The 71,917-nt window shown below is 49.3% G+C and overlaps 1 protein-coding gene across 2 annotated transcripts; it reads right to left on the bottom strand.

Annotated features, from left to right (window-relative positions):
- Positions 1-24,003: 24,003 nt before the first annotated feature.
- On the bottom strand, positions 24,004-69,392 carry EIF3L (eukaryotic translation initiation factor 3 subunit L). Of its 2 annotated transcripts, none has more exons than XM_075321806.1 (15): positions 69,285-69,392; positions 69,133-69,181; positions 64,609-64,819; positions 64,401-64,480; positions 43,427-43,488; positions 43,268-43,337; positions 42,891-42,964; positions 42,599-42,770; positions 40,843-40,997; positions 40,156-40,326; positions 39,934-40,067; positions 25,639-25,812; positions 25,071-25,260; positions 24,595-24,675; positions 24,004-24,157 (listed from the first exon to the last, which is right to left on the bottom strand). In XM_075321806.1, the coding sequence occupies exons 1-15, from the start codon at positions 69,330-69,332 to the stop codon at positions 24,119-24,121; spliced, it is 1,710 nt and encodes a 569-aa protein (XP_075177921.1). In that variant the 5' UTR covers positions 69,333-69,392; the 3' UTR covers positions 24,004-24,118. The 2 variants fall into 2 exon arrangements, with proteins under 2 accessions (XP_075177921.1, XP_075177920.1); XM_075321805.1 differs by having other exon boundaries at positions 69,276-69,388.
- Positions 69,393-71,917: the final 2,525 nt, after the last annotated feature.

The following is a 71,917-nucleotide window of genomic DNA, read 5'->3' as shown; positions in this document are numbered from 1 at the left end:
CTGCCACCGACTAAGGACGTGGCTGGAGCGGGCCGAGAGTCATGAGGAAGCTGCCTTAGTGGCAGAACCTCCTGCGGTCTTCTGCGGACGCGCTTTTGGGCGCCAGTTGGATTTCTGATCCTTGGCTGAGTTAGCGGACGAGGCGGAAGGCATAGACGATGACTAGTTGGAGGAACGAAACTAACGAAACCTCGATTGATTCCTACCCTGGGCGGGTTTCCTGGTCTTGGTTTGTGGCATGGAAGTACTCTTCCCGCCAGCAACTTCTTTAATCATTTCATCCAGCTGTTCACCAAATAGCCGTGAACCAGCAAAAGGGAGCCCAGAAAGAAACTTCTTGGAAGAAGCATCTGCCTTCCACTCTCGAAGCCACAAAATCCTGCGGATAACAAGAGAATTAGCTGAAGCCACCGCAGTGCGGTGAGCAGCCTCTAGCATGGCAGACATGGCATAGGATGAAAAAGCTGAAGCCTGAGAAGTTAAGGTAACCATCTCAGGCATAGATTCCTTGGTGAGGGAATGCATCTCCTCTAGAGAAGCAGAGATGGCTTTGAGAGCCCACACTGCTGCAAAAGTCGGGGAAAACGCAGCCCCCGCAGCTTCATACACAGATTTGGCCAGAAGGTCAATCTGACGGTCAGTGGAATCCTTAAGTGAGGTGCCGTCAGCCACCGACACAACGGTCCGGGCTGAGAGCCTAGACACCGGAGGGTCTACCTTTGGGGAGTGAGACCACTCCTTGACCACCTCAGGTGGAAATGGAAACCGGTCATCAGAACCACGCTTTGGAAAGCGTTTGTCAGGGCAGGCCCTGGGTTTGGTCACAGCGGTCTGAAAACTGGAGTGGTTAAAGAACACACTCTTCACTCTCTTAGGCGAGGTAAACTGATGTTTTTCTGCCAAAGAGAGTTGCTCCTCTGACACTGGCGGATTGAGATCCAGCACAGAATTAATAGAAGCAATCAAATCACTAAGATCTGAGTCACCATCAGAGAAATCGATGGGATACATAGCCTCCGAGCCCCCAGTGAGGGCATCCTCCTCATCTTGCGAGTCAGCTCTTGAGACAGAGCCGTGGGATGGGGAGGGGGAGGAAACCCTGCGCCTTCTCTTAGAAGGACAGGGTCTGGGATCAGATGATGAATCCTCCGTGAGCTCCGATGGACGGAGGTCAGAGGATAGGAGTCCTCTGTCAAGAGTATTAGAGGCACCCTGTGAGGGGGGCTGATGCATATTCATCAAAGTCCTGGACAAAAGCCCCATGGACTCAGCAAATGACTGGGCTATGGACCTAGAAAAGGACTCTACCCAGGCCGGGGGTTCAATCACAGGTGCAGCAGCAGCCTGAGAGACCACTGGGGGTGAGACTCCAGGCTGTGGCACCGCCAAGTTAGAGCAACCATCACAGTGTGGATAGGTGCTCGGCTCAGGCAGCAGGAGCTTACATGCAGTGCATGCAGAATAAAGCTTTGGAGCCTTGCTCCTTGTGTGAGACATACTGCTGGAGTGGGGGCTTTGCAGAGAATGAACCCCAGGGAGAATATACAGAGGTCCACAACCGGAGACCGGCTGTGGCTTACCAGACCGCTGAGCGCGGTGTTGTGTGCCCTCCAGATCCCGAAGCCCGGTCCCCCAGTCGCAGCACCTCAGCAGAGATGCAGAATGCAGGATGTCCCAGAGCAGAGTGAACTCTGCCTGAGAAGAGGGCGTTCCTATAAAAGAGCGGGAACTGGAGGGCTATAGAGACCTGCAGGGAAGGAGGGACGCCCCAGCAGTGGGGAGTGTCCCTCCCCTGTGTAGACCGGCCGCCGGGAGGAGCCAAACCTGTCCCTCTGCATGAGTGACATGCGAGGGCAGGAAAATGAAACTAGGCCTCCGGCGAAGCCGGGGCCTAAATTTAAGCGGCGAGGCCGACAAGCAGGCACCATCGGCGCGTTCTCAGGCAAAAGCTAGAGAACCCGCCGGAAAAGTTAAAACAATCACATACAGCATACTCTCCCCTTACAAAAAAGAACCGGGACCCCCAACATAAACGTCTCAGGTAATTAGCTGCTGAGACGCAGGGCCATGTCCCTGGGGATGAGTGCTCCGGTCCAACAGAATCCTCAAGGGGCTGTGGATGGAGACCGGACTCCTGCCAGGCATGGAGACCGTGCTGGCTCCCACTTCAAGCCATAGCCCAGAAGGGATGGTGAAGGAGCGCGGCATGTAAGGCTGCAGACTTGTAAATCAACCTTAACAACACCGCCGACACAGTGGGGTGAGAAGGGACATGCCGGGAGTCCAGACATGGACCCGCTTTTCTTCAAACTCTTTCCAAAAGTCAAACAAATCAGATGAGAATGCATGTGTGGATGTATGCCTCCTGACACAAAGCAATGAACTGGCTAGGACTGGCTACCAGGGGGTGTATAAGCTCAGAGGGAGGAGCTACACTTTTAAGTGTAGTACTTTGTGTGTCCTCCGGAGGCAGAAGCTAAACACCCATGGTCTGGGTCTCCCAAAGGAACGATAAAGAAATACGTAATTACTTACCGGTAATGTGTTTTTTCTGAACCCATGACGGCACCACGAGAGAGGGGATCCGCCCTTCAAGGACAGGAAACCTCCAGAATAAAAAGGGGCGGCACCTCTCCCCGCATCAGTTGATTACCGAGCATGACAGGACCTCCGAAACAAGCAACATCGTTAAAAAACATATCCCGCCACCATAACCGCCCAGTGAAGAGGAGTGAAAAGGGAAGCAAACTAGCAACCCCCAAGTGCAGGGAGGGAATGTAAGGGTGGCGTCATGGGTTCAGAAAAAACACATTACCGGTAAGTAATTACGTATTTTTCCAGCACCCATGACGGCACCACGAGAGAATTACAGAGAGGAAGACCTAGGGAGGGACAACAGTTTGCAGAACCCGCCTCCCAAAGGTGATGTCTGTGAACGACAAATCAAGACGATAGTGATTAAAAAAGGTGGACGGAGAAGACCAGGTTGCCGCCTTACATATCTGCTCGATGGAGACCTCCGATCTCTCCGCCCAGGAAGATGCCATCGCTCGCGTGGAGTGTGCCTTCAAACCAGGAGGTACGTCTTCCCCCCCCCGGCTGCGTAGGCAACCGAGATGGCATCCCTGATCCACCTCGCCAAAGTGGATTTAGAAGCCTTAAGCCCCTTCCTACAGCCCTGGAAGACTACAAACAGAGACTTATCCTTCCTCCCCTCCGAGGTGACCAACAGATACCTTTGAAGACAACGCCTAACATCCAGGCAGTGCCATCCCATCTCCTCCGGAGTAGAAGGGTTGGCATAAAAAGAGGGGAGCACTATTTCCTGTGACCTATGGAAGTGGGAATGCACCTTCGGCAAATAGGCAGGGTCAGTACGTAAAACTACTCGGTCCTCAAAAAACTGGGTATACGGAGGAGAAATGGATAAGGCCTGAAGGTCACTAACTCTACGGGCAGAAGTGAGGGCTACCAGGAGAATCGTCTTAAGGGACAGATGCTTGAGAGAGATAGAATCTAAGGGCTCAAATGGGGGCCGTGTTAAAGCTGAAAGGACCAAGTTAAGGTCCCAGGACGGAAGAGGCATGGTTCCCCGAGGCTTAGACCTAGCACAGGACCTAACGAACCTAGATATCCAGGGATTACCAGCCAGGGCATGGTTATACAAGGCGCTCAGTGCGGAGATCTGCACCTTAAGGGTACTAACGGATAGACCCAGTTCCCAACCCTTCTGGAGAAATTCCAGGACAACCGGGACGGAGGGTGGCTTAGTAGGATCCGCACCCGAAGAGGTCAGGAATTTTGCCCAAATACGCCCATAAATGCGAGTAGTGACAGGCTTTCTGCACTGCATCAAGGTGGAGATCAGACCTTGAGAAAACCCCTTAGTGCCTAACAACGACCTCTCAAGAGCCACACCGTCAGGTGTAACCTGGTGCGCTGAGGGTGGAAGGCTGGCCCCTGGGATAGGAGATCCGGTAGGTCTGGGAGAACCCATGGATCGGTGACTGACAGACGCGTCAGCCAATAAAACCAAGGTCTCTTCGGCCAAAAGGGTGCTATGAGAATCACGACTGCTTGATCCTCCCGTATCTTCCTGAGTACTGCAGGGAGGAGGATGAGTGGAGGGAAGGCATATGCGAGGCGGAAGTCCCACTTGAGCAACAGTGCGTCCACCGAGTGAGGACGATCCCTTGGATCCAGGGAACAGAATCGGGGAACCTTCCTGTTGGCCCGAGTTGCAAAGAGGTCTATCTCGGGAACCCCCCACATCCCCGTTATCCTGTTGAAAACGGACTGATTTAGAGACCATTCGCCCTGGTGAAACTGCGTGCGACTGAGAAAGTCCGCCAAATCGTTCTCCTTCCCTCGGATGTGCACTGCCGACAGGGAATCCAGGTAAAAATTTTTATATATGAATACACATATATGAGAAACGGGTTTATGCCGCGCTAAAGAACACTGTAAATGGGTTTATGCCGCGCTAAAGAACACTGTATAAACGGGTTTATGCCGCGCTAAAGAACACTGTAAGGGTAAGACCCTATTTGCGCCTTTTGTTTTTTTACTTTTACTTCCTAAACGGTTATTACCGGGTAAGACCCTATTTGCGCCTTTTGTTTCCTTATCTCTAGCAGACAGGGAATCCAGATGAGCCTCCGCCCGAGACATGATCCTGCTTGCGACGGACATGAGGTGTTTGGAGCGAGTACCCCCCTGGTGGTTGAGATAAGCCACCGTCGCTTGGTTGTCCGACAGAACTTTTACATGGTGACCCCTCAACCATGGCATGAAATGACCTAACGCCTTTTCCACCGCCAGCAATTCCCTTGTACAACAGTGGGAGGGGAGGGCACCAAAACAGATTAATGAAAAATATGAGGGGATCAAAGCCACTTAGCACATTAGAAAACTAGTATGCATCAACAAAAGAAAAGAATGTGCGAAAAAAGTGGGATCACCACAATGAATAAATATACAAAAATATCTTTATTATAGAAATAGGCACAAATACCAACAACCGATTAAAATCAATTAAAAAAGCAAAACAGCTTATGGGAAACACACATACTGAGAGTGCCAATGGTCTGACACCCAAAGAATACCTCACACCCTCAAAGAGCCCCAACCCCACAAACATATAATAATGCAATGATTTAAGACACAGTGTCCATAAACTGGGACCACCAAATAAGCAGATGGAAAATGCAAAATCAATCAGACAGATCAGAGTCCCAGTAGATGCCGTGGTGGTTTGGCAATGCAGCAATGTCGCCACCAATAAGCATGATTTAAAGCAAAAATAGCCCATACAATACCACCTACGGATGGACACACAACGGGGTGCAGGCAAGGAGTGGAGGGGTGAGGTATGAGCCCCACGCGTATCGCTACAAACAAGGTGTAGCTTCCTCAGGGAGGATGTGCAATGATGGAAGCAATGTGCCTTTTTATTTAGTACAACATAATTAGAACATAATTACTAAATTGCCTACCAGCGTGTGGAGAAAGAGGCAAGGAAAGGTTGCTGTGGAAATGGAAGACGCCCGATGGAAGCTGCCATTTTGCCACGTGATCACAGTCATGTGAATGGGAAAGAGCCACAGGAAATGTAGTATGCGCATGCGTTCGCAACATCAAATAGCAAGCGGCGTAGATAATCATGCTAGCAGCGTAAAGCATCGTAGCCGGCGCGTGCGCAATAAGCAGATGCTGAAATAGATGGTCCCCACACATATTCCACCAACTAGTGTGAAGAATACCACTAGTTGCGCAAATATCGTAACCGGCGCATGCGCAATAAGCTGAAACGCCGAAAACAAGCAGAATGCCAAGATAAGTTGTTACTGCGCATATTCAACCACCCACGAACTATATTTAGATTTAAACACAGGTGCCATATAGGCTATTGTTTTACATTATTTGGGAGAAGAAACAAAAATCAAAAATACAAATGGATCAATACAAATAATATGTAATATCAACAAAATATAACTCAGTGGTTAATAAAACATGGAATAAATCACCTTTTTTTTTTTTTTTTTCTTCCTCCCTTTTTCCTTTCTCTTTCCTGCCATATAAAGCCCACCAAATCTTATCATATGGTGCAACCATGGTCATATTATAGGCACTAAAGGGCCATTAAGCAGCATGTAATGCTATATAGAACCATATAATGTACCAATGACAGAGAGATATGAAAATATGTACAAGCCTGCACCCTTTCTGCATACAGGACCAGGCAAACCGGAAAATCAAGCAGTTTGTTTACATACATAGGCTGCTGCACATACATGCATTACCCAAAATATATATAATGTACCGGATCACGTGGCAAAAGACAAACAGGGGGTGAAGGGGGTATATATACAGACAAAGCATTACAGATACAGTAATACAAAAAAATATATACAAAAAAAAAAAAAAAAAAAAAAAAATGAAGGTCAAACAAGAAGACTCAATCCAATTCCTTTCTTCTTAACGTTGTAACCATGGAAATGTCAAGATGCAGGCGATCCAGCAATCCATCCTATCGATTTTTAAACAGGAAAACTGCCAACTAGGATAGAATGTAAGAATAATTTAGTAAAGCTGGAACAAGAAAACAACAAGAAGAGGCCAACAATGGAGACCCCCAAAAAATTTTTTTTTCGAAGAAAAAGAAAGAGAAAGGCGCCCCGACCACCCTGGATAGAATAAGATAACCAGAGAAACCCATCCAATCATGTGGAGATGGGCCATACCCGAAGGCCAGAAAAGAACACCGAAACCCAAACTGAGCGTTGAACCAATGCTGCAAAACAATGTGGCAACGTGGACAAAGGCCCAATAATCAAATAATGTATAAAAAGGCCCCTTGTCCACGGTGCCGTCCATGAAAAAAATCACAGACGCCATTCTTATTTCTTATAGAAGCCTGTGAACAGAAGCTCCTCATTTAGTCCGTTAGGAGAAAGGCTCCGTAATTGGTAGATCCATCTTGCCTCTCTTCTCAACAATTCATCCGACAATCTACCTCCACGAATGTTAGAGGGCACGGACTCCAACACCAAAATCCGGACACCCTGTAGCGAGCCATTATGCATTTCCAAAAAATGTTTTGCCACTGATGTGATAGGCTTACCTTGGGCCTGATCTTTCTTTGCTCGTCCAATATCCGAGAAATGGTGCTGTATCCGCCGTCGAAGCTCCTGAGTGGTCTGCCCCACATATAGTTTCGGACAACCACATGTGAAGACATATACCACGTTCCTCGTCCGGCAATTGGAATAAATCTTAGTCGTTATGGACCCTGGAAAGATGGAAATTTCAATGCGTCTATTGGCAGCCATAAAGGGACAAATAGTACAATCTCCACAGGGAAAAGAGCCAATCAATCTGTGCCCTCGACCCAAGGAGACGGTAGGCCTAAGAAAATGGCTGGAGGAGAGGATATCTTTTAAATTCTTGGCCCGTTTTGCGGTAAGCTTAGGGCGGGTACTGATAAATGGAACCAACCTGGGTTCGCTCAGTAGTATATCCCAATTCTTCTCCAAAATCCGCCAAATCTTATCCCAATGGTTGTTATACGCAGTGGTGAGATTGATGGTGCAAGGCTCACTGCGTTGTTTGCCCCGAAAGGTATCAGACCTCGGAATATTGGCAGAATGTTCAAAAGCCTTTGTAACCACTTTGCGGGGATAGCCTCTTTGAAGAAAGCGTGTGGTGAGTGCCTGAGCTTCGTTCCTGAAAGTGATGGAATTAGTACAATTGCGGCGTACCCTGAGGAATTGACCCCTGGGTATGCCATCACGTACATGCCTGGGGTGGAAAGATGAATAGTGTAATACACTATTGGTCGCAGTCTGTTTCCGAAACAGGGAGGTAACAACACGATTTCCTTCCAAGGAGATCTTCAAGTCAAGAAAGTCCACAGAAATGGTCGAAATACTCGATGAGAGCCTAATGTGCCATGGATTATCATTGAGTTGAGCGATGAATTCTTCACAGGATGATCGATCACCTGTCCAAAAAAACAAGACATCGTCTATATAACGAAACCATTTCACCACGTTGTGCTGGAAGGGGGCGGTGAGTGCCACATGTGTCCCCTCCCACCAACCCAGGCCTGGTGGAATGGGTCACACTCCTTCCAATATGTCATCTAGGGACTTGTCCTCCAGTGATTTTTTGTCCTCGGACACCAGCGATCGAGAAGGCCCACCCGACGAGGCAGACGCAAATCCAGCAAATCCATCAGGTGCTGTGTTGAACCAAACGAAACGCAAACAGTGGCTTCCATCGTCCAACAGGGTGACCAGGCACAATACCAGGAAGAAATGGTGATGGAATCAAGCACTTTGTGTGCTGACCCAGAGATTGATCCACAAGGTAACTTGCAGATCATTAATTTGACTGATTACCATTTGTCTGTTGATGAAGTCAGCCTTCTATCCAAAGGCCTTTCCTTTTCGCCCACTAAAGTGCTTGACAAATTTGAGCTCACCAAGGATGTATACCTCTTCTGCAGGCAATTGGTCTTCAAACTTTTATATCATCAACCAGGTGTCGTTGATACTCTACCTGCAGAGGATAGACAAGTCTTCCGTGATTTGCTGGATCTGTTGGAAGAAAGTGGGGACCTAGGAGGTAAGAAGATCCCGTTTACATCCCGCTTACCATCACAAGCCACACCCTCCTTCTCTCTGTTCCCAGCAGTACAAATTTTCTATGAGACAACATGTCGTGACATACAGAAACTTAAGATTGTTCCTTTCCAGCAGAACAATCTTACTGCTGCTGAACAGAGAGCCTTGTCTGATCTTAAAAAGAATAACACCTTCATTGTAAGAGAGGCTGATAAAGGAGGAAATGTGGTGTTGTGGCCTGTTGATCTATATACCAAGGAAGCCCATAGGCAGCTTAAGAACTCAACCTCCTATGCGGTTCTCCCTTCGGATCCCACTGATTCCTATAAAAAACGGTTGGACAGACTATTGGGTCGAGCTTTTGATTTGGGCATAATTTCTAAACGTGAAAGAGAATTTCTCACAACACGTTTTCCCATCACACCCACATTTTATATGCTCCCCAAGGTGCACAAGTCCTTGGTGGACCCACCTGGTAGGCCAATAATTTCGGGCATAGGGGGACTTTATGAACGTGTGTGTGTTTACCTGGATTTTTATTTGCAGCCTTATGTTTTTGCTCTCGACTCTTACGTCAGGGACTCTTCACATCTCATCACCCAATTGGAACAAGTTGAACTGAATGCTGGTACTTTATTGGTCACCATGGACGTCGCGACGGTCCACAGGTGACAGAAAGCATGATTCTTTTCTTTTGGATTTGTTACAACTTGTCCTACACAATAGTTTTTTTGTTTTTGATCGTGTTTTCTACAAGCAGGTTTCTGGGACCGCGATGGGTGCCCGTTGTGCCCCCTCCTATGCCAACCTTTTTCTGGGTTGGTGGGAGGGGACACATGTGGCACTCACCGCCCCCTTCCAGCACAACGTGGTGAAATGGTTTCGTTATATAGACGATGTCTTGTTTTTTTGGACAGGTGATCGATCATCCTGTGAAGAATTCATCGCTCAACTCAATGATAATCCATGGCACATTAGGCTCTCATCGAGTATTTCGACCATTTCTGTGGACTTTCTTGACTTGAAGATCTCCTTGGAAGGAAATCGTGTTGTTACCTCCCTGTTTCGGAAACAGACTGCGACCAATAGTGTATTACACTATTCATCTTTCCACCCCAGGCATGTACGTGATGGCATACCCAGGGGTCAATTCCTCAGGGTACGCCGCAATTGTACTAATTCCATCACTTTCAGGAACGAAGCTCAGGCACTCACCACACGCTTTCTTCAAAGAGGCTATCCCCGCAAAGTGGTTACAAAGGCTTTTGAACATTCTGCCAATATTCCGAGGTCTGATACCTTTCGGGGCAAACAACGCAGTGAGCCTTGCACCATCAATCTCACCACTGCGTATAACAACCATTGGGATAAGATTTGGCGGATTTTGGAGAAGAATTGGGATATACTACTGAGCGAACCCAGGTTGGTTCCATTTATCAGTACCCGCCCTAAGCTTACCGCAAAACGGGCCAAGAATTTAAAAGATATCCTCTCCTCCAGCCATTTTCTTAGGCCTACCGTCTCCTTGGGTCGAGGGCACAGATTGATTGGCTCTTTTCCCTGTGGAGATTGTACTATTTGTCCCTTTATGGCTGCCAATAGACGCATTGAAATTTCCATCTTTCCAGGGTCCATAACGACTAAGATTTATTCCAATTGCCGGACGAGGAACGTGGTATATGTCTTCACATGTGGTTGTCCGAAACTATATGTGGGGCAGACCACTCAGGAGCTTCGACGGCGGATACAGCACCATTTCTCGGATATTGGACGAGCAAAGAAAGATCAGGCCCAAGGTAAGCCTATCACATCAGTGGCAAAACATTTTTTGGAAATGCATAATGGCTCGCTACAGGGTGTCCGGATTTTGGTGTTGGAGTCCGTGCCCTCTAACATTCGTGGAGGTAGATTGTCGGATGAATTGTTGAGAAGAGAGGCAAGATGGATCTACCAATTACGGAGCCTTTCTCCTAACGGACTAAATGAGGAGCTTCTGTTCACAGGCTTCTATAAGAAATAAGAATGGCGTCTGTGATTTTTTTCATGGACGGCACCGTGGACAAGGGGCCTTTTTATACATTATTTGATTATTGGGCCTTTGTCCACGTTGCCACATTGTTTTGCAGCATTGGTTCAACGCTCAGTTTGGGTTTCGGTGTTCTTTTCTGGCCTTCGGGTATGGCCCATCTCCACATGATTGGATGGGTTTCTCTGGTTATCTTATTCTATCCAGGGTGGTCGGGGCGCCTTTCTCTTTCTTTTTCTTCGAAAAAAAATTTTTGGGGGTCTCCATTGTTGGCCTCTTCTTGTTGTTTTCTTGTTCCAGCTTTACTAAATTATTCTTACATTCTATCCTAGTTGGCAGTTTTCCTGTTTAAAAATCGATAGGATGGATTGCTGGATCGCCTGCATCTTGACATTTCCATGGTTACAACGTTAAGAAGAAAGGAATTGGATTGAGTCTTCTTGTTTGACCTTTTTTTTTTTTTTTTTTGTATATATTTTTTTGTATTACTGTATCTGTAATGCTTTGTCTGTATATATACCCCCTTCACCCCCTGTTTGTCTTTTGCCACGTGATCCGGTACATTATATATATTTTGGGTAATGCATGTATGTGCAGCAGCCTATGTATGTAAACAAACTGCTTGATTTTCCGGTTTGCCTGGTCCTGTATGCAGAAAGGGTGCAGGCTTGTACATATTTTCATATCTCTCTGTCATTGGTACATTATATGGTTCTATATAGCATTACATGCTGCTTAATGGCCCTTTAGTGCCTATAATATGACCATGGTTGCACCATATGATAAGATTTGGTGGGCTTTATATGGCAGGAAAGAGAAAGGAAAAAGGGAGGAAAAAAAAAAAAAAAAAAAAGGTGATTTATTCCATGTTTTATTAACCACTGAGTTATATTTTGTTGATATTACATAATATTTGTATTGATCCATTTGTATTTTTGATTTTTGTTTCTTCTCCCAAATAATGTAAAACAATAGCCTATATGGCACCTGTGTTTAAATCTAAATATAGTTCGTGGGTGGTTGAATATGCGCAGTAACAACTTATCTTGGCATTCTGCTTGTTTTCGGCGTTTCAGCTTATTGCGCATGCGCCGGTTACGATATTTGCGCAACTAGTGGTATTCTTCACACTAGTTGGTGGAATATGTGTGGGGACCATCTATTTCAGCATCTGCTTATTGCGCACGCGCCGGCTACGATGCTTTACGCTGCTAGCATGATTATCTACGCCGCTTGCTATTTGATGTTGCGAACGCATGCATACTACATTTCCTGTGGCTCTTTCCCATTCACATGACTGTGATCACGTGGCAAAATGGCAGCTTCCATCGGGCGTCTTCCATTTCCACAGCAACCTTTCCTTGCCTCTTTCTCCACACGCTGGTAGGCAATTTAGTAATTATGTTCTAATTATGTTGTACTAAATAAAAAGGCACATTGCTTCCATCATTGCACATCTCCCCTGAGGAAGCTACACCTTGTTTGTAGCGATACGCGTGGGGCTCATACCTCACCCCTCCACTCCTTGCCTGCACCCCGTTGTGTGTCCATCCGTAGGTGGTATTGTATGGGCTATTTTTGCTTTAAATCATGCTTATTGGTGGCGACATTGCTGCATTGCCAAACCACCACGGCATCTACTGGGACTCTGATCTGTCTGATTGATTTTGCATTTTCCATCTGCTTATTTGGTGGTCCCAGTTTATGGACACTGTGTCTTAAATCATTGCATTATTATATGTTTGTGGGGTTGGGGCTCTTTGAGGGTGTGAGGTATTCTTTGGGTGTCAGACCATTGGCACTCTCAGTATGTGTGTTTCCCATAAGCTGTTTTGCTTTTTTAATTGATTTTAATCGGTTGTTGGTATTTGTGCCTATTTCTATAATAAAGATATTTTTGTATATTTATTCATTGTGGTGATCCCACTTTTTTCGCACATTCTTTTCTTTTGTTGATGCATACTAGCAATTCCCTTGTATTCCCTTGTATTCGAGGAATTTTGAGCTTCTTCTCCAGACCATCGTCCCTGAATGAAATGAGCGTCCAGATGTGCCCCCCAACCGTAGAGACTGGCGTCGGTGGTTACCACCACGGGCTCTGGCGCCCTCCAAGGCACCCCTCTGCCCAAGTGGACTGGATCTAGCCACCAATAGAGGGACTGCAATGTGCGATGTTTGAGAACGATGAGTCTGTCCAGATGGCCCCCGTGAGCCGTCTGATGCTGTAAGATATTCCACTGCAGGACCCTGGTGTGTGCCTGAGCCCATCTGACGGCCGGGATGGTCGCAGTCAGGGAGCCCAGGAGGGACATCGCCCCCCGGAGAGTCAGACGCCGGTGCCTCAGAGTCCGGTCTATCTGGGTCCGAAGGGCTTCCACTTTGGAAGGAGGCAACCGACAGAGTTGAGTGTCGGAGTCCCAAGTGAGTCCCAGAAACAGCTGAACCTTTAATGGAATTAATCTGGACTTTTCCTCGTTGATTAACCAGCCCAGCTCCCGCAGGGAAACTTGCACCTGCCGGAGAAGGGCCGCGCAATGAAGAGCCGAGGCGCCCACGATCAAGAAGTCGTCCAGATAAGGAATCAGAAGGACCTCTCTCTGACGCAGATATGCCGACCTTTCTGCTATTATCTTCGTAAAAATCCTCGGGGCGATGGCCAGACCGAAGGGGAGGGCTTTGTATTGGAAATGGCAGACCCGACCGTCCATGCGGAGGGCTATCCTGAGGAAGCATTGGAAGAGAGAGTGGATTGGGACATGATAATATGCATCTCGTAAGTCTATGACAGCCATGTGACAGTGGGGATACAGATATTTCACTATGGACCGCACGGACTCCATCTTGAAGCGGTCTATTTGAAGGAACCGGTTGAGGGCTTTCAGGTTGATGATTGTGCGATAGGAACCGTCGGGCTTCCCTACCAGAAAGAGGGTGGAATAGAACCCTTCTCCCTGTTCCCTTGAGGGAACTTCCACTAGAACCCTCTTGGAGAGGAGGTGACGGACCTCTGCTTCCAATGCCAGCTGTTCCGCCGGGGAACGACGCAGAGGGGTAACCACGAACCGGTGAGGAGGAGGCCGAAGAAAGGGGAGCTGGAGGCCGGAGCGTATAAGGGCCAGTATCCATGCACTGGAGGAAATCCTTTCCCAGGCCGGAAGGAACTGAGAGAGCCTCCCTCCGACCTGGGAAAGCGAGTCACTTGGACGACTTATTCTGATCTTTTGAGGGGCCCTTGAACATGAACCCCTTTCCCTGAGTCTTTCTATCGGACCAGGTATTCCGATCCCGCGGTCGGGTGGGGCGGCGAACAGGCTTCCTCCGAAAGGACCGCCGTGAAGAAGGAAATGATGGAAAGGGAAAACCGCCCTTCTTGTCGCTAGCTTTTTCCAGGATGTCATCCAGCACCGGCCCGAACAGAAATTCACCTTGACAAGGGATATTGCAGAGTTTAGACTTAGTCTGCAGATCCCCTGGCCAGCATTTCAGCCAGAGAGCCCTTCTAGCCGCATTGGAGAGGGATGCTGACTTTGCAGCCAACTTAGTGGAGTCCGCCGAGGCATCCGCAAGGAAGGCCGCCGCCCCCCGCAATTTGGAGAGGGAGGATGCAATCTCCTCCTTAGGTGCTCGGGATCTAAACTGGTCTTCCAGTTCGTCAATCCATATAGTCAGGGATCTAGCCGTACAGGTAGCCGCAATGGCGGGTCTCAGTCCTCCGGCAGCAGCTTCCCAGGTATTTTTTAGGAAGTGATCAGCTTTCTTATCTAATGGGTCTTTCAGGGAGCCCATGTCCTCAAATGGCAAGGCAAATTTTTTGGATGCCTTAGCAACAGCCACATCCAATTTTGGCGCCTTATCCCATGTGGAGCAGGAGGCCTCCTCAAACGGGTATTTTCTCTTAAAGGCGCCAGGAATGGAATGCTTCTTATCAGGTCTCTTCCATTCCCGGGCAATTAAGGCTTGTATTTTATCCACCACCGGGAAGGAGCGTCGTTTCTTCTGTTCCATGCCCCCAAACATCCTATCCTGGATAGACTTTTCAGGTTTCTCATCCGTGAGGCCCATGGTGGTCCTCACTGCCTTAACTAACTTCTTCATATTATCGAGTGGGAAGCACTGGCGACCCCCTGAGTCACTATCAGAGGAGGAGCAGGAAGTAGAGCCAGAGGAATCACATTCCCCATCAGACCTATCAGAGTCCTCGTGGACCGGCGAAGGAGCCCGAGAACCCCCAGCACTTTGTGCTCCAGACAGTGATTGGAGGGAGTCCTTGACCTCTTCCCGTATGAGGGACCTGAGGTCGGAGGCAAATCCTGGCTGTTCCTCTGACAAAGTTTGCTGAATGCAGCCTTTGCACAATCTCTTAGTCCAAGAACCAGCAAGTTCTTTACAGCACAAGGCACATTCCTTATGTCTGGATTTAGATAAACACTTCTTAGGTTTACTGCGCTCCTATAAAAAAAAACAGACAATATGACCGCCATTAAAAGCGGAACATCTGAGGTGCACTCACCCACCGATGCCCAGAGGCTATACCGGTTCAGCAGGGCCCTCATCTGACTTCTGTCCTCTAGAAGGCCGTCTTCTGTCAGGAGAGTCAGGTTCCTTTCGTTTGGAGGACCGGTCATCCGTCCCCCCCCCCCCCGCTTGCCCCCTGAGCCAGCGACACTGTCCTCCTTTCCCCCCTTCTGCTGCCGCTTCAGGGAGGCTGTATCATGATCAGAGGGAGGTTTTGGAGAGGAGGGAGGCGAAGGAGACGCTGCTGACTGTTTGTCCGTCATGGCCACAGAGCACAGGCACCATAGAGAGGATTGCCGCTCTAATTTTCAAAGACATGCTGGCGACTCCGCCCCCACTTCCGGCGGACGTCCCATCCGGCTCCACAGGTCGCACATTGGAACAAACGCGCGCCTGCGCACAGCCCGGACATCTCCTATCCACAATATGGCGCTCCTCGGAAGCGCCACATCCTCAGCTGCCACGAGGACGCCCCGCAGGGATTGCAGCAGCCGCCCCCCCCATCTCGGCCGGCACGCGCCCGGACACTGTGTCCTCCAGAGGCGTCGTGGTTACATCTCTCCACTGACCGCTCCTCACAAACAGGACGCCGGTAAGGAGAGGAGGGGGGAGGAAGGGAAGGAGCCAGTGCGCAGACATAACCCCCGTGGGTATGCTGCGACGGGAGAGCCCTGCGGACAGGTCCCCTGGAGGATCCACTTACCTGCCCCGCAGGCTCCTGGCGCTCCAATCGGGCGCGCTGCACGCACTCCGGACCCCCATGGGTCTGATGTGGCAGCTCCCCAGCACCGCGGCCGACCGCAGCAGGACCCGTGCCGCTGCCAGAGCCGGTCGACCGGGTGCCGGACTTGAATCTTCGGCCCCTCAGGACCTCTGGAATCGATTAGATCTCTGGAGGCTCCCTGTTCAAGGACAGGAAACCAACTGATGCGGGGAGAGGTGCCGCCCCTTTTTATTCTGGAGGTTTCCTGTCCTTGAAGGGCGGATCCCCTCTCTCTCTCGTGGTGCCGTCATGGGTGCTGGAAAAAATCCTTTATTTGAAATCATTGGCGTAATATCCTTCTTTCCTGATCATAGTGCGCTCAGTGAATCCTGCCCACAGTGAATCCTGCCCATTAATGACGACATCAAGTCTAGGAACAAATTAAGTATCAAAGCCAAAACCTTTAGACTGTGTTCACAATGCATCTTAGCCTATGGTTCATGGCTCCTTTGGGGAAAACAGGATTTAGACATTTGCACTGACTGAGTCATTGACTGTGATGATACGGACGCAGTCACAGTGTGCTCTCGGACATTATTTTCGTCTAGCTGAGGCGGGTAGCAACAAGTAGTCGACTGTGTCTTGGAGCCCACTTCAATAGGTGGATGTCTGAAAGAAGGGAATTTTGTTTACTTACCGTAAATTCCTTTTCTTCTAGCTCTAATTGGGAGACCCAGACAATTGGGGTGTATAGGCTATGCCTCCGGAGGCCGCACAAAGTATTACACTTAAAAGTGTTAAGCCCCTCCCCTTCTGCCTATACACCCCCCATGCTCCCACGGGCTCCTCAGTTTTGGTGCAAAAGCAAGAAGGAGGAAAAAGAATTATAAACTGGTTTAAAGTAACTTCAATCCGAAGGAATATCGGAGAACTGAAACCATTCAACATGAACAACATGTGTACACAAAAAAACAGGGGCGGGTGCTGGGTCTCCCAATTAGAGCTAGAAGAAAAGGAATTTACGGTAAGTAAACAAAATTCCCTTCTTTGTCGCTCTATTGGGAGACCCAGACAATTGGGACGTCCAAAAGCAGTCCCTGGGTGGGTAAAATAATACCTCGTAAGAGAGCCGTAAAACGGCCTCTTCCTACAGGTGGGCAACCGCCGCCTGAAGGACTCGTCTACCTAGGCTGGCATCCGCCGAAGCATAGGTATGCACCTGATAGTGCTTCGTGAAAGTGTGCAGGCTCGACCAGGTAGCCGCCTGACACCTGCTGAGCCGTAGCCTGGTGCCTCAAAGCCCAGGACGCGCCCACGGCTCTGGTAGAATGGGCCTTCAGTCCTGAGGGAACCGGAAGCCCAGCCGAACGGTAAGCTTCGATAATTGGCTCCTTGATCCACCGAGCCAGGGTTGATTTGGAAGCCTGTGACCCTTTACGCTGGCCAGCGACAAGGACAAAGAGTGCATCCGAGCGGCGCAGGGGCGCCGTACGAGAAATGTAGAGTCTGAGTGCTCTCACCAGATCTAACAAGTGCAAATCCTTTTCACATTGGTGAACTGGATGAGGACAAAAAGAAGGTAAGGAGATATCCTGATTGAGATGAAAGGGGGATACCACCTTAGGGAGAAATTCCGGAACCGGACGCAGAACCACCTTGTCCTGGTGAAACACCAGGAAAGGGGTTTTGCATGACAGCGCTGCTAGCTCAGACACTCTCCGAAGTGAAGTGACTGCTACTAGAAAAACCACTTTCTGCGAAAGTCGTGAGAGGGAGATATCCCTCATTGGCTCGAATGGTGGTTTCTGAAGAACCATCAGCACCCTGTTCAGATCCCAGGGTTCTAACGGCCGCTTGTAAGGAGGGACGATGTGACAAACCCCCTGCAGGAACGTGCGTACCTGTGGAAGTCTGGCTAGGCGCTTCTGGAAAAACACAGAGCGCGCTGAGACTTGTCCCTTAAGGGAGCCGAGCGACAAACCCTTTTCCAGTCCAGATTGAAGGAAGGACAGAAAAGTGGGCAAGGCAAAAGGCCAGGGAGAAATACCCTGAGCAGAGCACCACGACAGGAAAATTTTCCACGTCCTGTGGTAGATCTTGGCGGACGTTGGTTTCCTAGCTTGTCTCATAGTGGCAATGACGTCTTGAGATAACCCTGAAGACGCTAGGATCCAGGACTCAATGGCCACACAGTCAGGTTGAGGGCCGCAGAATTCAGATGGAAAAACGGCCCTTGAGATAGCAAGTCTGGTCGGTCTGGTAGTGCCCACGGTTGGCCAACCGTGAGATGCCACAGATCCGGGTACCACGACCGCCTCGGCCAGTCTGGAGCGACGAGGATGACGCGGCGGCAGTCGGCCCTGATCTTGCGTAACACTCTGGGCAACAGTGCCAGCGGAGGAAACACATAAGGGAGCTGAAACTGCGACCAATCCTGAACTAAGGCGTCTGCCGCCAGAGCTCTGGGATCTTGAGACCGTGCCATGAACGCCGGTACCTTGTTGTTGTGCCGGGACGCCATGAGGTCGACGTCCGGCACCCCCCAGCGGCAACAGATCTCCTGAAACACGTCCGGGTGAAGGGACCATTCCCCTGCGTCCATGCCCTGGCGACTGAGATAATCTGCTTCCCAGTTTTCCACGCCTGGAATGTGAACTGCAGAGATGGTGGAGGCCGTGGCTTCCACCCACATCAAAATCCGCCGGACTTCCTGGAAGGCTTGCCGACTGCGTGTGCCGCCTTGGTGGTTGATGTATGCCACCGCTGTGGCATTGTCCGACTGAATTCGGATCTGCTTGCCTTCCAGCCACTGCTGGAACGCTTTCAGGGCAAGATACACTGCCCGTATTTCCAGAACATTGATCTGAAGCGAGGACTCTTGCTGGGTCCACGTACCCTGAGCCCTGTGGAGAAAAACCGCTCCCCACCCTGACAGACTCGCGTCCGTCGTGACCACCTCCCAGGATGGGGGTAGGAAGGATTTCCCTTTCGATAATGAAGTGGGAAGAAGCCACCACCGAAGGGAAGCTTTGGTCGCCTGCGAGAGGGAGACGTTCCTGTCGAGGGACGTCGGCTTCCTGTCCCATTTGCGTAGGATGTCCCATTGAAGAGGACGCAGGTGAAACTGCGCGAAAGGGACTGCCTCCATTGCTGCCACCATCTTCCCCAGGAAGTGCATGAGGCGCCTCAAGGTGTGTGACCGACCTTGAAGGAGAGATTGTACCCCTGTCTGTAGTGACCGCTGCTTGATCAGCGGAAGCTTCACTATCGCTGAGAGGGTATGAAACTCCATGCCAAGGTATGTCAGCGATTGGGCCGGTGTCAGATTTGACTTTGGAAAATTGATGATCCACCCGAAACTCTGGAGAGTCTCCAGGGTAGCGTCGAGGCTGTGTTGGCATGCCTCTAGAGAGGGTGCCTTGATCAACAGATCGTCCAAGTACGGGATCACCGAGTGACCCTGAGAGTGGAGGACCGCTACTACAGTAGCCATAACCTTGGTGAACACCCGTGGGGCTGTTGCCAGGCCGAACGGCAGTGCCACGAACTGCAGGTGTTCGTTTCTTATGGCGAAGCGCAAGAAGCGCTGGTGCTCTGGAGCAATCGGTACGTGGAGATAAGCATCTTTGATATCGATCGATGCAAGGAAATCTCCCTGGGACATTGAGGCGATGACGGAGCGGAGGGATTCCATCTGGAACCGCCTGGTCTTTACGTGTTTGTTGAGAAGTTTCAGGTCCAGGACAGGTCGGAAAGACCCGTCCTTCTTTGGGACCACAAACAAGTTGGAGTAAAAACCGTGGCCCTGTTGCTGAAGAGGAACAGGGACCACCACTCCTTCTGCCTTCAGAATGCCCAGCGCCTGCAGAAGAGCCTCGGCTCGCTCGGAAGGCGGGGATGACCTGAAGAATCGAGTCAGGGGACGAGAGGTGAACTCTATCTTGTAACCGTGAGACAGAATGTCTCTCACCCAACGGTCTTTTACCCGTGGCAGCCAGGTGTCGCAAAAGCGGGAGAGCCTGCCACCGACCGAGGATGCGGAGTGAGGAGGCCGAAAGTCATGAGGAAGCCGCTTTGGTAGCGGCACCTCCAGTGGTCTTTTTAGGACGTGACTTAGACCGCCATGCATCAGAGTTCCTTTGATCTTTCTGAGGCCTTTTGGACGAGGAGAATTGGGACCTGCCCGCGCCCCGAAAGGACCGAAACCTCGACTGCCCCTTCCTCTGTTGGGGTATGTTCGGTTTGGGCTGGGGTAAGGATGTATCCTTTCCCTTGGATTGTTTGATGATTTCATCCAAACGCTCGCCAAACAATCGGTCGCCAGAAATTGGCAAACTGGTTAAGCGCTTTTTGGAAACAGAATCTGCCTTCCATTCCCGTAGCCACAAGGCCCTGCGGAGTACCACCGAATTGGCGGCTGCAACCGCCGTACGGCTCGCAGAGTCCAGGACAGCATTAATAGCGTAAGACGCAAATGCCGACGTCTGAGTGGTTATGGACGCCACCTGTGGCGCGGACGTGCGTGTGGCTGCGTCAATTTGCGCTTGACCTGCTGAGATAGCTTGTAGCGCCCATACGGCTGCGAATGCTGGGGCAAAAGAAGCGCCGATAGCTTCATAGATGGATTTCAACCAGAGCTCCATCTGCCTGTCAGTCAGGGCTGTGGAGTCGGAGTCGGAGTCGGAGCTCATTTTGGTGGAGTCGGAGTCGGAGTTGGAGTCGGTATAAAATGCACCGACTCCGACTCCTAAAATATATAATAAATTGGGGACAGGAGTGCAATGCAGAATGTGCTGAATATTTTACTAAATAATAACATTTAGTATAATGCTTATATTTAAGTGAAAAATTTATTGTAGTATAATGTGAACATCAGACATTTAATTGTTTTTATGATACAATAATCAAGATATTTGGATAGAACATAAAATATTTATTGGATACAACTTTAGAACACAAAAAACTAATAAATTGTAAATATGTAATATTATATATATATACACACAGTGTATACACACACAAGATATATATGTAATCTACTGTATATTACATAGTGTATTACATATTTACAATTTATTACAGTTTTGTGTTCTAAAGTTGTATCCAATAAATATATTTTATGTTCTATCCAAATATCTTGATTATTGTATCATAAAAATTATTAAATGTCTAATGTTCACATACACATATTCATGTACTACAATAAATTTTTCACCTAACTATAAGCAATATATGTAGGAGTCGGAGTCGGAGCCGGAGTCGGAGTCGGAGCCGGAGTCGGAGTCGGTGCAAGAGAATTTGAGGAGTCGGAGTCGGAGTCGAAGGTTTGGCTTACCGACTCCACAGCCCTGCTGTCAGTGGCGTCTTTGAGTGAAGCCCCATCTTCCACTGCAAGTATGGATCTAGCTGCCAGTCTGGAGATTGGAGGATCCACTTTGGGACACTGAGCCCAACTTTTGACCACGTCAGGGGGAAAGGGATAACGTGTATCCTTAAGGCGCTTAGAAAAACGCTTATCTGGACAAGCATGGTGATTCTGGACTGCCTCTCTGAAATCAGAGTGGTCCAGAAACATACTCTGTGTACGCTTGGGAAACCTGAAACGGAATTTCTCCTGCTGGGAAGCTGACTCCTCCACCGGAGGAGCTGAGGGAGAAATATCCAACATACGATTGATGGACGCAATAAGGTCGTTCACTATGGCGTCCCCGTCCGGAGTATCAAGATTGAGAGCGGCCTCAGGATCAGAATCCTGATCAGCTGTCTCCGCATCATCAACCAGAGATTCCCCCCTCTGAGACCCTGCACAATATGATGATGTCGAGGGAAAATCTAAGCGAGCTCGCTTAGTCAGTCTGGGGCTGGGGTCTGTGTCAGAACCCTCAGCCTGGGATCTATGAGATACCCCGGGAGGACATTGTTGGTCCAGCTGAGGTGGGCCAGGGAACAAAGATTCAACAGAGTCCCTGTGCTGAGATACCGGCCTGGACTGCAAGGCTTCTAGTATCTTAGCCATAGTCTCAGAGAGTTTTGCAAACTCCGTCCCTGTCACCTGAACAGTGTTAGCAGGTGGCTCCCCCTGGGCCCCCCCTAGCAGAGGCTCTGGCTGAGCAAGTGCCACAGGGGCCGAACAGTGCACACAATGAGGGTCAGTGGAACCTGTCGGTAGCGGGGTCGTACATGCGGCGCAGGCAACATAATAAGCCTGTGTTTTGGCACCCCTGCCTTTCGTGGGCGCCATGCTATTATCTTCCCTGAGTAACACAATAGGGTATATAGCCAGAAATCAACTGTGCACTATACAGTGTAAAATAAACATATAATGTTACACTACTGCACAATGGGGCTAGCACCACAGGTGCTGCTTACCACTCGCTTAAAGCGGTTGTGAGGCCACCAGAGTCCCTGCCTGGGTCTCCCAGACTTTGTCCCCCTCTGCAGCGTCCGAGGAGCTGACAGGAATGCGTCCTGAGGAGAGGAGGGAGCCGTGGGCGTGACCCAGAAAGAGCGGGAACTGGTGCCTGCACTGTGCACAGTGAGGGGAGTGGAGTATGCAAAGCATGCTCCAGCCCTCAGTGCTGCTCGTTCTGAGCAGCGTCCCGCCCTTCCCCTGCCTGTCAGGGCTGGGGGTGGGAGGAAAGGAACTAGGCCGCAAAAAACCGGGGACTCTAGTAATAAACGCGGCCGCCGTAAAAGCGCGGCCGCGTGGAAGTCCCCGGCGCACTACAAGTCCCAGCCGCGCCGCAGTGTTTCCATGGCCGCGGCGGTCAGTGCGGCAGTCCCTACACATAAACACACTCAGCAGCGCTGAGTGTGTAATGGCACATATTAACCCGGTCAGCGCCGTGGTCCCCGGTGCACTAGCACACCCAGCAAAGCTGGAGTGTTGCTGTGCGCGGTCCCCACCGGGATACAGAGTACCTCCAAGTAGCAGGGCCATGTCCCTGAACGATACCCGGCTCCTATCCAGCAGGCTCCACAGGAGTTGTGGATGAAGCACGGTCTCAGTGCCTGGAGACCGATAGGATCCCACTTCCACCAGAGCCCTGAGGGGGATGGGGAAGGAAAACAGCATGTGGGCTCCAGCCTCCGTACCCGCAATGGATACCTCAACCTTACAACACCACCGACAAGAGTGGGGTGAGAAGGGAGCATGCTGGGGGCCCTATATGGGCCCACTTTTCTTCCATCCGACATGGTCAGCAGCTGCTGCTGACCAATCTGTGGAGCTGTGCGTGCGTGTCTGACCTCCTTCGCACAAAGCAAAAAACTGAGGAGCCCGTGGGAGCATGGGGGGTGTATAGGCAGAAGGGGAGGGGCTTAACACTTTTAAGTGTAATACTTTGTGCGGCCTCCGGAGGCATAGCCTATACACCCCAATTGTCTGGGTCTCCCAATAGAGCGACAAAGAAATTATTTCAGACAAAGCACACTGACTATCAGCATAATTATAGCCTGTGGAAACGTCTGAATCCCATTTTCCAGGGTTTCAAATGTAAGCCCCGGCAAAGAAACTGGCTATAGCCTAAAATGTTATGTGAACCTGGCCTTACTGGATTGCTATAGCTTTCCTTAGGCCATGTGCCCACGGGATATCGTACCTGTGGACTTTTCTGCAGGTTCATGCAGCAACTCCCCGGAATCCGCAGCTATCCATTGCTGCGGTATATCTGCGGAGTTGTTGTGGTAAACCTGTGGAAACAGTGCGGATTTCTCCCCCTGTATCTCCATAGTGGAGGTGCGGGAATTCCGCATGATTAATGGACATGCAGTTACGTGCGGCTGCGGGAAATCCGCAGCATATTCCGCAGCCGCAAATACCACAGCATTGATACAGCACTCCCCAAATCCCATAGGATAACATGAGTAGTGTCTGTACTTGCGTAAACCTGCGGATTTATCTGGAAAAACTGCGGGTTTTCCGCAGCAAAATCCAGAGTTAATTTCTCTCGTGGGCATGTGGCCTTAGGGTGAAAGACACTTGCTTAAATTCTCAGTACTACTACATTAAATATCCAAATATTTGCAATAGGGTCGATGTGATGCCAAAATTAGATATATCCATCATCAGCATGCCCGCACACAAACCACAAGCTGCATGAACCGCGTATAAAGCCATTTACACTGTAAACTTGTTGTGAAAGTTTTTATTAAAACATTTGAGTCCATTTTATATTGACAGCAATGTGTTAGGAGATGTAGGTCGTCTTTCAGTCCTTATAAATATCTTGCCTACTTGAATGGCTTTCAAGGCTTCTGGCTCATCTTCTTTAAGGTTTTATTTAGCTGTAAAAACAGAAGAAGAAGTTTCTGTTACATAATCGAGACCAGAAGCAGCTTTACAGATGAAATTAGCTCATATGTATATATTTTTATTCATATTTCTCACCTAAATATCGCCATTATATTTCACAGCGTTTTACACATGAATATCACTGTCCCCATTGGGGCTCACAAGCTACATTCCTCATCACTACGTCTTTGGTACGAGCAGCATGTCTGTTCTGGCAGCAGAATTCTGGAATTATTAGAAGTCTGGTTCACTTTGCGTGTACAAGCAAAGACCAGAGCACAATATCTGCCACCGAGACACACAAGCTGTAAGATATCTGTAGATGTGAGATCACCGGCCCCACTCACCTCCAGATACATAAATGAGCGGAGCCGGCTTACCCCCTTTAGATTACTAGGACATTAGACCTTGGGTATAGAAAACCCCTCACCTCTTCAAACTTGTGAATCTGTCGTATAAAGAAGTCTCCATAGCGTCGGGCAACTTTGGTATCTGCAATGTGAATCATGTCCTAAAGGAGAATGGAATAAAGACAAGTTGTGGAAGGTCAGTGACTTGTGATGAGTAAACTGTTAACGAGCATCTTGATGCCTGGGTGCTCAGTATTCATTTACCGAGAATAATAGAAGTCAAGGAGGAACTCCTATTTTTCTGGAAAATCTTCCGGAAAACGCTCAGGTTCCTCATTAACTTTATACTCAGTAAACGAATACAGAGAACCAAACAGTTCACTCATCACTTATCAAAAACATGATACATGAACACAACTAATTGGTGGAGGAACTAGATGGACCTAGATCTTTTGTTCAATCTATGTAACCACACAAAGAAAACTAACACCTGAATATCATCCATTGCATTACCAAATGTGTGAAACGTTGGAGGACACAGGGCTCAGTACTGTACCTTATCTATGTAGAAATCCACTTCTGATGCGGACTGAAACTCTCCCTCCAGTGCAGAGATGCCACTCGTCCACACCAGGTTCTTCATCTTATGCTTAAAAACAAGAAGCTGGATGCGAAATTCCTGTTCTGGTAAATCCAAGAATCCTGCCAACTTGGCAACCGGCATTGTGGTGTATAATTTCAGGAAACTAGGAATAAAAAGAAAAAAAAAAAAAAAAAAAAGTCTAAACGTTGGCTTTAGATACATGGTGCAGACTCATTTTCTGAGCTCTCTGGACATTTTTACGCCCCAACATGCTCCAATAGACATGTCTACAGGACAACTTAGGATAAAGGATTTTGTAATTTAGTTCTTCCTGACTCTTTTGTAAATAAAATAAAATTAGATATTCTCTATATGTCTACTTATCTTATTATGCCTACGTATAGTCATGCAGTGATACAACATGGGTTCCTTGGATATTATGAGCAGCACCCCCAGGATTTATACAGCTAAATCAGCATACTGTAGAGGGCATGTGCCTCGAGTGTCATTATCTTACACCAGCACCAGAATGGAGACGTACCTGCGGATTGTAGACAGTTGTGCCTGCTGCTGGACTTCATCAAGAAAGACTTTAAGTTGCTGAAGATATGGTTCTTTGTGAGAGTTCGGGTGAACATTATCATAGTTGGGGACCACCGGTGACAGGAACTTGGGGCAGGCGTAATTAAAGAGCTCTTCGTAAATTTGTGCATCGCTAATGAGTAGAAGAACATTTACATAAGGTCAGAAATAACAAAAACAGTATATACATATATTACATATCCAAAGGTTACAAAGCAACCACACCCTCGGACACATATACTATCAGTTACTGTACTCAAAAGTTTTCATACTGTTTTTTTACCTGTAGGAAAAACTAAAGGTTTCCAAGAAGAAAGCATTTTATTAAATGAAAACTACTACACTGTATAGACAAAAGTATCAAATTCTGTTTCCTTTCATTCAGTACCATTGCAACAGGTCATAAAACAGACCCCCTGGTCACACCGTCTGCCCTTACTAACATTTGTGACTGCACGGTTCATTCTGAAGAGCTCAGTGATACCAGTGTGGTCCTGATATTAGGAGCCTCCATCACAATTCAGGTCGTAAACACTCCTTCAGTCGTAAATCTTTCACGATCAGCTGTGAGTGACATTACTGAAAAGTGGAAGGAGTTTAGGAACCACATGAGCTCAGCCAGAAAGTGGAGACCCACCTTGGTCTGATGAAGCGTGCAGGTTGACACCTGAAACGCGCGTATATCCCACTTGTTTTTCCTCCGGTTTTTATAATTCCATTGTGGTTTGCAAACATCCCATGGGTAACTATACAGGGGACCCTGATTTTTTTTTTCATTAAATTTGTATATTTCATTCAAAGTTTTTCCAATAGATTTAGTTTTTCTAAGTGTTCTATGCACGCGGGAAAACAAAATGGTGCAGTCTAATGCGATATTCACAGCAACTGAGAGCAGAGGAGGGATACAACTCTTGTTTCTGCAAGGAAAATCCGCAAAGGATATTCATGGTGATATGTCACAGACATTGGGGGATCAATGCCCTTCATATTCCACAGATAAAAACTAGGTTGCCAAATATAAAACGGGCCACTTCAGCACCAATGATGAGGAACGTCCTGGACGATCGAGAGTAGTGATTGTTTCGGAGATCGTCGATGCTGCGCACAACCTCATACTGGAGAATCAACGAATTTCAGCTAAAACAATAGCAGACATCATGGGGATTTCTTGTGAACGTGTTTGTGTCATTATCCATGAACATTTGGACATGAGGAAACTATCTGCAAAGTGGGTCCCCAAATGTTTAACAGATCAGAGAAGCATGCGAGTGAAGACTTCGTAATCCGTTTGTCAGTGTTTCTGGACTAATAAGAACTTCCTGGATCGACTGGTCCCTATGGATGAGACCTGGATTTATTTGTATGACCCTGAAAACAAGGAGCAGTCAAAAGAGTGGAGGCACTGTGGTTCTCCTCATCCAAAGACGTTCAAGGTGCAAAAATCATCCACTAAAGTGATGGTGTCTGTGTTCTGGGATAAGGAGGGCGTGCTGCTAGTGGACTACCTTCAAAAGGGTTCCACCATCAATGCAAGGTATTACATTGAACTTTTGGACCAATTCTAGGCCAAAAGTCACGGCAAGTTGTCCAAAGGAATCTTGTTCTGTAAGACAACACCTCTGCTCACACTGCACAAGCGAACACGGCAAAACTGGCAGAGCTGGGCTTCCAGCTGGTTGACTACCCAACTTATTCACCAGATCTAGCTACCTCTGACTATCATCTGTTTCTAAACCTGAAGAAACACCTCAAGGGTACCAAATTTCACATAATTTCTGATGCCATGGCTGCTACGGATGCCTGGTTTGAGGCACAACTGAAATCCTTTTTGCTAGGCTTACAGAACTTGGAATACCAATGTAAGAAGTGTGTTGACATCGGTGGAGAGTATGTGGAATAAAACATTTCATCATCCTATCTCGTTTCTTTCTGGGTAAAGTCATCAGTGACTTTGTTGGCTGGTGTGAGACCAATGCTATCCAAGTAAATACCAACAAGACGAAGGAGATGGTTATTGACCTTGGGAGGAAGTCACCCCCTATAGTACCGGTGAACGTCCAGGGAAAAGATGTTGAGACAGTGGACTCTTACAAGTACCTGGGTGTCCACCTCAATAAAAAGATGGACTGGACTGCGAATACAGATGCCCTGTATAAGAAGGGCCAGAGTCGACTCCACCTATTGAGAAGGCTAAGGTCCTTCGGTGTCTGTAGGACTTCGTCTAGAACATTCTATGACACGGTGGTAGCATCTGCCTTTTTTATGGAGTGGTCTGTTGGGGGGGGGGGTTGGATGTACTGAAAGGGACAGAAACAGGATTGACAAACTGGTACGGAGGTCAAGCTCAGTGCTGGTTTGTCTTCTGGAGTCTGTGGCTGTGGTGGGTGAGAGGAGGATGTTATCAAAGCTGAAAGTTATCATGAAAAACCCCCTCCACCCTCTGCATGAAACTGTAGAGGGCCTGAATAGCTCCTTCAGTCAGAGACTTCTACATCCGCGCTGTAGGACAGAGCGCTTTCGTAGGTCCTTCATTCCAACTGCAGTTAGATTGTATAATAAATTGTGAAGTTATCTTTTAAATGGATAATTCAACTATACATAGCCATTGTTAATATGTATTCTTATATATTTATTACTTATCTTTTTTAATTCTATTTTTACCCTTTCCTGTATTGAGCTGCAGTAATGTGCAAATTTCCTCACTGTGGGACCAATAAAGTTTTATCTTGTCTTACCTTAAGACTTATCAGCAGCCCCTCCTATATATGGACTGAAAAAGATCTAATATTAAATGCAGTTATGTGTTTTCAGTTGGCACCGTTCACACCTGTTGGATGTGCAGGTCAGTCTTTTTGATATATAAGTGGAGAGTGGCGCCACGTCTCACAGTGGTGGATACCACACAGCGCTGTTCTCAACACTACCATACTCACCTTAGGACCCTGCCAACGCACACTGATGAAGGTCTTACATGACCGAAACGTCTGTGCTCAAGATGGTTCTACAATTTGTCTACAATAAAGTCACTATATACCACCTATATGAATGCCAAGTTTCTACATTTTCTCGAGCTGATCAGGATGACCAGAATGCCTTCTGCCTTGATTTACTTCAGCAACCTAGTAGGGGAAAGGGGAGGGAAAAGATAAGTGTAGCAGAACTGGGAGCAGAGGATCGCTAGCGAGTTGACATTGACCGCGAATGGGACACGTGACCTGAGGAACCTTGTAGTTACGAATGGATGCCCTCAGATCGACGTCCGGGGAGTTCCTGCAAAAAAAGATCTGATCAAACAGCCAGGCTTGGAGACCATTCCTCCTTGGTTAGACCCTCGCGACTTAAAGCACACGGCCCAGTTGCCAACTCCAGGAATGTGAACTGCTGATATGGCTGGAGCTCTGGGTTCTGCCCAGGAGAGAATTCAAGAAGCTTCTGTCATGGCTGACAGACTTTGCGTACTTCCCTGATGAATGATGTACGCCTCGGCTGTGGCGTTCTGATTGAATGCGAACGGGAAGGCCCAAGAGAAGGTCCTGCCAATGAACAAGGGACAGAAGAATTGCTCTGATCTCAAGAACGTTGATGGATACAGACGACTCATTTATTCCACTGAACCTGGACTGTGAGACTGCTCTCCAGCCAAGGAGACTGGCATCCATTGTTACAGCCTGCCAATTAACTGGAAGAAAAGACCGTCCCTGACATGTGAGCAGGGACGTCAGCCACCAAGACAAGGATTGTTTGACTTGAAATTGAGATTTCTTGGTCCAAGGAAGGGACAGTCCTGTCCCACCGACCTAGAAGAAAGAGCTGCAGCAGTCTGGTATGACACGGTGCGAAGGGAATTGCCTTCAAAGCAGCCACCATCCTGATTTGAACGGCCATGCAAAATTCTGTTTCCGAGTTCCAGTAGGTACCAGTTGTCCTGCCCGTGTCAGCTGTCCTGTTTGTTCCTATCAGTTACCCAGAATCCAAACCTGCATTTCTGAACCCCTGGGATCAGCTGCCGCAGAAACTGGGACTGCCCCGGAGTGGTACCTGGTGGCTACCTTCTAGCACAAGCCTAACCTCACCATCACAGACTCTAGTGAAGACTAGGTAGTTACTTAGTCTCGCCCCTCCAGGGTAAGCCTGGACCTGTGGGCAGTGGGTCCACACCCAGCAGTGTGACAATAGTAGGTAGGGTCTGAAAGTATATCCGTGTCCACCTCCTACTGACACGAAGCTAAAACTGATCATCTTTGTACCAGCTGGTCGGTGTAACCTGCTGAGGATTGGTTAACTTTAATTGCATAGTGTCAGCCTCCTAGTGGCAGCAAGTATACACCCATGGTATCCTGTGTCCCCCAAAGAAACGATAGACAACACATGACTACCCGCACAGATTCTGGTCCTCACATAGAACACCTTTCGGATATTAAGATTGTGAAATATATTCTAACATTAGGCTATGTGGCCATGGGACAACGTACCTGCGGATTTTGCCGCAGAAAACCCACGGATTTATCTGGATTTTCCACATAAATCCGCAGGTTTACGCAAGTACAGACACTCCCCATGTTATCCTATGGCATTTGGGGAGTGCTGTATGTGCGGCTGCGGAATAAGTTGCACGTAACTGCATGGCAATTATTCATGCGGAAATATCTGCGGATGTCCCGCCTTTCCACTAAAGAGATAGAGGCCGGGACTTCCGCAGATATTTCCACACTTGTTCCGCAGGTTTACCGCAACAAAAATGCTCGAATCCTGCAGCAATGGATAGCTGCGGATTCCAGGGAGCAACTGTGGTAAACCTGCGGACAAACCTGCAGCAAAGTCCGCGGGTACATTGTCCCGTGGGCACATAGCCTTAAAGTCCGAGTTCAAACACTCTTTTGGATGAATAGTCAAAAACTCACAGACATCTCCAAAATACTGTAGAAAGTCTTCTCAGAAGAATAGAAATAGCTGCAAAGTGAGGAGGACCTACTGCATATTAAAGGGAACCTGTCACCAGATTTGGGGCCTATAAGCTGCGGCCACCATCAGTGGGCTCTTATATACAGCATATATCCCCATAATCACTTCAAAAGACCATATTATAGTGCAAAATATTCCATCTTTATTAACATGATTAAAAAACATGTACACAAAAGACACAAGGACATGGTAAAAAAATATATGAACAAAGGTGTAAAATGAAGGGTCTATCAAGAAGGCATGATTTTAACAAATTCCATTCATAGTACCATTTAATATCTTGAAACCATCACATATCATCCCCTATATTCTGGGATGAACTTGTTCAAACATATGAAGGGTATATGTACAAATCTCCTTGCATATAATTTGTGTATAGTAATAATTTAACTTTTTACTGAGAAACGCAAGAGAGATAACCTTCATATGGTGGATAGGAAAACTGCATGTAAATACAAATCAAAGTGCTCTGATTTATAGGCAAAATGTATATGTCCCATTACATATAATGCCAAAAATAGGCCTGGTGTTTATATACTTTGCAAAGGAACTTTATACGGTGGACACAACAATAAAGCATATTGCAGAGGTGTCAGGTCTCACAAAGAAAGAGATCCGATCATTCTTCACAAGCCAGTATTTCAAAGCCCGTGTGAGATAAACATGCAGAAAAGAAGGGAATTTTGTTTACTTACCGTAAATTCCTTTTCTTCTAGCTCCAATTGGGAGACCCAGACAGTGGGTGTATAGCTACTGCCCTCTGGAGGCCGCACAAAGAACTACACTTAAAAGTGTAAGGCCCCTCCCCTTCTGGCTATACACCCTCCCGTAGGAGTACAGATTCCTCAGTTTTAGTACCAAAGCAAGAAGGAGGAAAGCCAATAACAGTTTCAAAAACAAATTCAATCCGATAACATGATCGGAGAACTTAAGAAACAACATGAACAACATGTGCACCCGAAAAACGAAACCCTAAGAACAAATAGGGCGGGTGCTGGGTCTCCCAATTGGAGCTAGAAGAAAAGGAATTTACGGTAAGTAAACAAAATTCCCTTCTTCTTTTTCGCTCCTAATTGGGAGACCCAGACAGTGGGACGTCCAAAAGCAGTCCCTGGGTGGGTAAAAAGATACCACATGAACGGGCTGTCAGACAGCCTCTTCCTACAGGTGGGCCACCGCCGCCTGAAGGACCTGTCTACCTAGGCTGGCATCTGCCGAAGCGTAGGTATGCACTTGATAGTGTTTGGTAAACGTGTGCAGACTCGACCAGGTAGCCGCCTGGCACACTTGCTGAGCCGTAGCCTGATGCCGCAATGCCCAGGACGCACCCACGGCTCTGGTAGAATGGGCCTTCAGTCCAGATGGAATCGGAAGCCCAGCAGAACGGTATGTGTGAAGAATTGGTTCCTTGATCCACCGCGCCAGGGTGGATTTGGAAGCTTGCGATCCCTTATGCTGACCAGCGACTAGGACAAAGAGCGCATCAGAACGGCGTAGAGACGCCGTGCGAGAAATGTAAATCCTGAGTGCTCTCACCAGGTCCAACAGATGTAAACCCTTTTCAAATTGGTGAACTGGATGCGGACACAAAGATGGTAAAGTGATATCCTGATTGAGATGAAAGGAAGAAACCACCTTGGGAGAAAACTCTGGAATTGGACGCAGTACTACCTTGTCTTGGTGAAACACCAGGAAGGGAGATTTGCAAGATAACGCCGCTAGCTCGGACACTCTTTGAAGAGACGTGACCGCCACAAGAAAAACTACCTTTTGTGAAAGCCGAGAAAGGGGAACCTCTTTCAAAGGCTCGAAAGGCGGCTTCTGGAGAGCAATGAGAACCTTGTTCAGATCCCAGGGTTCCAATGGCCGTCTGTAAGGAGGAACAATATGACAAACTCCTTGGAGAAACGTGCGTACTTTAGAAAGCTGTGCCAAGCGCTTCTGAAAGAATACGGATAGCGCGGAGACTTGACCCTTAAGAGAGCTAAGCGACAAACCTTTTTCCAACCCAGACTGCAGGAAGGAAAGAAAAGTTGGCAATGCAAATGGCCAGGGAGAAACCCCTTGAGCCACGCACCACGCTAAGAATATCTTCCACGTTCTGTGATAGATCTTAGCTGAGGATGGTTTTCTAGCCTGTCTCATTGTGGCAACAACTTCATGAGATAAACCTGAGGCCGCTAGGATCCAGGACTCAATGGCCACACAGTCAGGTTCAGGGCCGCAGAATTCAGATGGAAAAACGGCCCTTGAGACAGCAAATCTGGACGGTCTGGTAGTGTCCACGGTTGGCCTACCGTGAGATGCCACAGATCCGGGTACCACGACCTTCTTGGCCAATCTGGAGCGACGAGTATGGCTCGATGGCAGTCGGACCTGATTTTCCGGAGAACTCTGGGTAACAATGCTAGAGGTGGGAACACATAGGGGAGTCGGAATTGCGACCAATCCTGAACCAAGGCGTCTGCCGCCAGTGCTCGGTGATCGTGAGACCGTGCCATGAAAACTGGGACCTTGTTGTTGTGTCGTGACGCCATCAGATCGACGTCCGGCGTCCCCCAGCGGCAACAGATCTGCTGAAACACGTCCGGGTGAAGGGACCATTCTCCTGCGTCCATGCCCTGGCGACTGAGAAAGTCTGCTTCCCAGTTTTCCACGCCTGGGATGTGAACTGCGGATATGGTGGACGCTCTGCTTTCCACCCACGTCAAAATCCGATGGACTTCTTGAAAAGCTTGGCGACTGCGTGTTCCCCCTTGGTGGTTGATGTACGCCACCGCCGTGGAATTGTCCGACTGAATCCGAATCTGCTTGCCTTCCAGCCATTGTTGGAAGGCTCGCAGGGCAAGATAGATTGCTCTGATTTCCAGAACATTGATCTGCAGGGTGGACTCTTCCAGAGTCCACATCCCCTGAGCCCTGTGGTGGAGATACACCGCTCCCCACCCTGATAGGCTCGCATCCGTCGTGACCACTGCCCAGGACGGGGGAAGGAATGACTTTCCCTGTGACAATGAGGTGGGGAGAAGCCACCAACGCAGAGAGTCCTTGGCAGTCTGAGAGAGGGAGACAGTCCTGTCGAGGGACGTCGATTTCCCGTCCCATTGGCGTAGAATGTCCCATTGTAGAGGGCGCAGATGAAACTGCGCGAACGGGACTGCCTCCATTGCTGCTACCATCTTTCCTAGGAAATGCATGAGGCGCCTCAGTGAGTGCGACTGGCTCTGAAGGAGAGATTGCACTCCAGTCCGTAGCGAGCACTGCTTGTCCAGTGGAAGCTTCACTATCGCTGAGAGAGTATGAAACTCCATGCCAAGATAAGTCAGAGATTGGGTCGGGGTTAGATGAGACTTTGGAAAGTTGATAATCCACCCGAAACTCTGGAGAGTGTCTAGTGCCACCTTCAGACTGTGTTGGCATGCCTCTTGAGAGGGTGCCTTTATAAGCAGGTCGTCTAGATACGGGATGACCGAGTGACCCTGCGAGTGCAGAACAGCTACTACTGCTGCCATGACCTTGGTGAAGACCCGGGGGGCTGTTGCCAGACCGAAAGGTAACGCTACGAACTGCAGGTGTTCGTCGTGTATGACGAAGCGTAGGAAACGCTGATGCTCTGGTGCGATCGGCACGTGGAGATACGCATCTTTGATATCTATTGATGCTAGAAAATCTCCTTGAGACATTGAGGCTATGACGGAGCGTAGGGATTCCATCCGGAACCTCCTGACTTTTACGTGTCTGTTGAGCAACTTTAGATCCAGGACGGGCCGATACGATCCGTCCTTTTTTGGGACCACAAACAGATTGGAGTAAAAACCGTGACCTTGTTCCTGAAGAGGGACGGAGGTCACCACTCCTTCCGCTTTTAGAGCGGCCACCGCCTGCAACAGAGCATCGGCTCGGTCTGGTGGGGGAGAAGTTCTGAAGAAACGAGTTGGCGGACGAGAACTGAACTCTATCCTGTACCCGTGAGACAGAATATCCCTCACCCAACGGTCTTTGACGTGTGACAGCCAGATGTCGCCAAAGTGGGAAAGCCTCCCACCGACCGCGGGTGTGGGAATCGGAGACCTCAAGTCAGGAGGACGCCGTCTTGGCAACGGTTCCTCCGGCTGCCCTTTTTGGGCGTGACTGAGACCTCCAAGAATCTGAGCGTCTCTGGTCCTTTTGAGTCTTTTTTGACGAGGTGAATTGGGACCTGCCCGGTCCTCGAAAGGACCGATAACCAGACTGACCCTTCCTCTGTTGGGGTCTGTTTTGTCTGTGTTGCGGTAAGGATGAGTCCTTACCCTTGGAGTGTTTGATGATTTCATCCAAACGCTCTCCAAACAATCGGTCACGAGAAAAAGTCAAATTGGTTAAGCACTTCTTGGAATGAGAATCTGCTTTCCAATGTCTCAACCACAGGGCCCTACGCAAAACAACGGAGTTGGCTGACGCCACTGCCGTGCGGCTTGTAGCGTCAAGAACAGCATTAATCGCGTACGACGCGAATGCCGCCATTTGCGAGGTCAATGGTGCTACCTGCGGGGCAAATGCACGTGTGACGGAGTCAACTCGCGCAAGCCCGGCTGAGATAGCTTGGAGTGCCCATACGGCTGCAAAAGAAGGCGCCAATGACGCTCCAATCGCTTCATAGATGGATTTCAGCCAGAGCTCCATCTGCCTGTCAGTGGCATCTTTAAGTGCCGCTCCATCTTCAACTGCAACCAAGGATCTAGCTGCAAGCCTGGAAATTGGAGGATCCACTTTTGGACACTGGGTCCAACCCTTGACCACCTCAGGGGGAAAAGGATAGCGTGTATCTTTAAGCCGTTTAGGAAAACGCCTTTCAGGATAAGCGTGGGGTTTCTGGATTGCGTCTCTAAAGTCAGCGTGGTCCAGAAAAGTGCTTAAAGTACGCTTAGGGTATCTGAAATGGATTCTCTCGTGCTGCGAAGCTGACTCCTCCACAAGAGGAGCTGGTGGGGAAATATTTAACATCTTATTGATGTTAAATATAAGATCATTAACTATGGCGTCACCATCTGGTGTATCTAGATTGAGAGCGGTCCCAGGATCAGAATCCTGATCAGTTACGTCCGCCTCATCACCCATAGATTCATCTCGCTGGGATCCTGACCATTGAGATGAATGTGAAGGCCCGTCATAGCGAGCCCGCTTAGGCTGCCCGGGGCCATCATCCGAGTCAGAGTCTTCACCCTGAGGTGTATATGCCCGTCCCGGAGCTTGGAGCTGAGGGGGACCAGGGGGCAATGATTGCACAGTGTCCGTGGCCTGAAGTACAGGCCTAGCTCGCAATGTGTCAAGAATTTGTGACATAGTGAGAGACATTCTGTCAGCAAAAGCTGCAAACTCAGTTCCTGTCACCTGGACAGCATTCACAGGTGGTACACCCTGGGTCACGTCCAGCAGAGGTCCCGACTGTGCAAGCGCCGCAGGGGCCGAGCACTGCACACAATGGGGGTCCGTGGAGCCTGCCGGTAGAAAAGTCCCACATGCGGTGCAGGAAGCATATAATGTCTGTGCTTTGGCACCCTTGCGTTTTGCGGACGCCATGCTGCTGGCTCTCTGCAATGTGAGAGAGTCTATAGCCAAAGGGCGACCAGCGCTATGCAATACAAAGTATTTGTAGCAACAAAATACTAAGAATAGTACTGGCACAAGAGGGGGTGAGCCCTGAGGGCTGCTTACCGCCCGCTGAATAGCGGGTAAGAGGCTGCAGAATTCCTTGTCTGGGTCTCCCCGGCTCCCCTCTGCAGCTCAGCGTGTCAGCAGGAATGGCTGCCGGCGTCTGTGGAGAGGGGCGGTCCGTGGGAGTTCCCAAACAAAAGTGCGGGAAACAGTGTCCCCTCTGTGCCGATTGGGAGGGCTGGAGTATGTAAAAACGACTCCAGCCCTCAGCGCTGATGCACTGGCCAGCGTCCCGCCCCTCTCCTGACTGGCAGGTCTGGGGGCGGGAACGAACGGAAGCAGGCCGCAAAAGCCGGGGACTCGAGTTATCAGCGCGGCCGCCGTAAAAGCGCGGGCCGCGCTGAAGTCCCCGGCGCACCACAAGTGCCAGCCGCGCCGCAGTCCCAGCGGCCGGCATGACCGATTCCTAAACGTGGCCAGCGTCCCGCCCCTCTCCTGACTGGCAGGTCCGGGGGCGGGAACGAACGGAAGCAGGCCGCAAAAGCCGGGGACTCGAGTTATCAGCGCGGCCGCCGTAAAAGCGCGGGCCGCGCTGAAGTCCCCGGCGCACCACAAGTGCCAGCCGCGCCGCAGTCCCAGCGGCCGGCGCGACCGATTCCTGGAAGTGTGCCTGCTTCAGCTAAGCTGAATGAGGCCATGGCACAAGCGCCGTAGCGCAGATGTCCCCCGGCGCACTACAACACCCAGCATGCTGCGGTGTGAGCGCCAAATGCACGGGGACACAGAGTACCTTGAGGAAGCAGGGCCATGTCCCTGATGTACTCCGCTCCATCCAGCATCTTCTCCAGGGGCTGTAGATGGAGCCCGGTCTCAGTGCCTGGAGACCAGTAAATCCCACTTCACCCAGAGCCCTGTAAAAAGGGATGGGGAAGGAATCAGCATGTGGGCTCCTGCCGCCGTACCCGCAATGGGTACCTCAACCTTACAAACACCTCCGACATACAGTGGGGTGAGAAGGGAGCATGCTGGGAGCCCTGTTTATGGGCCCTCTTTTCTTCCATCCGACATAGTCAGCAGCTGCTGCTGACTAAAAACAATGGAGCTATGCGTGCGTGTCTGACCTCCTTGCGCACAAAGCTAAAACTGAGGAATCTGTACTCCTACGGGAGGGTGTATAGCCAGAAGGGGAGGGGCCTTACACTTTTAAGTGTAGTTCTTTGTGCGGCCTCCAGAGGGCAGTAGCTATACACCCACTGTCTGGGTCTCCCAATTAGGAGCGAAAAAGAAATGGTATAGTTACCTAGTATAGATAGAACCTCCCTCACACCACTCCAACGATCGTTTCACGTATCTTCGTCAGGGAGTGATGTGAGGGAATGCTGGGCAACCTTATATAGTCCCCAATCAGCTGAATGCTATTAATGATGAACACTTTGTTTACCGGACGCTGCTGGTACGGACGCGAAAACTCCCCCCCGCCACCACGAGGCATGGGTGCGTCACCAGACGCGACTGGTGTCGCATGTGATGACGCGTCCACGCCACGAGGCCGCAGGATCGGGAATGCGCATGCGCACCGCAGCGTCAGTGCTCATAGTGCTGTGCAGGTATATAGAATATATATACCTTACTATCCATATGGAGAAGACTGACTTTTGGTATACAACAAAATGGAGCTGCCTTCCCCTGTGCACAGCACTATGAGCACTGACGCTGCGGTGCGCATGCGCATTCCCGATCCTGCGGCCTCGTGGCGTGGACGCGTCATCACATGCGACACCAGTCGCGTCTGGTGACGCACCCATGCCTCGTGGTGGCGGGGGGGGAGTTTTCGCGTCCGTACCAGCAGCGTCCGGTAAACAAAGTGTTCATCATTAATAGCATTCAGCTGATTGGGGACTATATAAGGTTGCCCAGCATTCCCTCACATCACTCCCTGACGAAGATACGTGAAACGATCGTTGGAGTGGTGTGAGGGAGGCTCTATCTACTAGGTAACTATACCATTTTTCTGCATGTTTATCTCACACGGGCTTTGAAATACTGGCTTGTGAAGAATGATCGGATCTCTTTCTTTGTGAGACCTGACACCTCTGCAATATGCTTTATTGTTGTGTCCACCGTATAAAGTTCCTTTGCAAAGTATATAAACACCAGGCCTATTTTTGGCATTATATGTAATGGGACATATACATTTTGCCTATAAATCAGAGCACTTTGATTTGTATTTACATGCAGTTTTCCTATCCACCATATGAAGGTTCTCTCTCTTGCGTTTCTCAGTAAAAAGTTAAATTATTACTATACACAAATTATATGCAAGGAGATTTGTACATATACCCTTCATATGTTTGAACAAGTTCATCCCAGAATATAGGGGATGATATTTGATGGTTTCAAGATATTAAATGGTACTATGAATGGAATTTGTTAAAATCATGCCTTCTTGATAGACCCTTCATTTTACACCTTTGTTCATATATTTTTTTATCATGTCCTTGTGTCTTTTGTGTACATGTTTTTTAATCATGTTAATAAAGATGGAATATTTTGCACTATAATATGGTCTTTTTAAGTGATTATGGGGATATATACTTAGTAACGCTCTAAAGACCACCATAAAAAAGTTTTTTGAGTATTGATAACTTCCTTGTGAGTAAACTCTTATATACAGCATTCTAACATGCTGTATATAAGAGCCCAGGCCGCTGTGTAGAACATAAAAAACACTTTATAATACTCACCTAAACAGTCGCTGCGGTGGAGTTGGGCCATATGAGCGAATCCTTTCTCCGGTGCTGGCGCCTCCTCTTTCGGCCATTTTCATTCTCCTTCTGAAGCCTGGGTGCATGACGCGTCCTACGTCATACACGCTCGCCAGTCCCGCGCAGGCGCACTACAATACTTTGATCTGCCCTGCTCAGGGAAGATCAAAGTGCGCCTGCTCAGGACCTCAATGCCAGCAAGTGTGGATGACGACGGATGCGTTATGCACCCCGGCTTCAGAAGAAGGACGACAAAAATGGCCGAAACAGGAGGCGCCGTTACCGGAAAACGGAGACACCCATCTGACCCAACTCCACTGCAGCAGCAGTTAGGTGGGTATTATAAAGTGATTTTTACGTTCTACACAGCGGCCTGGGCTCGGATATACAGCATGTTAAAATGGTGTATATAAGAGCCCACTGGTGGTGGCTGCAGCTTATAGGCCCCAAATCTGCTGACAGGTTCCCTTTAATACTACCTTCAATTACACTAATGCAAAACTGAAAAACCTAGGTCAAGCATAGCAACCAAGTTGGATTTTTCCCTGCACAGCTCCATGCTTATCCCACAACTATAAGGAGAAAAACACAAAATTGCCCATGATCTGGACATTCTAGTTTTAGGCAGGAGGCCTAGTGATATGCCATATCTATGGTTAGAAAATAGAGGTCCTGCTATAATTCTGCAGAAAGAAGGTTCATTACAGATACTGAACATTCTACAACCAAAAATAAATGATCAAATATTTCAAAATTGCACTGCAAAAATACATTTATTGCTATTTGGAATTAGAAACAACAGCAAAGAGACATCAATGTTTCAAGCTATAGGCGTAAACCATTTACAAAAAAAAAGAAAAAAAAAAAAGGCCCATAATTTGCAACTTTCTTACCCTTTCTGCATACGTAACATTTTGTCACCATATTTCTCCCTCAGCTGAGTGTGGATGCTCTCGTCAATGCGCATGGGGTACATGGTGAGGGCGATGGCCAGCAGCGCATGCATCTGCTCATTTTGCTTGTTAATCTGAACAGAAGGTAGATATACAATGTGTCGTTCCAGTAATCATTTATTATGCAAGTATAAAAGAAGGCAGACCATAGAAGGCACTCACCATCTCATACTTGTATGTGGTTCTCTGAAACATACTCTTGGTTCTCTGGATATATAGCAGAATGTTAGCAAACACACGAATGGCATCCTGATATCTTCTCATCATAAGGTAGGCAAAACCCACATAATAGTATGTGGTCACCTGACACTCAGGCACTCGGGAGTACATACTCTGCAAGAAAAGGATCAGAAGTACATGATAATTGCACATTTGCTGTAATCTGCAGGGGAATTAAACAAGAGTAAACAAAAAATACATGGCTGACAGTGCAAACAATAGAAATCTGTGTTGGAACAAGCCCGGCAGTGGTTCTCTGGTTCAGATATCACACTTTTATGACATCCTTATGCTCCAAACGTTTTAGACAGTTGTAGTTTGTGAGCACTTCAGCAACAGACTAGAGATCTCAGCTGAGAACCATGCACATTGTATATTGAAAATTGCTGTAGATTCCATTTGTTTTAATGCCATTTTCATCAGTACAAGAGACTTGCAGTACCTATGTACAATGGATGTATGGCTCACACTTGGCTGACTTGTTTCATGATGTAAATTGAAGTAAAATGTAATCGAAAAGTCTTCCAAATTTATAGATGGCAACTTAATTAGTGCCAAACGAGACCTCGGCTTCACCATCTCTGCAGCCAACAGTTATGTGTTCTTATGAATAGTAATGGTAGATGGTACCTTTTTGTTGAGCTCAATGTTTTCCAATACTTTAATAGCCTGATAGTAATCCCCAAGGAGGGAGTGCAGACGAAGCAGTCCAACCAAGCTGAAGTATCCAAGCATCTTGTACAGTGAATGTCGGCCGTATTCTCCAGCTACACTTTCAGGGTCACCTGGGGAAAAAACACACACACAAAAAGTACATTATGCATCGCCTAAGTGTTAATGTTGGGCGATTGTGCTTGCACTGCTCGTTACTCTATTGAGCATCAGGGTGCTCGCGGAGCTCGGCCGAGTATGATGGGTGTTCGGATGTTTCGTCCGTAAAACAACAAACACAAAGTAGAGGGTTGGTTTACTGCCTAATGTGAACAGGCACCACAGGTAGACACTTAGGGGTACTTTGCACGCTGCGACATTGCTACTGCGATATGGTCGGGGTCAAATCGAAAGTGACGCACATCCGGCACCGGTAATGATGTCGCAATGTGTAAGGCCTAGATGCGCTGATAAACGATCGCAAAAGCGTCGAAAATCGGTGATCTGTGTAGCGTCGGTCATTTTCATAATGTCGCAGCAATAGGAGATATGATGTAGTTCCTCGTTCCTGCGGCAGCACACATCGCTGTGTGTGAAGCCGCAGGAACGAGGAACATCTCCTTACCTGCCTCCACCGGCTATGCGGAAGGAAGGAGGTGGCCGGGATGTTTACGTCCCGCTCATCTTCGCCCCTCTGCTTCTATTGGCCGCCTGCCATGTAACGTCGCTGTGACGCCGCACCCTTAGGAAGGAGGCGGGTCGCCGGCCAGAGCGACGTCGCAGGGCAGGTAAGTGCGTGTGAAGCTGCCGTAGCGATAATGTTTACTACGGCAGCTATCACAAGATATCGCATGTGCGACAGTGGCAGGTACTATCGCGCTCGGCATCGCTAGCCAATGCTAGCGATGTCGCAGCGTGCAAAGTAACCCTTAAAGTTAAAATGGCTCTCACTGGGAGTTAAAACAATGTTTTCGGATGCTGGGAGTCCAAAAAGAAAAAAAAAGAAAACTCCCTCCAGTTGCAAATGCTGCTTTTATGGCTGGTTGTATGTGAGCGGAGAGACAAACTGCTCAATCATTAACTTCAACTATACTCGTTACTTCAGCCATTTTAGAGCATCTGACCTGCTCAACTCGAGTAACGAGCACCCAAGCATTTCAGTGCTCACCCATCTCTAGTAAGTGTTCCACAGTAAGACATACCGGCTGCACACCTGCAGCCAGGCTCCGCTCCATGCCACCTGTGGTTCGAGCAGCATGATGCTAATAAAATGTTCATTTTAAGCTGCTCATCTATTGCTCCACTGAAGAGGTATTACACAGAAGTAAATAAGTATTTCTAACTACAACATGTAAGATAGGAGCAGAGACCCTGATTCCAGTGATGTATCACGTAATGTGCTGCCCATGTACAGAGAAAGCTGCCAAATCAGTGATGGGGACGGAGTTGTACAAAGCTTATAATTATGGAGGAACAGCATGAATAGTCCTCTAAAAATAAGATCATTGCTTTATTAGCATGAAATCAAAACTACAGCAAGCAACTCCGTAAATGACATCAGTGGAATCAGGGTCTATGTATCTACAATGTGCTGCTCTCAGATAAGGTGGCAAAACGCTGGTGACAAATCGATTTTATGAATAAGTCCCGTCTGTTGAAGACCGATTCTACGGTGAGAACACGACAGGCACAAGAGCCAAAATCACCGGCCGTCATGTTCAGCTCGATCCCTCACCTCCACTGGTGTAGATCTCCAGCTGCCGGTTAATGTTGGATTTATCCACCAGAGAATGTAAGACATTAAGGACGCTGTGAACGTTCCAGATCTTGGGGTTGGAGCGCAAGAATTCAATTTCTTCCTCGGACTTTTTTGCGGTCTTACAGCGATACTGGCTGAATGACTGAAACTGGAACAGTGTAGATATAGACAAATTTAACCAAAAGTGAAAGTATTAGAATTACATGTTCAAATACAGAGAAGCCTGAGCAGAACAAAGCAGGAGAAAGTCTACTGAAAAAAGGTGTACCTGGTAAATGAATTCATCAATAATATCCCACAGCCACTGGTTAGGCAGCTCCAAGGGCGCAGGACCATCAGCGTCTACAAGGAATTCATCAGTGTCAGTGCTAATGGCATCAAACCAGCAATACAAGCCACAGGCAAAACATTCACGCCATTCCTAGTGGGGGCATCCCACAGACAACAGTGATCATAGGATGCACATGCATGTCCATTACTGGAATAGAGTGTGAATGCAGCTGCAGCATGTGCACTACTGCCCCCTCCACTTTCTGGTGATCAGAGGGGTCCGCAGGGGTCCTACCCCCACTGATCACACCTGCTGACAGATACATGATTGTTGGATATCGCCTTTAACATTGACAACCTAAACCCAAAACTTACTTAGGATGTAGTTGAAGAGGTTGCAGTAGTTGTAGTAAGATTCGAACCGCTGCTCCAGTGTGGGTCCCCCCTAAAGGCCAAGAATCAGAGCGTCATTACACCGCAACAAACACAACTTATGTGCCGGGGACAAGACAAATATGCAGAACAGATACTTACACTAACTTTGGCGTAGATGTGTCTGTAATACAGCTCCTTGTAGAGAATTAAAAACACCGCATCTGAAGAAGAAGAGAGCTAGTTATAGCAACAGCACATCCATTTCTAAGGGATGATTAATATTTACAACTAGAAGTAGTACCCGGCGTTGCCCGGGAAATTAACTGTCCCTATGTCTGTCTGCCTCTGCCTCTTTCCCTGTCTGTCTATCTCTGTGTCCCTATCAGTTTCACCACCGACATCTTATTACCTCACACATAAGCTTCTTATACTAAATTTATTTTGTTCCTATAGCAAAAAAAAAAAAAAAAAAAAAAAAAAAAAAAATCACAGCTGCTATTAATAACCTGTAGAACACAGTTCTATTGACTTTAATGGAAACAGGTTTTTTGGAGAAAACTGTAAAGCCCGGGGTTGAATTTTCCTGTCAAAACAATCTATGATGTTCCCTGAGTCACATGGGGTGTCCGTACAAAATTTTGTGATTGTAAATGGGACGGTGCGGATTCCTTTAGCGGGCATACACATACATACTTATGCACACATACATACACTCCGGTTTATATATTAGACAAAGTCAGAAAAAAAAAAATACAGAGAAACAGTTATCAAAACCACAGGAAGAAAAAGTGGGAAAAGCACCTGCAGCAAGTCATAAGTTACCAGCACTTATTTTTCCGGACAGCAATTGTGTGACTGTTATATAGGAAAACTGTTTCTCTTTTCCATTGCATGAATTTTAACCTCTTAACGACCCATGATGTACTATGTATATGTTGTCTCTTTGCCTTTGATACAGGATCACATGCTGAGCCTGCATCTATCCCTGAACATGTTGGCCGATTTAATCAGCCTTCATCTGCTTCCAACTGCCGCGGGTGTAGCATTGCTCTGCCCATGTCTGTTAACCTATTAATTGCCACTGACCGTGGCATTTAACGGCGTGCTGGCAGGGGGGCACACTGTTTTAACTACTCATTTGGGCGGGATGTGCTATCATGATATACAGGGTTCAGCTGATGACCACTGTCTGTCATCTCAGTATTCTTGTGAAACCCGGTGTTCATAAGGCCAGAATCACACTTGCTAGTGCCTCGCGTGTAACTCGCGCGAGTCTCATGGTAGAACCCGGCATGGCCGCACACTCTGACAGGAGCGGGTCGGTTGCATGTATCTCTATGCAGCTCAGACGCTCCTGTATGCATAGTGTGCGGCCATGCCGGGTTCTACCATGAGAGACTCACGCGAGTTACACGCGATGCACTAGCAAGTGTGATTCTGGCCTAAGAGTCTGATTTCTTCTATGTACAGGAAGGCAATGGCATTGCTGCATATAGAACAAGTGATTATTGTAGGTTCAAGTCCCTGAAGAGGACATATTTGGTATCGCTGTGCTTGTAAAAGTCTGATCTATCAAAATATAAAATTAATCAGATTGGTAAAGAATGTAATGAGAAAAAAAAACAAAAAAACAGACCACCAGAATTGCAGCTTTTCAGCCGCCACAAGTACAGAAAAAATAAGAACAGGCGATCAAAACATGGTATATAGCCCAAAATAATTCCAATTAAAAAAGAGAATTTCTTTGTCGCTCCATTGGGAGACCCAGACAATTGGGTGTATAGGCTATGCCTCCGGAGGCCGCACAAAGTATTACACTAAAAGTGTAAAGCCCCTCCCCTTCTGCCTATACACCCCCCGTGCTCCCACGGGCTCCTCAGTTTTTTGCTTTGTGCGAAGGAGGCAGACATGCACGCATAGCTCCACAGATTAGTCAGCAGCAGCTGCTGACTATGTCGGATGGAAGAAAAGTGGGCCCATATAGGGCCCCCAGCATGCTCCCTTCTCACCCCACTCTTGTCGGCGGTGTTGTTAAGGTTGAGATATCCATTGCGGGTACGGAGGCTGGAGCCCACATGCTGTTTTCCTTCCCCATCCCCCTTAGGGCTCTGGGTGAAGTGGGATCCTAACGGTCTCCAGGCACTGAGACCGTGCTCCATCCACAGCTCCTGAGGACCCTGCTGGATAGGAACCGAGTATCGTTCAGGGACATGGCCCTGCTACGTTGAGGTACTCTGTGTCCCCGTGGGGACCGCGCACAGCAACACTCCAGCATTGCTGGGTGTGCTAGTGCACCGGGGACCGCGGCGCTGACCGCGTTTGTGCCATTATACACTGCAGCGTCGCTGAGTGTGTTTGTGTATGGGGACTACCGCGCTGACCGCCGCTGCCATTGTTATTACCGAGGCGCGGCTGGGACTGTTAGTGCGCCGGGGACTCTGCGCCGGCCGCGCTTATAACTCGAGTCCCCGGCTTTTGAGCCTAGTCTCTTTTTCTTCCCGCCCCCAGCCCTGCCAGTCAGGGGAAGGGCGGGACGCTGTACAGCACGGCAGCACTGAGGGCTGGAGCATGCTTTGCATACTCCACCCCCCTCACTGTGCACAGTGGGGCACCAGTTCCCGCACTTTCTGGGTCACGCCCACGGCTCCCTCCTCCCCTCAGGACGCCGGCAGCCATTCCTGTCAGCTCCTCGGACGCTGCAGAGGGGAGACAAACTCTGGGGGACCCAGGCAGGGATTCTGGTGGCCACACAACCGCTTTAAGCGGGCGGTAAGCAGCACCTCAGGTGCTGGCCCCACTTGGTGCAGAAGTGTAATTATAGTTTATATGTTTACAGGCTATACTTTACACTGTATGGTGCACAGTTGATTTCTGGCTATATACCCTGTTGTGTTGCTCAAAGGAGACAACAACATGGCGCCCACAAGAAGCAGGGGTGCCAAAACACAGGCTTACTATGCTGCCTGCGCCGCATGTACAACCTCGCTACCGGCAGGTTCCACTGACCCTCATTGTGTGCACTGCTCGGCCCCTGTGGCACTTACTCAGCCGGAGCCTCTGCTAAGGGGGGCCCAGGGGGAACAACCAGCTAACACTGTCCAGGTGACAGGGACGGAGTTTGCAGTTTTTACTGACAGACTTTCTGAGACTATGGCTAAGATTCTAGAAGCTTTGCAGTCCAGACCGGTATCTCAGACCATGGGCACTGTGGAATCACTGCCCCCTGGTTCCCCTCAGTTGGAACAACAATGTTCCTCCGGGGTGTCTCATAGATCCCAGGGTGAGGTCTCTAACACGGACCGCAGTCCCAGACCGCCTAAGCGAGCTCGCTGGGAAATCCCCTCGACCTCATCACATTGTTCAGGGTCTCAGAGGGATGACTCTCTGTATGATGAAGCGGAGGTAGCTGATCAGGATTCTGATCCTGAGGCCACTCTGAACCTTGATACTCCTGATGGTGACGCCATAGTGAATGATCTTATCGCGTCCATACATCAAATGCTGGATATTTCTCCCTCGGCTCCTCCAGCGGAGGAGTCAGCCTCTCAGCAGGAGAAATTCCGTTTCAGGTTCCCCAAGCGTACAACGAGTATGTTTCTGGATCACTCCGATTTCAGAGAGGCAGTCCAGAAACACCGAGTTTGTCCAGATAAGCGTTTTTCCAAGCGCCTTAAGGATACACGTTATCCCTTCCCCCCTGACGTGGTCAAGGGCTGGACTCAGTGTCCCAAGGTGGATCCTCCAATCTCCAGACTGGCGGCTAGATCCTTAGTTGCAGTTGAAGATGGGGCTTCGCTCAAGGATGCCACTGACAGACAGATGGAGCTCTATGAGGCTATCGGCGCGTCTTTTGCTCCAGCATTCGCAGCCGTATGGGCACTCCAAGCTATCTCAGCGGGTCAAGCGCAAATTGACGCACTCACACGTACGTCTGCGCCGCAAGTGGCGTCCATAACTTCTCAAACGCCGGCATTTGCGTCCTACGCTATTAATGCTGTCCTGGACTCTGCGAGCCGTACGGCGGTTGCAGACGACAATTCGGTGGCAATACGCAGGGCCTTGTGGCTACGGGAATGGAAGGCAGATTCGGCTTCCAAAAAGTCCTTAACCGGTTTGCCATTTTCTGGCGACCGTTTGTTTGGTGAGAGACTGGATGAGATCATCAAACAATCCAAGGGAAAGGAAACATCCTTACCCCAGGCCAAACCAAAATTACCCCAACAGAGGAGGGGACAGTCGAGGTTTCGGTCCTTTCGGGGTGCGGGCAGGTCCCAATTCTCCTCGTACAAAAGGCCTCAGAAGGATCAGAGGAACTCCGATCCATGGCGGTCTAAGTCACGCCCTAAAAAGACCGCTGGAGGTGCCGCTACCAAGGCGGCTTCCTCATGACTTACGGCCTCCTCACACCGCATCCTCGGTCGGTGGCAGGCTCTCCCGCTTTTCCGACATTTGGCTGCCACAGGTAAAAGACCGTTGGGTGAGAGACATCCTGTCTCACGGTTACAGGATAGAGTTCAGCTCTCGTCCTCCGACTCGATTTTTCAGAACATCTCCGCCTCCCGAGCGAGCCGATGCTCTTCGGCAGGCGCTGGGCACTCTGAAGGCAGAAGGAGTGGTGGTCCCCGTTCCTCTTCAGCAACAGGGTCACGGTTTTTACTCCAACCTGTTTGTGGTTCCAAAGAAGGACGGGTCTTTCCGTCCTGTCCTGGACCTAAAACTGCTCAACAAACACGTAAAGACCAGGCGGTTCCGGATGGAATCCCTCCGCTCCGTCATCGCCTCAATGTCCCAAGGAGATTTCCTTGCATCGATCGATATCAAAGATGCTTATCTCCACGTACCGATTGCTCCAGAGCATCAGCGCTTCCTGCGCTTCGCCATAGGAGACGAACACCTTCAGTTCGTGGCACTGCCGTTCGGCCTGGCGACAGCCCCACGGGTTTTCACCAAGGTCATGGCTGCAGTAGTGGCGGTCCTCCACTCTCAGGGTCACTCGGTGATCCCTTACTTAGACGATCTGCTGGTCAAGGCTCCCTCTCAAGAGGCATGCCAGCACAGCCTCACCGCTACTCTGGAGACTCTCCAGAGTTTCGGGTGGATCATCAATTTTCCAAAGTCAAATCTGACACCGGCCCAATCGCTGACATATCTTGGCATGGAGTTTCATACCCTCTCAGCGATAGTGAAGCTTCCGCTGAACAAGCAGCGTTCACTACAGAAGGGGGTGCAATCTCTCCTTCAGGGTCAGTCACACCCCTTGAGGCGCCTCATGCACTTCCTGGGGAAGATGGTGGCAGCAATGGAGGCAGTCCCTTTCTCGCAGTTTCACCTGCGTCCTCTTCAATGGGACATCCTACGCAAATGGGACAGGAAGCCGACGTCCCTCGACAGGAACGTCTCCCTCTCTCAGGCAACCAAAGCTTCCCTTCGGTGGTGGCTTCTTCCCACTTCATTATCGAAGGGGAAATCCTTCCTACCCCCATCCTGGGCGGTGGTTACGACGGACGCGAGTCTGTCAGGGTGGGGAGCAGTCTTTCTCCACCACAGGGCTCAGGGTACATGGACTCAGCAAGAGTCCTCACTTCAGATCAATGTTCTGGAGATCAGGGCAGTGTATCTTGCCCTAAAAGCGTTCCAGCAGTGGCTGGAAGGCAAGCAGATCCGAATTCAGTCAGACAACTCCACAGCGGTGGCTTACATCAACCACCAAGGCGGAACACGCAGTCGGCAAGCCTTCCAGGAAGTCCGGCGGATTTTGATGTGGGTGGAAGCCACGGCCTCCACCATCTCCGCAGTTCACATCCCGGGCGTGGAAAACTGGGAAGCAGACTTTCTCAGTCGCCAGGGCATGGACGCAGGGGAATGGTCCCTGCACCCAGACGTGTTTCAGGAGATCTGTTGCCGCTGGGGGATGCCGGACGTCGACCTAATGGCGTCCCGGCACAACAACAAGGTCACGGCATTCATGGCACGATCTCACGATCACAGAGCTCTGGCGGCAGACGCCTTAGTTCAGGATTGGTCGCAGTTTCAACTCCCTTATGTGTTTCCTCCTCTGGCACTGTTGCCCAGAGTGTTACGCAAGATCAGGGCCGACTGCCGCCGCGCCATCCTCGTCGCTCCAGACTGGCCGAGGAGGTCGTGGTACCCGGATCTGTGGCATCTCACGGTCGGCCAACCGTGGGCACTACCAGACCGACCAGACTTGCTGTCTCAAGGGCCATTTTTCCATCTGAATTCTGCTGCCCTCAACCTGACTGTGTGGCCATTGAGTCCTGGATCTTAGCGTCTTCAGGTTTATCTCAAGAGGTCATTGCCACTATGAGACAGGCTAGGAAACCAACGTCCGCCAAGATCTACCACAGGACGTGGAAAATATTCCTGTCGTGGTGCTCTGCTCAGGGTTTTTCTCCCTGGCCATTTGCCTAGCCCACTTTTCTGTCCTTTCTTCAATCCGGATTGGAAAAGGATTTGTCGCTCGGCTCCCTTAAGGGACAAGTCTCTGCGCTCTCTGTGTTTTTTCAGAAGCGCCTGGCCAGACTTCCACAGGTACGCACGTTCCTGCAGGGGGTTTGTCACATCGTCCCTCCTTACAAACGTCCGTTAGAACCCTGGGATCTGAACAGGGTGCTGATGGTTCTTCAGAAACCACCGTTTGAGCCAATGAGGGATATTTCTCTCGCACGCTTTTCGCAGAAAGTGGTTTTCCTAGTTGCAGTCACTTCACTTCGGAGAGTGTCTGAGCTAGCAGCACTGTCATGCAAAGCCCCTTTCCTGGTGTTTCACCAGGACAAGGTGGTCCTGCGTCCGGTTCCGGAATTTCTCCCTAAGGTGGTATCCCCCTTTCATCTCAATCAGGATATCTCCTTACCCTCTTTTTGTCCTCATCCAGTTCACCAATGTGAAAAGGATTTGCACTTGTTAGATCTGGTGAGAGCACTCAGATTCTACATTTCTCGTACGGCGCCCCTGCGCCGCTCGGATGCACTCTTTGTCCTTGTCGCTGGCCAGCGTAAAGGGTCACAGGCTTCCAAATCAACCCTGGCTCGGTGGATCAAGGAACCAATTCTCGAAGCTTATCGTTCCTCGGGGCTTCCGGTTCCCACAGGGCTGAAGGCCCATTCTACCAGGGCCGTGGGAGCGTCCTGGGCCTTGCGGCACCAGGCTACGGCTCAGCAGGTGTGTCAGGCAGCTACCTGGTCGAGCCTGCACACTTTCACGAAACACTATCAGGTGCATACCTATGCTTCGGCGGATGCCAGCCTAGGTAGGCGAGTCCTTCAGGCGGCGGTTGCCCACCTGTAGGACGGAGCAGTTACGGCTCTATTATGAGGTATTATTTACCCACCCAGGGACTGCTTTTGGACGTCCCAATTGTCTGGGTCTCCCAATGGAGCGACAAAGAAGAAGGGAATTTTGTTTACTTACCGTAAATTCCTTTTCTTCTAGCTCCAATTGGGAGACCCAGCACCCGCCCCTGTTTTTTTGTGTACACATGTTGTTCATGTTGAATGGTTTCAGTTCTCCGATATTCCTTCGGATTGAATTTACTTTAAACCAGTTTATAATTTTTTTCCTCCTTCTTGCTTTTGCACCAAAACTGAGGAGCCCGTGGGAGCACGGGGGGTGTATAGGCAGAAGGGGAGGGGCTTTACACTTTTAGTGTAATACTTTGTGCGGCCTCCGGAGGCATAGCCTATACACCCAATTGTCTGGGTCTCCCAATTGGAGCTAGAAGAAAAGGAATTTACGGTAAGTAAACAAAATTCCCTTCTTTGTTTACTTACCGTAAATTCTTTTTCTTATAGTTCCGTATTGGGAGACCCAGACAATGGGTGTATAGCTTCTGCCTCCGGAGGACACACAAAGTACTACACTAAAAAGTGTAGCTCCTCCCTCTGAGCCTATACACCCCCTGGAGAACCAGATCTAGCCAGTTTACTGCAAAACCTGAAGGAGAATAGCCACCCACAAGTAAAAACAGAGCAAGAACCGGAACAACCGGAGACTCTGTCCACGACAACAGCCGGTGATAACACGCGGAACAAGAACCTGCCAACAGGCAACAGGGAGGGTGCTGGGTCTCCCAATACGGAACTATTAGAAAAAGAATTTACGGTAAGTAAACAAAATTCTCTTTTTCTTTATCGTTCCTATGGGAGACTCAGACATTGGGACGTCTCAAAGCAGTCCATGGGTGGGATTTAATAGAAAAACTGAGAAGTAGGCAGAGCCTAACTTCACAAATGGGCGACAGCCGCCTGAAGGATGCGTCTGCCCAAGCTCGCATCTGCCGAAGCATGAGCATGCACTTGGTAGTGCTTCGAAAAGGTATGCAGGCTAGTCCAAGTGGCAGCCTGACAGACTTGCTGAGCCGTAGCCTGATGCCTGAAAGCCCAAGAGGCACCGACAGCTCTGGTCGAGTGTGCCTTGATCCCCGGCGGGGGAGGCACCTGAGAACACTGGTAGGCATCGGAAAAGGTCGACCTAATCCAACAGGCTAAGGTCGGCTTAGAAGCAGAGAGGCCCTTACGCCGACCTGTGGTTAGCACAAAGAGAGAGGTGCACCGCCTAAGAGCAGCGGTGCGAGACACATAGATCCGGAGCGCCCGCACCAGATCCAGAGTATGCAACGCTTTTTCAAAGCGATGAACAGGAGCCGGACAAAAGGAAGGCAGGGTATTGTCCTGGTTAAGGTGGAAAGGAGAAACCACCTTAGGGAGAAAGTCCGGAGTCGGACGAAGAACCACCTTGTCTTGATGAAAAACCAAAAAAAGGTGACTCCGAAGAGAGCGCAGCCAAATCAGAGACTCTCCTGAGGGAAGTTATGGCCACTAGAAAGACCACTTTCTGTGAAAGACGAAACAAAGAAACCTCCCTAAGAGGCTCAAAGGGGGGTTTCTGCAAGGCCGTGAGGACCAAATTGAGGTCCCAGGGATCCAAGGGCCGCCGGTAAGGCGGAATGATGTGAGACGCGCCCTGCATGAAAATGCGCACTTGAGCCAGCCGGGCGATACGCCGCTGGAACAGCACTGACAGAGCCGAGACTTGTCCCTTGAGAGAATTGAGGTACAGTCCAAGTTGCAGACCGGACTGTAGAAAGGACAGAAGGGTCGGCAAGGAAAAAGGCCAAGGAGCATGGCCTGAAAAGCGACACCAGGACAGGAAAATTTTCCAAGTCCTGTGATAGATTTTGGCCGAGGAAGACTTCTGGGCCCGAGTCATAGTGGAAATGACTTCAGGAGGAATACCAGAAGCCGTCAAGATCCAGGACTCAAGAGCCACGCCGTCAATCTGAGAGCCGCAGAATTCTGGCGGAAAAACGGACCTTGTGAGAGAAGGTCTGGACGGTCCGGAAGATGCCACGGCACCTCTACGGACAGATGGAGCAGGTCTGGGTACCAAGCTCGCCTGGGCCAGTCCGGAGCAATGAGGATGACCAGACGGCCCTCCATTCTGATCTCGCGCAGGACTCTGGGCAAGAGAGCTAGAGGGGGAAACACGTAGGACAGACGAAACTGGGACCAGTCTTGAACCAGAGCGTCCGCTGCGAAGGCCTGAGGATCGTGGGAGCGAGCCACGTAAACCGGAACCTTGTTGTTGTGACGGGATGCCATTAGGTCCACGTCCGGAGTGCCCCACTTGCGGCAGATTGACTGAAAAAATGCCGGATGCAGGGACCACTCGCCACTGTCCACGGTTTGACGGCTGAGATAATCTGCCTCCCAGTTTTCCACGCCTGGGATGTGGACTGCGGATATGGTGGACTTGGAGTCCTCCGTCCATTGAAGGATGCGTTGTACCTCCAACATTGCCAGGCGGCTGCGTGTCCCACCTTGGTGATTGATGTAGGCAACCGCTGTCGCGTTGTCTGACTGGACTCGGATGTGCTTGCCCGCCAATAGGTGGTGAAAAGCTAGGAGAGCTAGAAGCACAGCTCGGGTTTCCAGCACATTGATTGAAAGGGCTGACTCGGACGGAGTCCAAGTGCCCTGTGCTCGGTGGTGGAGACATACCGCTCCCCAGCCGGATAGACTGGCATCCGTGGTGAGGACCACCCAGGGCGGAGCCAGGAAGGAGCGTCCCTGAGACAGAGAGAGGGGCCGAAGCCACCACTGAAGAGAGCTCCTGGTCTGTGGCGACAGAGCCACTAACCTGTGCAAGGAGGAAGGCCGCTTGTCCCAACAGCGGAGAAAGTCCAGCTGCAGAGGACGCAGATTGAACTGGGCAAAGGGAACAGCCTCCATTGACGCCACCATCTGACCCAGCACCTGCATCAGGTGCCTGATGGAATAACGGCGGGGCCTCAGCAGAGAGCGCACCGCCAGTTGGAGGGACTGATGTTTGATCAAGGGCAACTTCACAAGTGCCGGCAGAGTCTCGAACTGCATCCCTAGGTACGTGAGCCTCTGGGTCGGAGTCAGAGTGGATTTGGGCAGATTGACCAGCCACCCGAATTGGGCTAGAGTGGCGAGAGTGAGCGAGACACTCCGCTGACAGTCTGCGCTGGATGAAGCCTTGACTAGAAGGTCGTCCAGGTAAGGAATCACTGCCAACCCCTGGAGGTGCAGAACCGCAATCACTGCTGCCATGACCTTGGTGAATACCCGAGGGGCCGTGGCTAACCCGAAGGGGAGAGCCACGAATTGGAAATGTTCCTCTCCGATTGCAAAACTTAGCCAACGCTGGTGTGAAACTGCAATTGGCACATGCAGGTAGGCATCTCTGATGTCGATGGATGCCAGGAAATCCCCTTGGGTCATTGAAGCAATGACTGACCGCAGAGACTCCATGCGAAAATGCCGCACCTGAACATGCTTGTTGAGAAGCTTGAGATCCAGGATGGGCCGGAAAAAAACGTCCTTCTTGGGGACTAGGAAGAGATTTGAGTAGAAACCTCTGAACCGTTCCCGGGCGGGAACCGGTACAATTACTCCGTTGGCCTGCAAGGATGCCACGGCCTGAGAGAAGGCGGCAGCCTTGGAACAGGGGGGAGTTGACAGAAAAAAATCTATTTGGCGGGCTGGAAGAGAATTCTATCCTGTAGCCGTGGGAGATGACATCCCGCACCCACTGATCGGAGACGTGTTGAAACCACACGTCGCCAAAGTGGGAGAGCCTGCCACCGACTAAGGACGTTGCTGGCGCGGACAGATAGTCAAGAGGAGGCTGCCTTAGTGGCAGCAGCTCCTGCGGACTTCTGTGGACGCGCCTTTGTGCGCCACTTGGATTTTTGGTCCTTGGCTGAGTTAATGGACGAGGCCGAGGGCTTAGAGGATGACCAGTTGGAGGAACGAAAGGAACGAAACCTCGACTGGTTCCTACCCTGGGCAGGTTTCCTGGTTTTGGTTTGTGGCATGGAAGTACTCTTCCCGCCAGTAGCTTCCTTAATAATTCCATCCAGTTGTTCACCGAATAGCCTGGACCCAGCAAAAGGGAGTCCAGCAAGGTAGTTCTTTGAAGAAGCATCTGCCTTCCACTCTCGAAGCCACAAGATCCTGCGGATAGCGAGGGAATTAGCCGAAGCCACCGCAGTGCGGTGAGAAGCCTCCAGCATGGCAGACATGGCATAGGATGAAAAAGCGGAAGCTTGGGAAGTTAAGGCAACCATTTCGGGCATAGATTCCCTGGCGAGGGAATGCATCTCCTCTAGAGAAGCAGAGATGGCTTTGAGAGCCCACACTGCTGCAAAAGATGGGGAGAACGAGGCCCCTGCCGCCTCATATACAGATTTGGCCAGAAGGTCAACCTGGCGGTCAGTGGAATCCTTAAGAGAGGTGCCATCAGCCACTGATACAACGGTCCGGGCTGAGAGTCTAGACACCAGGGGGTCTACCTTTGGTGAATGAGCCCACTCCTTGACCACCTCAGGTGGAAAGGGAAAACGGTCATCAGAACCACGCTTTGGGAAGAGTTTGTCAGGACAGGCCCTAGGCTTGGTCACAGCAGCCTGAAAACTGGAGTGGTTAAAGAACACACTCTTTGTCCTCTTAGGCAAGGTAAACTGGTGCTTTTCTGCCAGAGAGGGTTGCTCCTCTGATACTGGCGGATTGAGGTCCAGTACAGAATTAATGGACGCAATCAAATCACTGACATCTGAGTCACTTTCGGACAGATCAATGGGGCACATGGAGGTAGCCTCCGAGCCCCCAGTAAAGGCATCCTCCTCGTCCCGCGAGGAAGGGGAGGGAGCCCTACGTCTCCTCTTAGGACGACGGGGTCTGGGACCAGATGAAGAATCCTCTGTGAGCTCCGCTGAAAGAGCCCTAGCAGCATAGGCACCCTGTGAAGGGGACTGATGCATGTTCAGCAAAGTCCGGGACAGCTGTCCCATGGAATCGGCAAAAGACTGGGAGATTGACCTAGAGAAGGATTCTACCCAAGCCGGGGATTCAGCCACAGGAGCCGGAGCAGCCGGAGAGACCACTGGGGGTGCGATTCCAGGCTGAGGCATCGTCAGGTTAGAGCAGGCATCACAATGTGGATATGTGCTCGGTTCAGGCAGCACGAGCTTACATGCAGTGCATACTGAATACAGCCTTGGAGCCTTGCTCCTCGTGTGAGACATGCTGCTGAAGTGGGGGCTCTGCCAGAGTGACCCCCAGAGAGTATATACTGAGGCCCACAACAAGAGGTTGTGGCTTACCAGACCGCTGGAGCGGTGTTGTGTGCCCTCCAGATCCCGAAGCCCGGACCCCCAAGCACCTCAGCAGGGATCCTGCAGCCAGTGCTGATCGCAGAGAAAACGCTGATAAAATGGCGCCGGAGCGAGGAGAGGGGGCGGGACCAATCCTGAGAGCGGGATCTGGAGGGCCAAAGAGACTTACAGGGGAGGAGACATGTACCCAGTGAGGAGTGTCCCTCCCCTGTGCAGAACTAGCGCTGGGCGGAGCCGCACTGTCCCTCTGCATGAATGACATGCGAGGGCAGTGAAACCGAAAGTAGGCCTCCGGCGAGTCCGGGGCCTAAATTTGAGCGGTGCGGCCGGCGCGCAGGCACCATCGGCGCGGTTCTCAGGCGACAGCCAGAGAACCGGCCGGAAATGTCAGAAAACTCACTCAGCACACTCTCCCAACATAATAAAGTACAGGGACCCCCAATATATAAACGTCTCAGGTACTTAGCTTGCTGAGACGCAGGGTTCCAAGTCCCTGGGGATGAGTGCTCCGTCCAGCAGGATCCTGAAGGGCTGCGGATGGAGACCAGTCTCCTGCAAAGCATGGAGAACCGTGCTGGCTTCCACTTCAAGCCAGAGCCCGAGGGATGGTGAAGGAGCGCGGCATGTAAGGCTCCAGCCTTGGAATCAACCTTAACAGCACCGCCGACACAGTGGAGTGAGAAGGGACATGCCGGGGGTCCAGACTTGGACCCGCTTTTCTTCAAACTCTTTCCAAAAATGAAAAATCAGATGAGAATGCATGTGTGGATGTATGCCTTCTGAACACAAAGTAATGAACTGGCTAGATCTGGTTCTCCAGGGGGTGTATAGGCTCAGAGGGAGGAGCTACACATTTGAGTGTAGTACTTTGTGTGTCCTCCGGAGGCAGAAGCTATACACCCAATGTCTGGGTCTCCCATAGGAACGATAAAGAAAAACAAATTTGCATGGGAGGCAAATCAAGCCCTCGCACAGCGCAATATCCCAAAAATCTAAAACATTACAGCTCACGCAAACATTTTTTTTTCCACCACTTAAATAAAACAAAAACTATATACAATTGGTATCCACAGAATCGCAATGACCTGGAGAACCACACTGCCAGGTCAGTTTCATGGTAAAATGAAAGCTGTAAAACAAAAAACCCAACAACCCAAAAAACAATTGCAGATTTTTCCTTTTTTAGCCATTTTGCCATATTTGGAATTTTTTCCCAGCTTACCATTACATCATATGATAAAATGGATGGAGGCATTTAAAAGTACAACTGCACATATCGATGTAAAAATAAAAAAAATAAAAAGTTATGACTTAGAATAAAAGGAGAAAAAAAAAAAAAATCTGACCCTTAAGGGGTTAAATTACTTTCGACTACAGAGACATTTCAAGAGTGCAAACACTAGCTCGTAAATGTTTGGGTGCACTTTTTTCCAGACGGATTCAATCTGAAAAAGTGCGAATAACCACTACAAAGTCACCTTAAAAATACAGCTTGCAGGCAGGAGGTTATACAGTAGAGCAGGAGCAGCCAAGTAGACTGATATGTAGCTTTATGAGAAAATATTCACTATTACCCGAGTTATCCTTTAAAGGGAACCTGTCACCACTTTTTTGGTGTATAAGCTGCGGCCACCACCGGGCTCTTATATACAGCATTCTAACATGCTGTATATAAGAGCCCAGGCCGCTGTGAGAACATAAAAAAGAGAATTTTGTTACTTACCGTAAATTATTTTTCTTATAGTTCCGTATTGGGAGACCCAGACCATGGGTGTTTAGCTTCTGCCTCCGGAGGACACACAAAGTACTACACTTAAAAGTGTAGCTCCTCCCTCTGAGCTTATACACCCCCTCGTAGCCAGTCCTAGCCAGTTTACTGCAAAAGCTGAAGGAGAATAGCCACCCACAAGTAGAACCGAGTAAGAACCAGAACAACCGGAGACTCGGTCCACGACAACAGCCGGTGATAACACACGGAACAAGAAAATTGCCAACAGGCAACAGGGAGGGAGCTGGGTCTCCCAATACGGAACTATAAGAAAAAGAATTTACTATAAGTAACAAAATTCTCTTTTTCTTTATCGTTCCTTTGGGAGACCCAGACCATGGGACGTTCCAAAGCTGTCCCTGGGTGGGAATAAACAGAAAAAACTAAGAAGTAGGCGGAGCCTAACTTCACAAATGGGCGACAGCCGCCTGAAGGATGAGTCTGCCCAAGCTCGCATCTGCCGAAGCATGAGCATGCACTTGGTAGTGCTTCGAAAAGGTATGCAGGCTAGTCCAAGTGGCAGCCTGACAGACTTGTTGAGCCGTAGCCTGGTGCCTAAAAGCCCAAGAGGCACTGACAGCTCTGGTCGAGTGTGCTTTGATCCCCGGCGGGGGAGGCACGTGAGTACTCTGGAAGGCGTCCGAAATGGTCGATCTAATACAACGGGCCAAGGTCGGCTTAGAAGCAGAGAGACCCTTGCGCCGCCCTGTGGTTAGCACAAAAAGAGAGGTGCACCACCTAAGCGCAGCGGTGCGAGCCACATAAATCCGGAGAGCACGCACCAGATCTAGAGTATGCAGCGCTTTCTCAAAGTGATGAACAGGGGCCGGACAGAAGGAAGGCAAGGAAATATCCTGGTTAAGGTGGAAGGGAGAGACCACCTTAGGAAGAAAGTCCGGGGTCGGACGGAGAACTACCTTGTCTTGGTGAAAAACCAAAAAAGGTGACTCCGAGGAGAGCGCAGCCAAATCAGAGACTCTCCTGAGAGAAGTTATGGCAACTAGAAAGGCCACCTTTTGAGAAAGACGATACAAAGAAACCTCCCTAAGGGGCTCGAAAGGGGGTTTCTGCAATACCGTGAGGACCAAGTTAAGGTCCCAGGGATCCAAGGGCCGCCGATAAGGCGGAATGATGTGAGACGCACCTTGCATGAAGGTGCGGACCTGAGCCAGCCGGGCGAGACGCCGCTGGAACAGCACTGATAGAGCTGAGACTTTTCCCTTGAGAGAGTTGAGGGACAGTCCTAGCTGCAGACCGGACTGTAAAAAAGACAGAAGGGTCGGCAAAGAGAATGGCCAAGGAGAATGGCCGGAAGAGCAACACCAGGAGAGGAAAATTTTCCAAGTCCTGTGATAGATCTTGACGGAGGAAGACTTACGGGCCCGAGTCATAGTGGAGATGACTTCAGGAGGAATACCAGAAGCCGTCAAAATCCAGGACTCAAGAGCCATGCCGTCAATTTGAGTGCCGCAGAATTCGGGCGGAAAAACGGACCTTGCGAGAGCAGGTCTGGACGGTCCGGAAGATGCCACGGCATCTCCACGGACAGTTGGAGCAGGTCCGGATACCAAGCTCGCCTGGGCCAGTCCGGTGCAATGAGGATGACTCGACGGCCCTCCATTCTGATCTTGCGCAGGACTCTGGGCAAGAGAGCTAGAGGGGGAAACACGTAGGACAGACAAAACTGGGACCAGTCTTGAACCAGAGCGTCCGCGGCGAAGGCCTGAGGATCGTGGGAGCGAGCCACGTAAACCGGAACCTTGTTGTTGTGACGGGATGCCATTAGGTCCACGTCCGGAGTGCCCCACTCGCGGCAGATTGACTGAAACACTGCCGGGTGCAGGGACCACTCGCCACCGTCCACGGATTGACGGCTGAGATAATCTGCCTCCCAGTTTTCTACGCCAGGGATGTGGACTGCGGATATGGTGGACTTGGAGTCCTCCGCCCATTGAAGAATGCGTTGGACCTCCAACATTGCCAGGCGGCTGCGTGTCCCGCCTTGGTGATTGATGTAGGCAACCGCTGTCGCGTTGTCTGACTGGACTCGAATGTGCCTGCCCGCCAACAGGTGGTGAAAGGCTAGGAGAGCTAGAAGCACAGCTCTGGTTTCCAGCACCTTGATTGAAAGGGCTGACTCGGACGGAGTCCAAGTGCCCTGTGCTCTGTGGTGAAGATGTACCGCTCCCCAGCCGGATAGGCTGGCATCCGTGGTGAGAATCACCCAGGACGGAGTCAGGAAGGAGCGCCCTTGGGACAGGGAGAGGGGTCGAAGCCTCCACTGAAGAGAGCTCCTGGTCCGTGGCGACAGAGCCACTAACCTCTGTAAGGAGGAAGGCCGCTTGTCCCAACAGCGGAGAATGTCCAGCTGCAGAGGACGCAGATGGAACTGGGCAAAGGGAACCGCCTCCATGGAGGCCACCATTTGACCCAGCACCTGCATCAGGCGCCTGAGGGAATAACGGCGGGGCCTCAGGAGAGAGCGCACCGCTAGCCGGAGAGACTGCTGTTTGATTAAGGGCAACTTCACAAGTGTCGGCAAAGTCTCGAACTGCATCCCTAGGTACGCGAGACTCTGGGTCGGAGTCAGAGTGGATTTGGGAAGATTGACAATCCACCCGAATTGGGCTAGGGTGGCGAGAGTGAGCGAAACACTCCGCTGACAGTCTGCGCTGGATGTACCCTTGACCAGAAGGTCGTCCAGATAAGGAAGCACTGCTAACCCCTGGAGGTGCAGGACCGCAATCACTGCCGCCATGACCTTGGTGAATACCCGAGGGGCCGTGGCTAACCCGAAGGGGAGAGCCACGAATTGGAAATGATCCTCTCCTAACCAACGCTGATGTGACACTGCAATTGGCACATGTAGATAGGAGTCTCTGATGTCGATGGACGCCAGGAACTCCCCTTGGGTCATAGAGGCAATGACTGATCGCAGAGACTCCATGCGAAAATGCCGCCCCCGGACATGCTTGTTGAGAAGCTTGAGATCCAGGATGGGCCGGAAGGTACAGTCCTTTTTTGGAACTAGGAAGAGATTTGAGTAGAAACCTCTGAACCGTTCCTGAGCGGGAACTGGGACAATCACTCCGTTTGCCTGGAAGGACGCCACGGCCTGCGAGAAGGCGGCGGCCTTGGAGTAGGGGGGAGTTGAGAGAAAAAAATCTGTTTGGAGGGCTGGAAGAGAATTCTATCCTGTAGCCGTGAGATATGATGTCTCTCACCCACTGATCGGAGACTTGCTTTAACCAAGCGTCGCCAAAGTGGGAGAGCCTGCCACCGACTAAGGACGTGGTTGGAGCGGGCCGAGAGTCATGAGGAAGCTGTCTTAGTGGCAGAACCTCCTGCGGTCTTCTGCGGACGCGCTTTTGGGCGCCAGTTGGATTTCTGATCCTTGGCTGAGTTAGCGGACGAGGCGGAAGGCTTAGAGGATGACCAGTTGGAGGAACGAAAGGAACGAAACCTCGATTGATTCCTACCCTGGGCGGGTTTCCTGGTCTTGGTTTGTGGCATGGAAGTACTCTTCCCGCCAGTAGCTTCTTTAATGATTTCATCCAGCTGTTCACCAAACAGCCGTGAACCAGCAAAAGGGAGCCCAGCAAGAAACTTCTTGGAAGAAGCATCTGCCTTCCACTCTCGAAGCCACAAAATCCTGCGGATAACAAGAGAATTAGCTGAAGCCACCGCAGTGCGGTGAGCAGCCTCTAGCATGGCAGATATGGCATAGGATGAAAAAGCTGAAGCCTGAGCAGTTAAGGTAACCATCTCAGGCATAGATTCCTTGGTGAGGGAATGCATCTCCTCTAGAGAAGCAGAGATGGCTTTGAGAGCCCACACTGCTGCAAAAGTCGGGGAAAACGCGGCCCCCGCAGCTTCATACACAGATTTGGCCAGAAGGTCAATCTGACGGTCAGTGGAATCCTTAAGAGAGGTGCCGTCAGCCACCGACACAACGGTCCGGGCTGAGAGCCTAGACACCGGAGGGTCTACCTTTGGGGAGTGAGACCACTCCTTGACCACCTCAGGTGGAAATGGAAACCGGTCATCAGAACCACGCTTTGGAAAGCGTTTGTCAGGACAGGCCCTGGGTTTGGTCACAGCGGTCTGAAAACTGGAGTGGTTAAAGAACACACTCTTCACTCTCTTAGGCGAGGTAAACTGATGTTTTTCTGCCAAAGAGAGTTGCTCCTCTGACACTGGCGGATTGAGATCCAGCACAGAATTAATAGAAGCAATCAAATCACTAAGGTCCGAGTCACCCTCAGAGAACTCGATGGGATACATAGCCTCCGAGCCCCCAGTGAGGGCATCCTCCTCATCTTGAGAGTCAGCTCTTGAGACAGAGCCGTGGGATGGGGAGGGGGGGGGAAACCCTGCGCCTTCTCCTAGAAGGACGGGGTCTGGGATCAGATGATGAATCCTCCGTGAGCTCCGATGGATGGAGGTCAGAGGATAGGAGTCCTCTGTCAAGAGTATTAGAGGCACCCTGTGAGGGAGGCTGATGCATATTCATCAGAGTCCTGGACAAAAGTCCCATGGCCTCAGCAAATGACTGGGATATGGACCTAGAAAAGGACTCTACCCAGGCCGGGGGTTCAATCACAGGTGCAGCAGCAGCAGCCTGAGAGACCACTGGGGGTGAGACTCCAGGCTGTGGCACCGCCAAGTTAGAGCAACCATCACAGTGTGGATAAATGCTCGGCTCAGGCAGCAGGAGCTTCCATGCAGTGCATGCAGAACAAAGCTTTGGAGCCTTGCTCCTTGTGTGAAACATGCTGCTGGAGTGGGGGCTTTGCAGAGAATGAACCCCAGGGAGAATATACAGAGGTCCACAACCGGAGACCGGCTGTGGCTTACCAGACCGCTGAGCGCGGTGTTGTGTGCCCTCCAGATCCCGAAGCCCGGTCCCCCAGTGCGCAGCACCTCAGCAGAGATGCAGAATGCAGGATGTCCCAGAGCAGAGTGAACTCTGCCTGAGAAATGGAGGGGGCGGGACTAGGGGCGTTCCTATAAAAGAGCGGGAACTGGAGGGCTATAGAGACCTGCAGGGAAGGAGGGACGCCCCAGCAGTGGGGAGTGTCCCTTCCCTGTGTAGAACGGCCGCCGGGAGGAGCCGAACCTGTCCCTCTGCATGAGTGACATGTGAGGGCAGGAAAATGAAACTAGGCCTCCGGCGAAGCCGGGGACTAAATTTAAGCGGCGAGGCCGACAAGCAGGCACCATCGGCGCGGTTCTCAGGCAAAAGCTAGAGAACCCGCCGGAAAAGTTAAATCACATACAGCATACTCTCCCCTTACAATAAAGAACCGGGACCCCCAACATAAACGTCTCAGGTACTTAGCTGCTGAGACGCAGGGCCAGGTCCCTGGGGATGAGTGCTCCGGTCCAACAGAATCCTCAAGGGGCTGTGGATGGAGACCGGACTCCTGCCAGGCATGGAGACCGTGCTGGCTCCCACTTCAAGCCAGAGCCCAGAAGGGATGGTGAAGGAGCGCGGCATGTAAGGCTGCAGCCTTGTAAATCAACCTTAACAACACCGCCGACACAGTGGGGTGAGAAGGGACATGCCGGGAGTCCAGACATGGACTCGCTTTTCTTCAAACTCTTTCCAAAAGTCAAACAAATCAGATGAGAATGCATGTGTGGATGTATGCCTCCTGAATACAAAGCAATGAACTGGCTAGGACTGGCTACCAGGGGGTGTATAAGCTCAGAGGGAGGAGCTACACTTTTAAGTGTAGTACTTTGTGTGTCCTCCGGAGGCAGAAGCTAAACACCCATGGTATGGGTCTCCCAAAGGAACGATAAAGAAAAAACACTTTATAATACTTACCTAAGGGTCACGTGCGGTTGGCCATATGGGCGTCTCCGTTGTCCGGCGCCGGCTCTTTCGGCCATCTTTGTTCTCCTCCTTCTCTAGCCGCGGTGCATGACGCATCCAACGTCATTCACACTCGCCGGCATTGAGGTCCTGCGCAGGCGCACTTTGATTTGCCCTGAGCAGGGCAGATCAAAGTAATGTAGTGCGCCTGCACAGGATCGGCGAGTGTGTATGACGTAGACGCGTCCTGCACACAGGCTTCAGAAGAAGGACGGAGATGTCTGAAAGAGGCGGCGCCAGCACCGGAGAACAGAGACGCCCATATGGCCAACCGAGCGACCGTTAGGTAAGTATTATAAAGTGTTTATGTTCTCACAGCGGCCTGGGCTCTTATATGCAGCATATTAGAATGCTGTATAAGAGTGCGGTGGTGGTGGCCACAGTTTATACAGCAAAAAAGTGGTGACAGGTTCCCTTTAAACCTCTGTCTGACAATTTCAGTCTGATGGGCGGGCCCTATCAGTGACTGACAGCTTTCCTTACATACATAGCCAGCTGTCAGTCACTAATAGGACCACCCACCGGATTGAGATTCCCAGATAGACAGATTTAAATTGTGAAAACTCATGTTATACTAAATATTATCCCACAAAACTATATGTCAATCTGTTCCACTCCCCCTGCTCTATAATATGGTGTCTTTAGATTGGACAGCATTTTTATGGTGAAAGGTCCCTTTAAATAAAAATCCCATCAGTGAAGTCCCTTCAGGAAAAACACCGCCAGCATTTTGCTGAAGAGTCTTCATAGGTGTATGAAAAGATATCGTGTGCACAAAACTGGAGTCATACAACCATCTATAACCTGCAGTAAACTCCGCACCTACCATTCCCAACTTGAGGAGCGATTGCTTCTGCTTCAGGCCAGGGGGAATTCTTGAAGAAACGTTCAGTTAACTTTGTCCAGCTGCAATGAGAGATCAGTAAGTCAGTGTGGACTAATGGTGCTAGTGTGGGCCCATGAGGGTAGCAGCTGCAAAAAGACAAGTCCTAAGCATCTGGTATATGACCTGTCATGCTGCAGCACATCTTTACCTGTTCTCATAGATATCTTGGATCTCGTACACCTTCTGGTCGATGACATCACTGGACACCCGGCTGGCTTGTAGCTCATAAACCTTCTGGTCAATCAGGTCAGACACGGTCTTGTGGAAGTACTGAATAAAGTTCTTAATCACCTCGGGGATGACCTGGTAGGTTTGCTGCTCATACTGGCGTTCATATGCCAGGTCCTGCTTGGGGTCACCTGTGATGGAAAGTGAAAATGACGACATTTAATAGTTCTCACATACTAGTTTTGGTGGGATACGTGGACATGCCTCTAGGACATATTGTGCAGTTAATGACCCGCTATACACAATTTGCTGCTGCTTTTATAGCAGCATGATGTGGCGAAACAAATGTCAGATGAATCTGATGATATGGGGGGGCGGGAGTAACTAATCCGTGAAACTGTGGCTCATTGGGCATCGCCTTGTCATCCTCATGATCTCATGGGAAATAAACCACCAACAGGAGTCTGACAAACATGCCAGACCGAACCGCGTGTGCACGTGTGTGAGGTCAGGAAGAATCCCACAAACAATTTCCTCCTCTTATTCCCACAACCATGTCTTTCTATTTTATTCTGTTGACATAGCAGTATGAGGCTTTTTTTTGTTGCAAGATGAGAAAAATACCAACAAAGGTGAGATGCTAAAAAAAAAATAAATAAATATGCAATTCCAATTTTTTTTTAGCATTCATTGTGTTTTGGGTTTTTTTTTTAATCCCTTCAGCCCCAGGGCGTTTTCCGTTTTGTTTTTTTGCTCCCCTTCTTCCGAGAGCCGTAACTTATATTTTTCCGCCAATCTTGCCATATGAGGGCTTGTTTTTTGCAGGACGAGTTGTACTTTTAACCCTTTCACGACCGGCCGATTTTTCGCTTTCCGTTTTTTTTTTTCGCCATTCTTTTTCTGAGAGACGTAACTTTTTTATTTTTCAGTCAATATGGTCATGTGAGGGCTCATTTTTTGCGGAACGAGCTGTACTTTTAAATGAAACCATCAGTTTTACCATATTATGTACTAGAAAATGGCAAAAAAATTCCAAATGCTGAAAAATTGCAAAAAAAGTGCGATAGCACTATGGTTTTTGAGATATTTTATTCACTGTGTTCACTATATGGTAAAACTGATGTGTGGGTGTGATGCCTCAGGTCAGTGCGAGTTCGTAGACACCAAACATGTATAGGTTTACTTTTATATAAGGGGTTAAAAAAAAAATCGGAAGTTTGTCCGAAAAAAGTGGCGCACGTTTTACGCCATATTCCGTGACCCGTAGCGTTCTCATTTTTCGGGATCTTAGGCTCAATGACGGCTTATTTTTTCCGTCTCGAGCTGACGTTTTTAACGGTACCATTTTTGCGCAGATGCTACGTTTTGATCGCCTCTTATTGCATTTTGCGCAAAAGTTGTGGCGACAAAAAAACGTCGTTTTGGCGTTTGGAATTTTTTTGCCGCTACGCCGTTTACTGATCAGATTAATTGATTTTATATTTTGATAGATCGGGCGTTTCTGAACGCGGCGATACCAAATGTGTGTATATTTTTTATTTTTTTAACCCTTTAATTTTTAATGGGGCGAATGGGGGGTGATTTGAACTTTTAGGTTTTTTTGTTTTTTTTTAATTTTTTAAAACTTATTTTTTTACTTTTTTTTTTTATTTTACTAGTCCCCCTAGGGGGCTATTGCGATCAGCATTCCGATCGCTCTGCAGTATCTGCTGATCACAGCTGGAAGGCTGTAAACAGCAGATACGCTGTCTTTCTCTTTTGCTGTGCTCCGGGCACAGCGAAAGTGAAACCAATTCATGTGTAGTACAGGAGTCATCACATGACCCTGTACTACCATGGCAACTATCGGGAGTCACGTGATCGCGTCACGTGACTTCCGGTTTCGGCGGTAAGTAAAACTTTACCGCGATTGCGCTTATAATGGCGCTGTCATGTATTGACAGCGCCATTATAAGGGGTTAATCGGCACGAGCAGATAACGATTCTGCTCGTGCCTAGCAGGCACACATCTCAGCTGTGAAAATCAGCTGAGATGTGTGCCGATCGCGGCATGCTGCCGCCGGAGGACCGCGGGCAGTAAGATTATGTCATTTAGGACGTAATTTTACGGCCCGCGGTCGTTAAGGGGTTAAATGAAACCATAAGGCTAGGTTCACATTTCCGTCAATTTGTATCAGTCACAATCCGCGGCTCTGGTAAACAACGGAATCCGTTTGGTGGATTCCGTTGTTCCCATATACTTGTATGAGTGGCGGATTGTGACTGATGATGCTGCGTTGCATCCTCCGCAGTCGTGAAACGACTAACCGTCGGGCGACAGCATGTAGCGTTTTTTGAGCAGCGGAATCCTTTTGATTCCGCTGCGCATGCTCTCTCTCGGCGGCCGAACGATAAGCTGATCATCCGGCGGCCGACTGCTGTGAGCGATCGGCGGCTGATCACCCGGCGGCCGGCTGCTGTGAGCGATCAGCTGATCACTCTCTCTCTCACATTTTACAATGGAGTCCGACAATGAATTCCAATTCTTGTCATCCATTGTACAACGCATCAGTCACAAGCATCAAGCAACGCATGTGGACTGATGAAAAACAACGGAAATGTGAACCTAGCCTAAGTTTTACTATATGGTGTACTGGTAAACAGCAAAAAAATTCCAAGTGTGGAAAAACTGCAAAACAAGTGTGATCACACAATAGTTTTTGGGATCTTTTATTCACAGTGTTCACCGTATGGTAAAACTGATGTGTCACTGTGATGCCTGAGATCGGTGCGAGTTTGAAGACACCAAACATGTATAGGTTTACTTGTATCTAAGGGATTAAAAATAACTCACAAGTTTGTCCAATAAAAGTGGCGCACGTTTTGCGCAATTTTCCAAAACCCGTAGCGTTCTCGTTTTCCGGGATGGCTTATTTTTTGCTTCTCGAGCTGACGTTTCTAATGGTACCAAAATTTTGCGCAGATGCTACTTTTTGTTCGCCTGTTATTGGATTTTGCGCAAAACTTGCAGTGACCAAAAAACGTAATTTTGGTGTTTGGAATTTTTTTGCCGCTACGCCGTTTACTGATCAGATTAATTGATTTTACAGTTTGATAGATCATGCGTTTCTGAACGCGGCAATACCAAATGTGTATATTTTTTTAACCCTTTGATTTTCAATGGGGCGAAAGGGGGGTGATTTGAACTTTTAGGTTTTTGGTTTTTTTTATTTTTTAAAACTTTTTTTTTTATTTTACTATTCCCCCTAGGGGGCTATAGCGATCAACAATCCGAACGCTCTGCCCTATCTGTAGATCTCAGCTACAGAGCCGAGATCTGCAGATACGCTGCTTTACTGTCCGTGCTGGCACTATGCCGGCACTGAGAGAAAGTGACTCATGTTAGCTACAGGCATCACATGACCCTGTGCTACCATGGCAACCACCAAAAGTCACGTGATCATGCACGTGACTTCTGGTGGGGGGCGGCAGTAAGTAAAAATAATGTCCGCGCGCATATACATCTCGCTGCCAGACTTTGACAACAAGATGTAAGGGGTTAAAAGTTGCGGGTGAAATGAGATTCCACTCATAACTTGCAGGCACACATGTCAGATGTTGAAAAGAGCTGATATGTGCGCGGATTGCTGCAACCTGCCCATGGCAGGGGGCGGGGATTAACCTCACACAATCCATGATGGATATATCCATCATTGGTCGTGAAGGTGTTAAAGGGAATCAACCACCAGGATTTTCCTATATAACCTAAAGCCAGTGCTATACTGGCACTATCAGGCTGATTCTATACATACCTGTAGTGGTCAGCTCGGATGTATAAGTTTTGAAACCCAAGAAAGTAAAGTTTATATAATCATCAGCTTCTTGAGTGACAGCAGCTGAGGATCAGATAATATCTGGGGGGGGGGTATTCATACTTATGCTAATTCTAACGGGGGAGGGGATAAGTATTATACAATCGACCTAGCAGGACTTGTGATGAGGTCATACCCATGTGACCAGAAGGGGCATGGCCTCAGCCAACAAAGCAGATACCAGCCGGTCACATGGGTATGACCTCACCATAAGTCCCGCTAGGCCGATTGTATAATACTTATGCTAATTCTAGAGGGGGGGGCATAACTATGACTACCCCCAGATATTATCTGATCCTCAGCTGCTGTCACTCAAGAAGCTGATGATTTTATAAACTTTACTTTCTTGGATTTTAAAACATAAACATCCGAGCTGACCACTACAGGTATGTACAGACTCAGCCTGATAGTGCCAGTATAGCACTGCCTTTAGGTTACATAGGACCCTATGTCGGTTATTGTCACACTGACAGCGCTGCAGCCAATCACTGATGATCACCACTGAGCTCACGATTGGCTGCAGCGCTGACACCAGGAGTGAAGAGCCAGCACTTGGGAGGATGGACGGTTTGGTCATTTATCACAAGCTGCAGCATGAGGAGGAGGAAACCCTCAGTGTTATCCCCGGGGTAGGACACGGCTGCTGCTCCTACCTGTGTGCATGTCATAGTCCGCCTGGTAGCTGTACGGATCATACTGAGTCTACGGAAAAACAGATCAGAGAGACATGAGGACAAACGGCAGCTCATCCACACACAACACAACAGCCGTAAAGCAAGCACACCGGGCTCCTCACACTGCTTACGTCATCACGCCTCCCATGGCCACTCGCATCGTAATCTTCGTACGACATGATGAGGGCTGCAGACCGACCACCGGCAGCGCGCACAGGGAGAAGGAGAGCGCCACTTCCGGCGACGCGCACTTCCTGTGACGCGTCATCCAATCACCGCCATTGTTACATTCGAGTTTTCACGAGAATTTTTGTTATCCTGTGTCTGATTGGCTGAGGTCGGTCACGCGTGTTGGATGTCGTTCTCGTGTGTAGCCGGGTTTAGCACATGGAACTGGCTGTTCTGGTGGCAGAAGCGCTGCCCGATCACCAGCACTGCCCATACACTTACCATAAGGGGCGGTCATAGTGCTGGAAAATGAAAACTGTTCATCCATCCAGGCGGCCTACTTAAAGGGGGTGTCCTACTTTACAGGCTATGTCCACACTGAGGTTTTGACGATGCTGAAGTTGGTTTCTTATTTGTCAGTTTCTTATTCGGCAATTTAGTTTTTTCAGTTTTTTATGCATTTATCAACAAAAATAACACATCACAATAATAAAATACAATGCACTGAGGTGCCCTAATATACATACACTCAAAAGCAGCTGCGAAAATTATAAAACTGGCAAAAAAATGGGCATCAAAGTGGGCACCAAAGTATGTTAGTGAAAGGGTTAAATGGCTTTGGGCCACTGATCTAACACCACAATTGCATATCTAGTGATGCCTCTAATCAAACTGAAATGACTCCAGCCTGGCCCAAAGGGGTTCTGGGCATCAGAACTGGCATCAAAGTGGGCACACAGCCAATTTTCACAGATTTGAATAAGTAACTTGTGTTTTTGAGAGGTTAAATGGCTTTGGGCCACTGATCTAACACCACATTTACATACCTGGTGATGTCTCACATCAAATTCAGATCACTCCAGCATGGCCCAAACAGGTTCTGGGCATCAGAACTGGCAGCAAAGTGGGCAAATGGCCAGTTTTCACAGATTTGAATAAGTAACTGGTGTTTTTGAGGGGTTAGGGTATGTGCGCACGTTGCTTTTTACCTGCTTTTTTGCTGCTTTTTCTTCTGCGCTGTTTAATGCCAAAATGGATGTGTTCTTCTATTCAAGCAAAGTCTATGGGAATTTGGGTTTCTTGTTCACACTATGTTGTTCAAAATGCTGCCTTTTTGAGGCAGAACTTTGGTCAAAAACTCAGCTTTTCAAAGAAGCAACATGTCAATTGTTTTTGCCATTTGGGTTTTGCACTGCAAAGCTGAGTTTTTGACCAAAGTTCTGCCACAAAAAGGCAGCATTTTGAACAACATAGTGTGAACAAGAAACCCAAATTCCCATAGACTTTGCTTGAATAGAAGAACACATCCATTTTGGCATTAAACAGCGCAGAAGAAAAAGCAGCAAAAAAGCAGGTAAAAAGCAGGTAAAAAGCAACGTGCGCACATACCCTAAAATGGCTTTGTGCTACTGATCTCACACCACATTTACATACCCAGTGATGCCACACGTCAAATTCAGATCAGTCCAGCCTGGCCCAAACAGGTTCTGGGCATCAGAACTGGCATCAAAGTGGGCAAAACCCCCAGTTTTCACAGATTTGAATAAGTAACTGGAGTTTTTGAGGGGTTAAGAGGCTTTGGGCCACTGATCTCACACCACATTTATATACCTAGTGATGCCACACATCAAATGAGGATCACTCCAGCCTGGCCCAAACAGGTCAGGGCATCAGAACTGTCATCAAAGTGGGCAAAACCCCAGTTTTCACAGATTTGAATAAGTAACTGGTGTTTTTGAGGGGTTAAATGGCTTTGGGCCACTGATCTCACACAATACATACCTAGTGATGCCACACATCAATATCAGATCACTCCACCCGGTGGCCGCAAGTAACATGAGTGACAGCACAGCTGATTGCGCTACTCACCTCAGTTGCTGCGTGGAGGTGACAGGAGCGGCGGTGTTCTTCTGCAGCTCCTGTCACCTTCATGTAGCAGAGCTGTAAGCAACACTGGACCTCGGTGGACTACGCCGGACATGGATGGGTATTTGGGGAATAATACATTGGTGAATGGGGGAATTTGTTATTGTTTTTTATTTCAAATAAAGGATTTTTTCACTGTGTGTGTTTATTTACTTTAACTTGCAGGTTAATCATTGGGGGTGTCTCATAGACGCCTGCAATGATTAATCTTGGACTTATTGGCAGCTATGGGCTGCCAATAACTCCTTATTACCCCGATTGCCAACGCACCAGGGCAAATCGGGAACAGCCGGGTAGAGTCCCAGAACTGTCGCATCTATTGTATGCGGCAATTCTGGGCGGCTGCTGGCTGATATTTTTAGGCTGCGTGGCTCCCCATAACGTGGGGCTCCCCATCCTGAGAATACCAGCCTTCAGCCGTATGCCTTTATGGTATCAAAATTGGGGGGGACCGCACGCCGTTTTTTTTTTTTTATTATTTATTTCACTGCACAGTATATACCCGCCCACCGACGGCTGTGATTGGGTGCAGTGAGACAGCTGTCACTCAATGTGGGGGCGTGTGTAACTGCAACCAATCATAGGCGCCTGTGGGCGGGGGAAGTAGGGAATATGAGATTGATTAATGAGCGGCCGGCATTTTCAAATGAATTGAAGCCGCGTATTTTCG

Source organism: Anomaloglossus baeobatrachus, chromosome 8 (assembly GCF_048569485.1).
Source record: "Anomaloglossus baeobatrachus isolate aAnoBae1 chromosome 8, aAnoBae1.hap1, whole genome shotgun sequence".
Classification (NCBI taxonomy): Eukaryota; Metazoa; Chordata; class Amphibia; order Anura; family Aromobatidae; genus Anomaloglossus; species Anomaloglossus baeobatrachus.
The sequence above is the reverse complement of the archived record's forward strand: the minus strand, read 5'-3'. Positions and strand labels throughout refer to the sequence as shown.

Excerpts from the sequence above, each read along its gene's own strand:
- EIF3L (XM_075321805.1), bottom strand. The coding sequence starts at position 69,332 with ATGTCGTACGAAGATTACGATGCGAGTGGCCATGGGAGGCGTGATGAC. Across the intron at positions 42,771-42,890 it reads TTGATGAATTCATTTACCAG|TTTCAGTCATTCAGCCAGTA; the intron begins GTACACCTTTTT and ends ACACTGTTCCAG. Across the intron at positions 40,068-40,155 it reads CCACATACAAGTATGAGATG|ATTAACAAGCAAAATGAGCA; the intron begins GTGAGTGCCTTC and ends CCTTCTGTTCAG.